The sequence below is a fragment of the Corylus avellana genome, chromosome ca11 (assembly GCF_901000735.1).
Source record: "Corylus avellana chromosome ca11, CavTom2PMs-1.0".
NCBI classification, from domain to species: Eukaryota; Viridiplantae; Streptophyta; class Magnoliopsida; order Fagales; family Betulaceae; genus Corylus; species Corylus avellana.
Genome location: NC_081551.1, coordinates 8,595,018 through 8,667,106, shown reverse-complemented (window position 1 = coordinate 8,667,106; position 72,089 = coordinate 8,595,018). Strand labels below are relative to the sequence as shown.

The following is a 72,089-nucleotide window of genomic DNA, read 5'->3' as shown; positions in this document are numbered from 1 at the left end:
TGGATTTTGATCAAATGATGATTTTAATAGCCACATCATTTTTTGTGGGACTCAAGAAGGACACAAGAGGGACTTCTAGAATTACTCAATTTTTTATGATGTCTCGAGACAAATTTCACATCTCTAGTTTATTTATTTATTATTATTTTTTTTTTGTCCTAAGCAGCTAGCCATGTGATTTATGTTTTATTATTATTTATTTTCTAGACAGTTGCGTACGCTATAGTCCAAAAAATTGCGTAGAACAAAATCACAAAATTAAATGGTTGACTTAAGGGCCTAAAAGTGCTTTTAATATTCAAAAAAATTCGTTTGTAGAAAAAAGTATTTGTTTAGTAAAAAAATTAAAAGCAATCTTTAAGAGTCCAAAAAGCTTAAAAATGGTCAAACCGCACTTTTAGTAAAAGCTTAAAAATAAAGTTTTTACCCAAAAACGTTTTTTACTTAAAATCTCCTCCAATGTAATCTCAAACAAGCTTTTACAAACAAACTATGATACTGTAGATTCTTAAATTATAGGAGATATTTTATTTTTTATTTAATTAGATTAAAAAAAAAAAAAAACTCATCAATTTAAGCGCCCACGTAGATGGGCGGTGGTAGGGGCTGGCTATATATTGTTTAAATTCGCCCACCAGCATCGGGCCTCGGCATGTTGTGGATGGTTGAATAGAAAAACAAATTGGATGACAATGGAGAAGAGCAGCAACAGAGTCCGCGTCACCGGAGTTTCAGGCTATATTGGCTCTTCCCTTGTGAAAAAGCTTTTACAGAAAGGTTATACAGTCCATGCAACTCTCAGGAACTTGGGTCTCTCTCTCTCTCTCTGTGATTGTGGTGTTTTATATATTCAATTTCTTTAACTTTATTTATGGATCTTTTGTTTTCCTTCATCGATCTCTGCAGGAGACGCAGCCAAAGTCGATCTTTTCAAGTCCTTGCCCAACGCAGCCAACAGATTGGTGCTTTTTCAAGCTGATATTTACAATCCCATTGATTTTGAGCCTGCAATTAAAGGCTGCCAATAGGTCTTTCATGTCGCCACCCCGTTGCTACATGACACACAAAGCTCCCAGGTCTGTGAACTCTTTAAATCTAATTTTTAAAAAAAGTTTTGAAAACGCTCACGAAAATAGTTATTTAACGATTTCTACTCTATCTCAAATTTATTAATTTTTGTAAGGTAAGTTCTAATACGAAAGTTATTTAGCTTTTTAAAGGGCATTTATATATTCATTTTTCTTTTCTCTCATTTGTTGACAACAAAGAAAGAATTAAAAAAGAATATTTAACTAAGAGCACTTGTACCGCTTCAACAATTATTTAGCTAAGATTTAACTGAAAAATACATTTTCTTATTTTAGCTACTCACTTTTATAAAGTAACTCTATTTAAAATATTATTATTTTTATATATTTTCCTTGTAGTAGCTCAGCAAATTTTTAACCATTTTATTGAACCGGATGTGGAACATCTTTTTGCTGCAAGGCTAAGCTTTTAGCTATTTTGTTAAGCACAATGTGAAAGTTGTTGGAAGTGCAAATAAAAATGCAAAGTCAAAGAAAGCATGCAAGAAAGTTGTACACGTTTTTTTCTAATTAATTATAGCATTTCGACACAGCTTTCTTTTACTTTAATTAGCTTAGTAAATTATGCATGCCTTAGAAGTCAAAAGAATATTTGTTAGGTGGCAATATTATTAGACTTTGTGATTTTTAGTTTTAGCTCTTGAGTGCTAGCCACCTTTGTGGACTTTGTAACCATAGTATTAAGTGTTATAATTGTTATAGCAACTTTTATTGATTTTTGTAAGTTAGTAATGTATGTGTTCACATGTAAGAAATCCTTATATAAGGATATTATGTACGTTAGATTAAGTAGGCAACTCTTGAGTGCTAGCCACCTTTGTGGACTTTGTAACCATAGTATTAAGTGCTATAATTGTTATAGCAACTTTTATTGATTTTTGTAAGTTAGTAATGTATGTGCTCACATGTAAGAAATCCTTATATAAGGATATTATGTACGTTAGATTAAGTAAGCAAGAAGCAAGTGGAAGCTTGATATTTCTCTTCAATATTAAAGTATTATTTTTATCTTGTCTTTTGTTCTTTCTATTTTTTGAGTGTCCGTGTATTTGGGTATTGGTTTGTAAACTTAATCCCAACAAATTGGTATAAGAGCTAGTTTATTCCTTGCATTGTAGTCATGGTCTCAAATATGGTGCAAATCCAAGTTCCTCAGTTAAAAAAGGAAAATTATGAGAAATGGTGCATCCAATTCAAAGCATTGTTTGGATCACAAGATTGTTGGGAGATTGTTAGTACCGGGTTCGTTGAGCTCACTCTGGGGCAAGAAGCCACTTACACTGTAGATCAAAAAGTCACTCTCAAAGACTAAAGAAAGAAGGACAAGAAGGCGTTGTATCTCCTTTATCAAGGATTTGATGATTCAACGTTTAAGAAGGTCGCTGAAGCGGTAATGAGCAAAGCAACATGAGACACCTTGAATACAATTTTCAAAGGTGTTGATCGAGTGAAGAGAATTCGCCTTCAATCATTAAGGGCTGAATTTGAATCTGCCCGTATGAATGAAGGAGAAAATGTCTCTGATTATTATTCTCGATTACTTGTAATCGTGAATGAAATGAAGAGAAATGACAAAAAACTTGAAGATGTTCGTGTCATGGAAAAGATACTTCGATCCCTCACTCCCAAATTTGAGCACGTGGTGACGGCAATTAAGGAATCAAAAAGACTTGGAGACTATAAGTGCAGAGGAGCTGCTGGGATCTCTCTGAGTTCATGAACAGCGCATTCTGAATAATGCAAACGCCACATCTCTTGAGCAAGCTTTGGAGTCAAAATTAAATTTTGACAAACCAAAGGGAGGACGTGGACAATGGAATCTAAGAAGTGGTGGTGCCAACTACCGTGGTCAAGGTCAAGGTCGAGGACGTGGTAATATAAATGATCATGGACCATCTCAAGAAAGGAAAAATTTTCCTGACTGGAGAAAGCAGAATGTCCAATGTTACAACTGCAGAAAATACGGACATTATGCCTCAGAATGTTTGTACAAGAATGATGACCATGTCAACCTTGCGGAAGCATCAAGTAGTGAGAGTAAGAATTCTACTCTCTTATTGGCACACAATGATTCTAGTGGTCAACATGATGTTTGTTACCTTGACTCTGGTGCAAGCAATCATTTGTGTGGAAGAAAATAAACTTTTGCTGAACTCAAAGAAGGAGTTTGCGAAAACGTGAGCCTTGAAGATTCCTCAAAACTTGCAGTTGAAGGAAGAGGAAAAGTCCGGATCTTCCAGAAAAACGGCAAGGAAGAATTCATCTTTGATGTTTACTATGTCCCAAGTATGAAGAGCGATATCCTAAGTATTGGCCATCTTCTCTAGAAGGGATATTGTACATATGGAGAATAATGTTCTCTCTCTAAGAGATACAAGTGGAAGGCTCATTGCACGTGTTCAAATGACCAAGAACTGTATGTTTCCTTTGAACCTGAATACGAAGATCGAAAAATGCCTCATTGGACTCATTAAAAACGAGTCATGGCGGTGGCATTTACGATTTGACCATCTTCACTTTAATGGCTTGAAGCTATTATCCTCAAGTAGAATGGTGCATGGTCTACAACAAATAGATTCAGCAAACCATGTTTGTTAAGGATGCATACTTGGTAAGCAGTCTCGACTCTCTTTTCCTAGTGGTATGGCATGGAGGGCGAAAGCACCACTGCAGTTGGTGCACATTGATATTTGTGGGCCATTGGATCCCATATCATTTGGAGGTAACAAGTACTTCATTCCCTTCATAGATGATTTCAACATAAAATTATGGGTTTATTTTCTCAAGGAGAAATCTTCGGACTTAGTTGTTTTCAAGAACTTTAAGGTGCTCGCCGAAGTGGAGAGTAATTACAAGCTTATAGCTGTCAGATCTAATCGAGAGGGTGAGTACACCTCAAATGCATTTCAAGACTTTTACAGAGAGAATGGAATCAAACATCAATTCACTGCAGCCTATACCCAACAACAAAATGGGATAGCGGAAAGGAAGAATCGCACTATCCTTGATATGACGAGATCCATGCTAAAAGAAAAAGGATTGCCGAAGCAATTGTGGGCGGAAGCTATAGCATGCTTGATGTATTTGTTGAACCGGTGCCCAACAAAGAGTTTCAAGAACATGACACCTCAAGAAGTATGGAATGGATACAAACCTAGTGTTGCTCACCTTCGATTTTTTGGGTGTGTTGCATATGCTCAAGTTCCTGAAGCAAAAAGAAGGAAGCTTGATGATCGAGGTGAAAAGTGTATTTTTGTTGGCTACAATGAGGAGTCAAAGGCATACAAGCTCTATAACCCATTAACAACTAAAGTAGTGGTTAGTAGAGATGTTGTCTTCAATGAAAAAGAATCATGGAATTGGAGCAATAAATAAGCGAACAAAGAAAATGTTGTCTTAGATGAATATGAAGAGCAAACGCCAGTTGTGACACCGTCTGCCCCACCAACATCTCCTCAACCTATTTCACCCTCTTCAATACACAGAAGTCCAACATCTGGTTCTTCATCTTCCAGTGACAATAGTGATGTGGTATTTTTGTGACCAAAAATATCAATTATAAAAATAACTACTCGCAATAGGACGAATCTTTGTAGGATACGGCTATAGAGAGGGTGTCGAACCTCAAGGACTGCATGGGTTTTATTATCAAAATTCGAAAGATTAAGATTAACTTAATTACAAAGAGAATTGATTTGATTTTCTTTAAAACTTAAACTGCATGAAAATAAAAGAGATTTAAAATAAGAGAGATAGTGTAGGGTATTGACTTCACCTATATCCGTACAACAATGGCTAATCATAATTAATCCCAGAAATTCATTATATGCATGTTATAAATAAACAAGAAACAACCTTATTAAAGAATAAGCATAATCTATCTTCGGTTGGCACGGATCGTCCACCTAACCACTAAGATGCGGTACGACCCGTCTTCCCTAGGTATAAATTATCAAATTCTTTAACAGGATACATACAATCAATGAATAAGCATAACTCATCTTTGGTCGGCACGGATTGTCTACCTAAATTACACTAAACTAGGGTATAGTACAATCCGTCTTTCCTAGGCATGACCTATCAAATCCTATTGATCATATGTCAATTAAACCCATTGTATAACCATCATTCTCATAATCACAGAAAACAAGAATGATTTAAGATCAATAAAAATAAAATACTTTCTAAGACAAGAGAAGAATTTCACAAATATTGATTTTGGAATTTAAGAACAATTGCATTTAATAATTAAGAACATAATCAAAATGTAGCAATTCTCATAGTTATACAATCAACATGCATAAATTGAAAATTTAGAAATTAAATACAATCAAACCATTGTGCTTGGATAGGGTTACATCAACACCCCACGAAGGGGTTTAGCCGCTCATGATCTTCTAAGCTCCAAAGACAAATTTCTGATTTCTAGCTCTAGGAAGCGGTGTGTTTTTTCTCAATGCTTAGAGGCCTATTTATAGGGCTTAGGAGAGTCCAAGAAGCCCTAGTAATTCTAAAAATTTCGGAGATTTAAGTCCAAGTCCAATTAGGATAAAGAAAACCTAAGTCCAAATCGGAATAGGATTCGCCCAGAATTGCGTTCCTATCTTGCGGGGCGATTTTGGCATTGCGACGCTTCGAATTAGGAAAATGATATTTCACAATTATTTGTAGCAATTTGAGTTAGCTTTCCAAATCCACTTGAATCACCTCAATCGGATATTTGAGCTGAAAGTTATGGCCAAAATACAGAGACGTATGCAGAATCCAAATTTGAATCCAATCCGATTTTGACTCCAATTTGAGAAATTCCGAATTAATCCCTTCCTTTATTTGATTAAACTTAACCACAACATATAAGTCCCCTGTTATGATTGGCTAAGCTTAATCATCTCAAAGTGTGCTTTTAAGCCCAAAATCAATGGAATTAATTGCATCTTTATTTATAACCTGAAAACACAAAAACAAAACAAAATCAAACAAATAACAACACTAAGGAATTAACATATGCAAATTAAGGGGCTTGAATGTGCAACATTCGGGCTTATCACACCCCCAAACTTACATATTGCTAGTCCCTTAGCAATACAAAACAGAAAATAAACTAAAAAACAAAAAGATAAGTCCATCTTTCGTGGGATGTACGATTACATTTAGCGTATGCAACAAGCCTTTTAAACCCTTAGGCATTCCCTAGAGGACGAGTGAAGTCTCGTGAAGGTTTTTCAGTATTTATACCCACAAACATTGTCATCATTATGTGATTCAAAAAGATAAAGTATCACAAAAATAATGGTTCTCATTCATTAGCAAGCTTAAAATTATAAACTCCATCTTCAAAATTTCAAGGAATTCACAAGTCAAATCACTTACCAATGGCAGATTGAGACACAACAAGTTTCAATTAGTGCAAAGTGAACTAACACATAATCAAGAAGCTTCAAAATAATTCCAATATGAATGAATCACCATCTCAGAATTTATTGGACTTCATATCAAATGAAACAACCGAGGCATACATTTTTTTCTTTTTTTTTTTTCTTTTTTTTTTTTTTTGTTGTTGTTGTAGGCTTTGCAATGCTTAGCTCCCTTAAGCTTTCTAGTTGACCTATGTATCGAGTGTTAAGTCAATGTCTCCCAAACCAAATGGCTTTAGGGCATTAGGTGTGAAGACACCCCTAAGGACTTACTAACTCGAGTCAAAAAGGCTACGAAACTAAGCTAGTCATTTTATTAATCAACCCAAAAATTTCACTTTTTGACGCGAACACTCACTGCTTAATGAGGCAAGAGGTCCGGTTACTCAGCGAAAAATTCAAAGTTGATTTCTTTTTCTTTCTTTTTTTAATTTTTTTTTATACATGTATAGCATGCCAAAGTTATTCATCCAATATGTCACCCAACAGAATTCAAGACATTGAAAACAAACATAATTGGTCTCAAAATTCATACCTCACAAACATGTGCTAGTGTGCTCAAGATAGATTTAAATTGAAACAAGAAACATCTCATGTTGCCGAAAGTAAGTAACAAGACTCAAAATTCCTAAGTCATATGATCATGTATTCATAACTTTAAGCCTATCAATGAAATTTAAACCAAAATCAAAGCTCAACCATATACTTAAGAATGACATAACAACAAAAATTGACCATGTTTTATTTTTCCATACCCCCAAACTTGAATCGTACATTGTCCCCAATGTATGTATAGAACTAAAGAATAAGATCAAGAGTATAGGAATACCTGAATGAGCAGATGGGGGCATATCATACCCCCAAACTTGTATGCAAAAACACATCCCTAAAAAAAAAAGTGATACTCCAACCAAATACCAATCAAGTGCAACACATTGTTGTATAAATATAAACAAAGAATGAAACAACAATGGATAAAGTAAACCTGGATGGAGATCATATGCCCTGGTGGAGTGAAGAGTCAAGCGCACAGGGCCTGCACTTGATCCTATGAAATTGACTCATCTAGTCAAAATATATGGAATCCGCCAAGTTAACGGAATCCACATCCTTGATGCGCACAGTGTTCTCTGACCCTTAAGTTTAAATTTGAAACATCAATCTTTTCTTCTCTTGGACCAAAGAGAATAAATTTTACCCACAAATAGGTAATTCCAAATGTCAGCATAAATAAGTAGATTCCTCTGAGTATTCCCACACAATTTCTCATCTGAAAAGGAATCATGAATTGGAATAAAATGGGGAGAATACTTGGGAAGTTTTTCTACCTCGATGGTCTCTTTTTGCTCGTTTAACAGCCCTAACAGACTACCCTCCTGGCCTCTTGGTAAGTCATAAGAAATAATGACCGGGATAGTATCATTTGTCCCTAAAAATGAAGATTTCAGATTACCTGGAATAGGGGCTTGGGGCTCATATGGCATCTCGGAAATAGGAGGTGATAGTGAAGAAACCTTAGTGCTTGCTTCCTTGCTTTTTTTCCCGATGTAGATCCTGTGGGACCTCAATTTGCTCCTCCTTTGGCTCCTCCTTCCTTTCTTCCATGTGGTTTTCAACCACCTCTCCACTCCTTAGTGTGGTGATAGCTTGCTCATGGCAAGAAGTACTTTCTTCCTCCATGTAGTGTCCATCAGGATTGGCAACCGACTGACTTTGAAACTCTTCTTCTTCCATCTTGGCGTCTATCTCGGCGAAGAATTGAGGAGTATAAAGTTCCTGTTGAGATTTCACCGTCTGCTTTATCTCACCCGCTAGCTCACTCATCATTTTTAGCATCCGAGCCTCAAAATTAGACTCTGAGGGAGGTGGTGCGGCCTGGTATATCTGTTGTGGAGTTGCTTGATATTGAGGAGAATAGGATTGATCATTGAATTGCGGATATGCCTGATGGTACAGTTCATGACGTTGTGGAGCATAATTCCCAGGAGCTTCAGCTTGCCACGAGAGATTAGACTGGTTGCTCCACGCCGGGTTATAGGGATCTGAATAAAGGTCATTCCCCAGTCTAGAGAACGGTCTATTCATATGCTCATAAGAATAATTAGAAGATTGTCCTGCTGTAGGACAATCTCTAACATGATGATAAGGACTATAGCAATATGAACATGGTCCATGGGGTGTTGGAATGCCTCCCCACATGAACTAACTAATAGAATTAACATAAAATAACAACAAAAAAATATAAATAAATATAAATAAAAACTAACAAACGGCCCTTAGGTGCGTCGGAAACTTGGATGCCGACTGCTGCTAATGTGCTCGATCGCACGGCAGGGTACGCTCGAGCTTATTGCCGCAGATGGGTGTGAGCGCAGGAGAGGAAGGCTCGAGCGTTGCTGGCTTGATTCCTGCTGAATTGCGTCCGTGCGCTTGATCGCACGCGACCAGCGCTCGATCGCAGTCACAGAGAAGGCAGCTTATGGACCTGTTTGCAAATTCTAAAATAAAACAAAAACAAAACACAAACAGAATTAAAATTAGCAGAAAAATAAAATTACTAAGCTAAAATCAGTCCTTAAATTTTGACAATAAAACCGTTAAGCAATCCCCGGCAACGGCACCAAAAATTGATGTGGTATTTTTGTGACAAAAAATATCAATTATAAAAATAACCACTCGTAATAGGACGAATCTTTGTAGGATACGGCTATAAAGAGGGTGTCGAACCTCAAGGACTGCATGGGTTTTATTATCAAAATTCGAAAGATTAAGATTAACTTAATTAAAAAGAGAATTGATTTGATTTTCTTTAAAACTTAAACTGCATGAAAATAAAAGAGATTTAAAATAAGAGAGATAGTGTAGGGTATTGACTTCACCTCTATCCGTACAACAATAGCTAATCATAATTAATCCCAGAAATTCATTATATGCATGTTATAAATAAACAATAAATAACCTTATTAAAGAATAAGCATAATCTATCTTCGGTTGGCACGGATCATCCACCTAACCACTAAGATACGGTACGACCCGTCTTCCCTAAGTATAAATTATCAAATTCTTTAACAGGATACATACAATCAATGAATAAGCATAACTCATCTTCGGTTGGCACGGATTGTCTACCTAAATTACACTAAACTAGGGTGTAGTACAATCCGTCTTCCCTAGGCATGCCCTATCAAATTCTATTGATCATATGTCAATTAAACCCATTGTATAACCATCATTCTCATAATCACAGAAAAGAAGAATGATTTGAGATCAATAAAAGTAAAATACTTTCTAAGATAAGAGAAAAATTTCACAAATATTGATTTTAGAATTTAAGAACAATTGCATTTAATAATTAAGAACATAATCAAAATGTAGCAATTCTCATAGTTATACAATGAACAAGCATAAATTGAAAATCTAGAAATTAAATACAATCAAACCGTTGTGCTTGGATAGGGTTACATCAACACCCCACAAAGGGGTTTAGCCGCTCATGATCTTCTAAGCTCCAAAGACAAATTTCTGATTTCTAGCTCTAGGAAGCGGTGTGTTTTTTCTCAATGCTTAGAGGCCTATTTATAGGGCTTAGGAGAGTCCTAGAAGCCCTATTAATTCTAGAAATTTCGGAGATTTAAGTCCAAGTCCAATTAGGATAAAGAAAACCTAAGTCCAAATCGGAATAGGATTCGCCCAGAATTGCGTTCCTATCTTGCAGGGCGATTTTGGCATTGTAGCGCTTCGAATTAGGAAAATGATATTTCACAATGATTTGTATCAATTTGAGTTAGCTTTCCAACGCCACTTGAATCACCTCAATCGGATATTTAAGCTGAAGGATACATGGCCAATAATGCAAGAGCCATCTGCGAGTCAGGGCATTTGGTCAATCGGTTGCCGATAGATTTGAAATTCGGGGTCGATACTTCAACATTTGAGTTAAACCCCAACACGCCAGAGGTCCCACATTGCCAGTTCAGTAGAAACGCCAATCATCTCAAAATCTTAAAGCCATAAAATCAAATGGAATGTTAATCTTTTAATTTAACACGAAACCCTGAAAATAAAACAAAATCATGATAAATGTGTATTCTAAGGGTCTCTTTTTATATATCTGGTCAAAGGAACTGAGATATTGCAATAAATTGTGGTATCAGGGAAACTTTTAATGCTTTACCTATTTTCTTTAGCCTCAATACCATCAAGTTACCAAAAAGTGTTTTATTGGGAGATAAAAAAGAAAAAAAAAAAAAAATACGTTTTACTCCCTCAAACTATCTATATAATTTTGCACTATTACACTCAATGTTTAAAGCGTAGCGATACAACCCCGGCTTTCAGAATTGTTGCAATTCAAAAAAAAAAAAAAAGAAATATCATGACGAAGCCTGCCGTCTGAGGTGAACCACCGAGCAGGGGTGAAGCTCCATGGGCCAAGCACCCTCAAAACTAATTTGAGGGGTTTGCAGTGACCCTAAGTGGCGAACCCCCTTTAGGCCATGCTGGGGCAGGTGGCCCACACCAGGAGGCAATTACAGCCAGTGAGAGTGGTTCAGGCCACGAGAGAGGGGGTGGCCCAGGATAAACTCCTCAAATTTTTTTTTAAGGGTTTAGCCCAAGGGGGTAGCCGATCGAACCACCCCCTCGGGCCCTGGGGATGGTTCGGCCACCCCCAGGCTGGCTGTTTGGGGATGGCCGAACCACCCCCAGGCCAAACGGGGTGGCCGGCGACCCCAGCATATTTCTTCTTTTTTTGATTTTTTGGATTTTTTTTTAATAAATAAAATATGTGATGGGGGCATTTTGGAAAAAAAAAATCAGAATAGTCGAATTGCAACAATTTGAAAGTTTGGGAGGATCAAGTGTCACATTTTAAATATTGGAGGTAAAAGTGCAAATATGTGGATAGTTCAGGGGGTAAAATGTATTGTCCCAAAAAAAAAAAAAAGGAGAGGAGGAAAGAAGAGGGGAGTAGGGGGGAGAGGAGAGGAGGAGGGAGCTCCCCCACATGTTTTTTTTCTCTCTAGGTTTTCTCCTAGCAAGAAACCTAGGGCCGACTTTTTTCCTCCCATCTAACATATTCACTTATACATTTTGTTAGGTGTAAATCCTCCACCTAACCACTAGAGGGTTTTGCCCGTGTTTTACCCGTACTTCACCATCGAATTTGTTTAGTGTCTTTGCTTAACCATCAAAGGGTTGTTGTTAAGCATATTTTCCAACTTAACTATCTATCAAAAGGCTGTTAAGCGTATTCCCCCCACTTAACCACTAAGGGTTTTGCTAAGTGAATTCCTCCCACTTAACCGCTGGGTTACTCAACATACACTTTTACAATCTATATTACACACCACATGTTTCCACCAGACCTCATTCACTTTAAAAGCTCATTTCTTTTCAATCATGTGATAACATAGTTTCATATATGCATTCAAATATTATAGGCCTTACAATCACAAATGAAAACATATATAAAATGCAATAAAACATTTTAAGTGCAGGGTCAGTAAGTTTATATTTACAGTTTATGCTTAAATCTTCTGAACTAAAACCTTTGTGACTTGGTGCGACTTACTCTATTTTTACATTGTACCCAATCATTAGGTTTTAATTCCATTTAAGACCCTAGGACCTCTAGCAAACCCTAGAACCTTTGAACATCACGAAAATCCCTTGGAAAAAACCTTGACTTTCATGTTCTAGGACCTCGAATTAAATGTTAATACGATTCTATTTAATTCATTATAGGTAGAAAATCGTCTGCTTTATCTGGCTCAAGTACTCTAGCATATATAGTTCTTCGTTCCAACTCTTCTCTGCATACTTGATAAACTCAAGAAAATTGAAAGAGAAAAATAAAGTGATTGAGCTCAGTCAACCAAGCATCGACCAAGGGTTACTGGAACCCTACTAGACTCTTTGCCTCAGGCTCGGTCGACCGAAGATCAACCGAGGCTCTCTAAAGCTATTGCCTTAAGCTCGGTCGAACGAGGGAATATTGGTAGCAACCCAAACTTTTCAAAGTTGCCCAAAAACCCCATCTTTCAACCTCTATCCACTCCAACGGGTCTGTAGACCCAACGTACAACATGTATACAATGAAATCAAACAATTGAAATCATTGAAAAACATCAAACTTTCAAATCTAAGAGAAAACCTTAGTTTTGTAAAAACGCTAGCTTTTAAACCCTTCTGCATTCTAACAAAATTTGGGTAGCACAACGACGAATTTACATGCGTTTCCAAAGTACATGAAAGCCCTTTTTTGCACACTGTCTTAATGAAAATACTTTGAAACACCTATTCTGTCACAACTTGGGATACCACTATTGACAACATGTTTCCTATAATATAACTATCTATATATGTACAAAAGTTAGGAGTGTGTGTAGCATTTTTCTTTTTATAATCCTAAATTTGAACCCTAAAACAACATGATAAGGAGTGGCAAGTGACTTCGCCCCATGAATAAGCATGCAATCTCTATTACTGCCTTCTAGTTCAGCCACTAGCAAGTAGGAGCATTCTATAGGTCAACCTCTAAACAACTTGTGATGAAGGAAATTGATTAAGCATGCAATCTCTATTACTGCCTTCTAGTTCAGCCACTAGCAAGTAGGAGCATTCTATAGGTCAACCTCTAAACAACTTGTGATGAAGGAAATTGATTAATAAATGTAGCAGAAGTGACTCATACATCCTCCTTGAGTGGATATATAGAGTTTTTTCTTCCTTCTCTTCTCCCTCTCGTCGGCACGTGTGAGTTGGTTTTACATTGAACCTTAAGCGTTTGAGTTTGTTAAATATATTGTTGAATATATTGAGAGCGGAAGAAGGAGAGAGGGGAAGAATATAAGGACTACATTGTATTCTCTTCTATATTAACTCTCTATTTATAGAGAGAAAAAAGTAATGGGCAAGAAACCCTAGAACATATAAGGCAATATAATATAAAATATTCTAACAGAATTATTGGTGACCGAAGGGCGGTTTTAGTCGACATGCATTTGGTTGAGAGGAGACATGGCTGCTAAGAGTCACATTGTGTCTTTTGATTGGGTTGGATGTTGTTCTGTCTCCCCTGGATGGGATGGATGTGGGTGGTGATGGTGAGGTTGGAGAGGTCCTTCTTTTTCCGTATGTGTATCTATCCCCTGTTGTGTTGGGAGATTTCGGGTATTCAGATGGGGCTTTGTCTTGTGCAAAGGAGATTTGTCCTATTGTGTGGGTCATGAGGAGCAAACTTTACCTCTTTTGATAGCAAGAGGATCATTGTCATGAGGAATTGGTTTCTCCCTCTAATCTTGGTATTTAAAGAAAGAGGGAGCTAAGAAATTTGGAGTGCTTCATCAACTATGATGTCAGAGGCGAGTGTTCAAGTTGTAGAAAAGGCAAGGCTCAATGGCTCATCATGTCTCTTAGCGTTGTGCGCAGTTTATGGGGGGTCTCTTGTGGGGCTTCAGGTGGTATTTTACTTAATTGGGACTTAAAGGTGGCACAGAAGTTAAAGGTGTGTCTGGGAGTCCTCAACTTGGCTGTAATTCCTGTAATTCTAATAGGATGTGGATCTTGCCTTGGTGTTTTTTTTTTTTGGGGGGTGGGGAGGGTTTTGCTTTTTTTAGTTGTGTTCCTTTTTGTATACTTACTATCTACTTAGGGGCATCTTTTATATATATATAAGTGACTCATACAAGAACCCCAAGATTTGAATGTAGACTCGAGTTTTAATAACTATTTGATGCATCCTTTATTCATCGAGAGATAAATCACTACTACACAAATATTCTCACCCCACAAACGGGAGTAAATTACAATGATGTTTGTCGTATTGCTAAGCAATTTTTGCAATCTAAAAAAAAAAAACAAAAAAAAAAAAGCACCAATTTTTTCTGTTGTATGTATAATTCCTCCTAGCAGGGTTGTAGTAAATGGGTGGTAACTCAATAAAAAGAGAAACAAACCAATCCCAGGCTCCATCTCAGTATTTATTCTCTTCCTGCCTGTTTTGACAAAGTGAAGCACAGTTGATTGCAGGAAAAAGAGAAGAGACTAAAACTCAAACTTCCTCTTTGCACGCTTGTTGGCTTTCATAAGTTCCACCAACGACGGAAGAGGCTGAGGCACAGGAACATTCATTGACCTGTACATCTTTCTAAATCTTTCATTAAAGCTCTTTGAAGATCCAATTGTTAACGAAGAAGAATTCTTACAAACTTGTGTCTCTGTATCCACTGCCTTCTGACATTGTACTACAGTACCATCCATATCTGTCTTAATTTCAGATTTCTGGCATTTCACTTCAGCATCCTCTTCCAATGAGAATTCTTTTGCTTTGTTGGCAGCTACTTGTGGAGGGTCATTGTTGATTGATACAACTCTCGGCTCTTCATGTGAAAAACTAAAATCTTGAAGACCAAGTCTCGCTCTTCCAAATAATGTCACACTCTTACTTGGAGGGGATAATTTTATAAGTCCTTTCATGCCAGTAGATACTTTTACTGGCTCAAATTGAGGTTCCACATAAGTTTCGGTGTGCCCTTCACCTAGAGAACTACTAACAACTTTGGCCGGTACATCTACACCTGGAGAAGCTTCGGCAATGTCAAGAAGCTTCCAGATAGGGTCGTTTGAAGCGAATCGAGTGCCAAAGCAGTGTTTCTTAACATAATCCAGCTCCATAGCCCTGCAATTGGGGGTTGTTGAAACAATCCACTTAGGTGATAGAAGTTGAAGGGCCCATTCTAACTCTTCCCTCGACGAGTGAATAGAGTAACAAACATGCCAAACACCAAACTGGTCCTTTACTGCTTCATTGAATCTCATTTTCCTTTGACTTTCATTCTCTGAGTACTCTTCTTCACATGCATACCACTGTGCTGATGGGCGTATTATAAGAGGCTCAGGCTGGAAGTTAGCTCGGGCCTCAACAAGCTTTGCTTTTGCTCTTTCATACAGTTTAGGAAACCCATCTAACACCTGAAAGCGGGAAGAGGGATCTTCCGAGATAATTGCAGGAAATGTAAGTGTAAGAGCTTGGAAACATTCTGGCTTAGTGGCCTTATCAACATATATCTTAGACCCAAACGTTTGGGACACATCTGCTAATATTTCTTCCTGACCAAGAAGATCACAGGCCAGATATACCACGGAGGCATCTGGATGCTTCCATATACAATTAATAACCTGTTTCATGGGTGCGCAATTTGATGTTAGAAGAAGATTGCAGTTATTTTGATACATGGCATAAGAAATGGGGCTAACATCTAATATACAACAGTAAAGAAAACAAATCAAACCCGTCCACCCACTCACAGACAGAGTACACGGACAGCTAAGAAATATAATAACATCACATAAGCATGCAATTTTGCTAGATTAACAATAACCGAGATAATAACAACGAGAAGTAAAAGATCATTTTGTTCAAGTATAACTTGAGGGGGAAAACAATCTTTTCTTTTCTTTTTTTCATAATAGGACACACTTTTGAATTACTGTTGCTGATCTAGATCAATGCTTAATTTAAGAATTTCAAATTATGCTTAAGCGCCTTATTAGTGGACACATGTCAAAGGGAGTAAATATGGGTTTACAGTTCATTCTTGTATTAATCACAAGACTTAAATCAGAGTTCAATGTTAACTTGAACTCTAGATTAACCATTCATTCTTGTAATACTCACAAGACCTAAATCGAAGTTCAATATTAACTTGAACTCCAGGTCACTGTTCATTCACAATGAAGAAAACAGCATCACAGGACTTAAACCAGAGTTCAATTTTTTTTATTTTTTTTATTATTTTTTTTCTGGGCAATCGGTGTCTCAATATTAACTTTGAGATTTTCTGCACCAGTTAGAATGTACAGAGGAAAATAAATCATCTTTGCTTAAAATAGGGCTTATATAAGGGGTAAATCATATCTGTATAAAACTGATTACCAATGGTAATGTATGAATCATTGAAAAGAGATTTAAAATCAGGTTCCTAAACATATGCTATCCGCATACAAAGGGTCATGATTCACCAAAATCAGGTTCCTATACACAGGCTATCAGCATAAAAATGGTCATGATTCATCAGACTACAGGTGCTGCAAACAAAGGCATATTGTCCACAAAAAATTTCAGAGAGTAATTTGACATAAAACAGATTAACACTACATAGGAGCAAGATAAGCAATGTTACAGGCAGAGCCAGAAAGATTTGGATCATGCAAAATGCTTGTCTGTACCTACAGTTATATGATATTTACAAATCAAAATTTCAATTCTAAAATGAGAAAAACAAAATAAAGTATATAGGGCCTAGAGTGAGGTGATTATTCAGACAAGTGCAAGATCTCTGAGACCATTCACACAGTATAAAGAAACATGAATAGAGTGAGGACCATCAGTACCTGCCTGATTGCTGAATATTTGCTGGGAAGTTTTTGATGAAATCTCCCAAATGTGCAGTCTAGGAAAACATAATCAAGTCGACACCTTGGCTCTTTTCCTTTCTTGCCAACATACTTCTCCGGTAAACTTAAGAGACACTCAGGTGTGAGTCTGCAATCTCCCGTATGCAGGATGTTACCAAAATTGCCTTCAAACAAGAACATTACAGCTCCTGAAGTTTATAGAATCCATGCCAGACAAGGGATGATCTGTCAATAGAGCTCCCCCAAATCATTATAGGTTTTGTACACAAATTAAATATGGAGCAAACGCAACACCCGCCCCCTTTCTGACATACATAGAGACACACAAAGGGCCCAGCTTAATCCCAACTACCCATATTTATTAAAGTTAGAGTTGTTATAAACTTCACTGCATGTCATTAACTATTTTTCCTCCACAAAAAACTCTGGAAGCACATATCTACCACCAGTTCATTCATCTCTCTCAATTTCTATGGGTAACATCCACTCCAATCTCTATTCTCACCTTAGAATGACAAAATGAAACTTAAATACAAATACATTTTGCATATCCTCAAGCAAATGCCAGAAAAAGTCAAATTTCAGGGAAGCATGCAGACGAGTCCTCTTCTTTCCATAATTAACCAGTTACAAAGAAACAGGAAACAGTCATCAAATTCAAAATTCAAATGCATGGACTGCATATAAATTTTGTGGGAGTTTCTAGTTAGTGAAGATACAAAGCAAAGACATATATCCAATACGGTTGAATTTTCTAATCTACAAAACATAGGTGTCATTACATACTAATGTAGACACAAACTTTTAAAGACTTGAAAATCCTAGCAACATATAATCAAATATCCAATAATTCTCAGCAAATTACTAATGATTTAGTCCTTGTTCCAGAATATTGAAATAAATCTTTTTAAGTTATCAATGTGGGGGGGACCGGGGTTTATTCTGCAGGGATGGGTCCGAAGGGCCCTGCCTTGGAGAGGTTCCCCGACATCAAAAAAAAAAAAAAGCTATCAATGTGGGGGAACCGGTTATCCATCATGATCATGATCTCACACCAGCTGTTTTTGCTTTTAATTCCATCAAGTTGTTTTGAGAGCTCATCTAAGACCACATGACGGGGACAAAAAGATTCTGAGTTTCAGGGCCAGGTTCCTTACATTTCTCTTGGAAAAGTGTTTGGCGGACTAAGGTTCCACGGTAAAGATCTTTCCTAGGGCCATCAACAAAACAAAAAAGGCCACCGTCAAAGGAACCTTAGTCCGCCAAACACTTTTCCAAGAGAAACGAAAGCCATCATTAGCTGTTATTATCCTATTGTGGGTGAGCCATTGTTAGCCATTAGAAGCTCATTAGGAGTCCAATAACACCCTGTTCTATAAAGGGTTGTAAGCTGACAGTAATAAAAGAACAGAATGAAGTTGAGTTCAGTCTATTTCTTTTGAGGTGTGATTCCTCTGTTAGGTGAGATTCCAACCTTTGCTATGAGAGTTAGTGTGATACTAACAAGTGAAGTATTGATTTCTTACTTCTGGATTTCGGACATGCATCAAGGATGCATCAAGTAGTTTGTTCAGATTACAAAAACAGAACTGTATGGCTTGGGGAGAAATTAAAGAAAAGCATAACTTCAACTGAAACCGTTAACAGAAGAACGCCATTGAAAAGTAAATATTTAAGCAAATCCCATTCTTAGGAGAAGCATTCAAAGAAGAACCCTAACCACAATTCAAAACAAACAGAGTCCAATCAAACTCATACAAGCCAATCATTCTTGATATAAAACATCCTACACTAAGACACAAATCTATAATTCCACAAAACCAGATGAGCACAGAGCCCATTAACCAACAAAATACAATACAAACGCAATTATAACCAGAAAAAGAAGAAAGCCTACCAGGACAGTGATTTGCGTCGAATGCGGTGACGGTGAAAGCCCCATCAGGATCATCGACCACCACCGTTTGCCCCACCTCAATACCCACAAACAACGCCTCATCAAGCTGCACAAAAAAGCCACAAAATTACACCCAAAAAAAAAGAAGCCATGCTTTAAATCATGGCAAAAACTGGTAGATAAAAGAGACAGACCTGTGGGTAGTGTTGGAAAAGAAGGGTCTTGGTGAGAAGGGTAGAGTAGATAGGGAAAGAGAAGTGGGTGCAGATACCAGAGGAGTGGTCTTTGTGGGCATGGGTTAAGAAATGGTGTCTCTTTCTCTTTGAACACAGACTCCATGTGTCCACTGAGAATGGTAGCCCTTTGGGCATTTCTATTGGCATCTCTTTTCCTGCTTTTGAAGATTTGATTTGGGAATAATGGGTTTCAGAGGAGAATGATATGAACCCTCCACATGAAGGAAGAGAGAGAGGAAGGGAGGGAAAACTGGTTTGGGGATGGAAATAGAAAGAGGGAAAGGTAAAGATCGGATGCATCAGTATCTTTTATTCTTTTTCTAAAACCGACATTATGGACCTTAGATTAATTTCTTTTACAGCACTAACCTTTTTATTTTTTTAAAAAATTTAAGGAACAAAATACTTTTTCTTTTTCCTATTTAAATATATTTTGTACTTAAAATATATTTAAATAAATTGGCTAAAGTCCATATACCCCCTCAAACTACCATCCAATTGATAATGTTCTCCTCAACCTTTCAATTTTGACAATATCTTCTTAAACTATCAAAACATTGTCAATTTTCCTCAATACTAGCAAAAAGATAAAAATGTATCTATATATTTCTCAATAAAACAAAAATATCCTTATAAATTCGGCAAAATATTAAAAATTAATTAATTTTTTTAAAACAAAAATTTTAATTAAAAAATAATAATTTATTAATTAAAAAAATGATTTTGTTTTATTTTTATTTTTTTCAACGAAAATTTTTATTTTTTTTTAAAACGGAAATTTTTATTCAAAAACAATGATTTAAAAAAAAAATCTGTTTTAAAAAACGAAATTTTTTTATTTTTTTAGACATCAATTTTTTTTTGAAAAAACCGAAGTTTTATTTTTAAAAAAATTATAAAATAAAAATAAAAACGGAAATTTTCAATTTTTATAAAAAAAAAAATCGAGATTTTTTAATTTTTTTTCTTATAAAAAAGATTTTTTTAAAAAAAATTTGGCCACTCCTCGGAATTTTTTTTTTTTTTTTTTTTTTCAGTTTTAGGTTTTTCTATAAGTTTTACTCTTTTTTTTTTTTTTTAATTTTACTAAGAGTAGTTTTGTCATTAGGACATTGACAATGTTTTGATAATTTTGAGGAGACATTGTCACAATTAAAAGTTTGGGAGACATTGTCAATTAGGTAGTAGTTTAAGAGAGATATGAAGACTTTCCCAGTATATTTTCTTTACTTTTTGGCGAAACTTCACTTTAAAACTCCTGAGCTACCACGTATTTTGAGAAGACTCCCCTAAATTTCAAAAAATTTCAATTTCACCCCTGAACTTTCAATTTGATGCAATGTCTTTATCAATTTTTAAACGTTAAAAGTGATAAAATGCTTGCCCTTGATTTTTTTATAAAAGTAAAGTTATTATAAAAAAAAAATAAAATAAAATAAAAATTTAAAAAAAAAAAAACACACACAAGGTGATCAACCCACAGTTGGATCCCCTTGTGACCTATTTTTTTTCTTCTTCTTCTTCTTCTTTTTTCAGTTTTTCAATGAAAAATAAAAACGAAAATCGAAGGGTAATTCGGTCTTTTTAGGGATTTCTTTAGGGTTTAACGGCAAAAATTAACAGAGGGGTAAATTGCATCAGATTGAAACTTCAAGGGGTGAAATTGAAAGTTTTTGAAATATGGGAGATCTTCTTAAACGCATGTTATGAAATTTGTCAATATATATAAAATTCAAGTAGTGGCCAAATTTAAAAATTTAAAAAAAAAATGAAAAATATAAAAAAGCCTCACAAACTAACAGCTATTTGCGATAGAGCCTCACAATGTTCAAAATATGCTAAAATAGCTCATCAAACTACCAAAGTGTGTCAAAAATTTCACATATTTTATTATATTCCTATAATACATCTATTCTTTTAAAAACTAGATAAAAAATAAATAAATAAAAAAATAAAAAAATAAAAAAAAAAACTAAATTATTTTTTAAACAAAAAAAGTGAAGAAAAGAAAAACCCAAGGGGGGAATAAGAACAATTTTTTTTTTTTTTAGAATAAATAAAATATTAGTCACTGTAGTTGGCTTAAATTATAAATCACTTGTACGGTATAAAAAAATATGGATAAATGCAAAATCAAACCATGTGGTTGGCTCAATTGGCAACCACCCCTTTCATTTTTTTAATTTTTTAATTTTTTATTTTATTACTTTATTAATCTTTTTTATTTTAGTTTTTAAAAGAATAAGGGTATTATAGGAATATTAAAAATATTTGGCCTTTTTGACACACTTTGGTAGTTTGATAGGTTACTTTAGTACATTTTGAACATTGTGAGGCTTTATTGCAAACGATTGTTAGTTTAAGAAGTTTTTTTATATTTTTCCCAAAAAAAAAAATCATTTTATAAGAAAAAAAATTAAAAATTTTTTGATTTTTTTATAAAAATTGAAAATTATCTCTTTTAAAAAAAAAAATTGAATAAAAACTTTCTTTTTAAAAAAAAATTAAAAATTTTATTTGAAGAAATAAAAATTTTCAAAAAACAAAACGTTTTTTTAAATAAAAATTTCCCCTTTTTTATAAAATTCGTTTTAAAAAATTAAAAAAAATAAATCTTTTTTAAAAAATAAATAAATAAATTATTTTTTAAAAATTCAAATTTTCATTTTTTTTTTAATTTTTTTTTTCAAATTTATAGTGGTACTTTTGTCTTGTTGAGAAATCTATATGGGTATTTTTATCTTTTTGTTAACCTAGTGGCCCGAGGGTCATTGACAATATTTTAGTAGTTTGAAAGTTTGGAGGGACAGTATCACAATTGAAATTTTGGGGAAGACATTGTCACAATTGAAATTTTGGGTGGTAATTACATTTTTCTCCCATGAACTATCACGTTCTGTCAATTTACCCCCATGAACTACAACGTTTACTACCCGAGTCAAATGTCATTGGATAGTCATAAAGGGGTTAAAACAAGATGTGCCAACCAGATAGAATTCAACATATCTTATGTTTGAGAGTGTTATTCACTATAAGCGTGCTTTTAGTTATTTGGAGATGACTGATAAAAACTATAAGCATTGTCCTACTGCATCTGAGTGGGAAAAGTTAGATAATATTAGTAGTTTCTTAGCTTGCTTTTACCAAGCTACATGTGCTTTTTTTGGTACTAAATATCACACTGCTAATTTATACTTTCCCGTAGTTGCCATGATTTATGTGAGCTTGAAGGAAGACCTTGTGAGTGAAGATGAGCATAAGAGGTTAATGGCAACTCAAATGATCTCTAAGTTTGAGAAATATTGGTTAGAATTTAGTGAAGTGTTGGTCGTAGCAGTTATCTTAGATTCTCGTTACAAGCTTTATCTTGTAAATTATCACTATACGAAGATCTATGGAGTTACGAATTCTACACAGTATGAGAATGTTTATGAGAAATTAAAGAAAATTTTTATGGAGTATAGTGCTTCTTCTATACCTTCAAATTTAAGCTCTATAACTGTTCAGCTGCCCCAAGTACCTTGAGCAACACTAGCTTGGCAAAAGGTGAATAATATCATTAATTTCTTATCTTGTTAGCAACTTAGTATATAGTATATATATTCTTAATTATTTATGTTTATATTATATCTTTTTCATGTAGAAATATTTGGTATTTGGTGGAATTGATGTTAATTCACAGAAGAATCAATTGGAAATTTATTCGGAAGAACTTAGATCTGTGGCTGTGAATGATTCATTTGACATCCTTTCATTTTGGAAAGGAAATGAATTTCGCTATCTTGAAGTAGCTGATATGGCTAGTAATATTTTGAGTATTCTTGTTTCTACTGTTGCTTCAGAATCCACTTTTAGTATTGGTGGATGTGTGATTGATTAATATAAGAGCTCACTCAAGCTTGATATTGTTGAGGCATTAATTTGCACTAGAGATTGGTTATATGGAAATCAAGGTAATATTATTTATTTGCATATTTAATTTCTTCATTTACTTGTATTATTTTTTAACTACACTATAATAATACTAATTCCTTTTTTTTTTTTTTTTTTCTTTTTGTATAGAACAAGTGAATTTGGATAGCAAAGAAGATGAAGTTTTGACAACTGATGTTAATTCTTGTAACATTGCAAATTCATCTGGAGCACAATCTGTTAATATTTCTTAAAATATTAACCTTATTTAGTTAATATTTTGTAATTAATCTAATGATAATGGCCCATGGGAACCTTATTTAGTTATTTTGTAATAAATCTAATGATGGTGGAGTTTGTTTATTTTTTCTTTATTATTTTGTTTTTGTTAGTTGTTATTATTATTTTTTTTTTTTTATGATCTTTTTCTTTCTTGCTAATTTGCTATGATGGAAATGCCAAAATGGACTATTTAATATGTATAGAGTTGAAAATTGCTAATCTTTGTGAATGTTTTTATTCACAATTCAAAAATGCAGAAACAGTTGAGTGGCTGGTGAAATTTTGCAGAGAATCACCATGTGATCCAAGGCATAGAAGCTATCAATTATATCGGCTATGATCATGATTATTGACAAGCAAATTAGAAAAAAGAAGTTTATTCCTGCAATCTGCAACCAGTGGTCCAGTAGAATATGCCTCTGATTATCAACAAGCATGGTAACAGGAAGAAAATGAGTTGGAATGGTTTTGTGACTGTCTTAGGCAGTGTTTCATTGATGTTCATGGAACTGGCAAGGAGGGTCGTTGCATTAATTTATTATTACATTATTTTTTCCATTTTTCATTAAGGGTTTCTTTTTTAAAAAAAGGACGGGTCGTGTTACCTATTTAGAGGTCGGGTTGGGTCTACCCGATATGACCTGGTTATATTAAACGGGTTAAGCGGGTCGTGTTGGGTTACCCAGATATTTTCCGTATTATAATCGTGTCAGACCCGCTAACCCGTTTAGCTAAACGAGTCGTGTTTGTGTATTGGGTAATCGTGTCGCGGGTTTGAACGGGTCGTAATCGTGTCTACCCGGTTACCCATTTTGCCAACCCTAACCCAACCACATCAAACTACCATTTACTTCCTAAAAAATCCCTTCCATCAGACAACCTCATTAAAAAACTTGAAATGACCCAAATACTCTAATTTTATAAACAAAAATTACATATAATACCGTTAAAATATAACAAATTAAAAAAATATATATTATTAATGTATCAGTACCAGTTTCAATAAAAAAAAAAATTCAAAAAATTAAAACAAAACATATAAAAATATTAAAATTTAAAAACACATATAAATTAATTTATAAAAATAAAAAGTCAATATAAAAAACTAAAAAAATTGTTAAAAAAAAAAACCTAAACTAAATATATATATACAAAATCAGTCCACGTGTTTGTCCTAAATTAAAAATCCATGTGTGTGATATAAAACAATAATAATAATAATAATAATAATAATAATTCAGAGATTATCGGGACAAGACAAAATAACAATTTAGTCCATGTAATCAAATTCTATCAAAACACTTGACAGATTTCATTAATGTCTCACGTCATCACCAATAGAACGATGATACATGTCATTCTTATTTAAAAATAAATAAATATATTAAAAATATAAAAATATAAATTATTTAAAAATAAAATAAAAAAATTGAGGGGTGGTTGCCCAGGGGGTGGCCAATGAGCCACACCTAGAGTGGCTAGGGGTGGCTCGCCGCCACCCCCGGCCCATGGGGGTGGTGCGCGGCCACCCCCAGCCTATTCTTTTTTCTTTAAAAAAAATTAATTTATAAATTTTATGTATTTATATTTTTTGTTTTAATTTTTTATTTGGGGGTATTTTTTTTTTATGAGATTTAACGTCTAAAAGGGAATATTCCATCCAATTTAACAAGGTTGACTAACGGAAGGGAGTTTTTGAGAAGTAAATGGTAGTTCGATGTGGTCAGGTAGTAATCGTGGTAGTTCATGGGGGTATATTGACGGAACGTGGTAGTTCATGAGGGAAAAATGTAATTATCCCAAATTTTGGGGAAGACATTATTAATTGGGTGGTAGTTTGAGGGATGTATATGGACTTTACCCTTCTTTATTTTATTTTTGTATATTTCTTATCCTCCTCATCTATACACCACTCTATTCCAAATACAAAACACCTACAACCATCAACCAAAACTACGGCCAAATCTAGCAGCGGAGCCACATTAGGGTGTGTGGGGGTTTTGGCCCCCAATAAAACACTAAAGGCATTAGATAAAGCCTCCGAAGAGGAAATTTAGACCTCCGATGAAGCGAGAAGGAGAAGGAAAGAAAGTGAATATAGAAGAAGATGGAGGAAGAAGCCGGATGGCAGTCCGTTGGCAGGAGGTTTCTTCTGAGAGTTTTCTAGAGAGTTGCAACTATGGTTGACTTGTCAAGAAGTTGAACTCTATTTTTATTGTTTAAATATTCATTTCCTGGATATATGGGTGTTAAATATATTAGAGAGATATATTGAAGAAGAGAGATAGAAGAGAGCGCGCGAAAGCATATAATGGACTATATTATAGCAAGACTGATATGAGAATAATTACAGGAACCCCTATTTATAGAGAGGTTATGAGTGATAGACAAGTAATTTAGTAAACTAAGAAAAGGTAAACCAAGTAAACCTAGAATACATAAGAAGGTAAATTACCCTAGAATAATATTCTTAATCCCTCCTCAAACTCAAGGTGTAAGCTTGAGTTTGGGTAAAAGAAAGGGAAAGAAAGATGAATTCGCCGAAAAAGCTACTTGTACCGAAAGAGTTGCCGGAGTGATGCCATAAAACTTGCTAATCTGAAATAGTGGATTCTGCCGCTATGATTGGCATTGACTGAATTTAGCCATGCATTTAAGCTAGAGCTTGATTCACTTGGTAGTAGTTTGACTAGAAAACCATATACTAGTAATGGAATAGGTGACATGGTCAGCTGAGTAGAGAGAAAAGGGCTGGTTGAGAGAGCTACTATGGCCCAAAACCCTTGAACCTATAACATGGTCGGCTGATTTGGCTTGAAACCTTTGGATCGTCTTGCCTGGTCGGCTAAGCTAAGAGAAAATGGCCGGTTGAAATGGGCTAATCACACCCGAAAACCAGTGGACCGTTGAAATGATCGGTCTGATCCGCAAATTTTGACAAGTAATGGTTTGATGGCTTGAAGAGAGGCGACAGTGACCAATAATGATAGAGGTTGGGAAGGCATAAGTGGTTCGGTTGAAATGGGCTTCTTTGGCCCAAACCCATGGACCGGATGAAAGATTGGTCTGACTAGAGTATGCCCACCGCAAGAAGAATGAACCGGGTTTAACTATGCCCAAAAAGGCTTTGGAACCGAACTGAACAATATATGAAGCGACTTGAATCGGACAAAACAAATGCCTTAACTTGGTGAAGAATCTCATTTTGCGTCATATAGAGATTCCAAAAACAAAAACAAACCACAAATATGAAATCATGACAAAAAATTGAGTAGAAAACACATGGCTATCTAAAAGTCAACAGTCAAAGTCAATCCTGGCAATGGTCAAAGTAAATAGTCAATCTAAAAAGTCAAACAAGCCAGCATGATGATGTGGTAAGGGTGCTAACGTGGTAGAAGGTCTGGCGGTGCACATGGCATTAGGGCTAACGTGGCGTGCTAAGAGGTTGACACGTGTTTGGCAGTAAGTTAGGAGGTCGTCTGTCGCGTGTGGTACATGCGCTTTCCACTGTGCGACACTGGGGTGCATGAATCCCATGAGCAGAACCTTCTGCTAGTGCGTGGCGGCACATCCAACCCATTGGCAGCATTCTGGACGAAATTGAGACCACCGACGGTAGATCTATGGAACGGCACCGCAACCAAGTTGATCAGAAGAATGCTGTGGCACGTGGGCAACACGCGTAGAAGCTTCGGGCGGCGCGTGTTGAAGCGTGGAAGGTCGAAATTGGCTATACTTGACGGCTCTGGACTCGTCTGGCCCTTATATGTCGATTGGCGCTATTACCGAGGTGATCGGCACGTAACAGAACAGGCAGATTCTTTAGGGGCTGTGGCAGCTCGTTTGGACACCGTTGGTAAATTTTGGCGGCGCTTGGTGTAGGGCGATGAGAGTGAAGTTCGTTAAAGGAAAACGTCATAAAAGATACGTTTATTGAAGGCCACAGAAAAGTTACTCTGATACCATGTTAAATATATTGGAGAGAGATATTGAAGAAGACAAAGAAAAGAGAGAACACGAAAGATTGTAGCAAGATTGATACGAGAATGATTAAAGAAACCTCTATTTATATAGAACCTATGAGTGATAGGCAAGTGACTTTGTAGACTAAAGAAAAGTAAACTCAGTAGATCTAAAACATATAAGAAGGTAAATAACCCTAGAATAATATTTTTTAACAATGGAAGCATGGGATCAATGTGTTCGAGTGATAGTCGTGCAGTCCAAAAAGAAATTTTTGTATCAACTCTTTTATAATATACTATTCTAATTGTGCTTTTTCCCAAGGATAGTACTTCAATGTCATGAGTAAATCGAGGATGGAAAAATATTCACAGTTATTCTCTTTCGCCCGTCTTTTCTTAATAAAAAAATAACAAAAATAATAAAAGAAGAAAGACATCCAACTTTTTCGGGAACCTTTCATTTGGTTGAAAAGCCATCAGATAGATTTTTCTGTAGAGGATGAAATCTAGCAAAATATATGAATATATTTCCAAAAATGATGTTATTATTTTCTTTTTCCAATTTATAGACACGTATGGGACATATAATTGCATGTTGTTTCTTTTAGGTAGAATTTTGCCGAAATCGTAAGTTCAAGATCCATCATACTTACAAATATATATATAAAAAGATAAGAGGATGGTAAGAATATTGTTAATTATATCTGCAGTGACATTCTTGTTACAACGTATCTCAACTTTTTTGAAAAGTGAGTACTACCTGAGACGGCAATGTACGATGAACATGCCTCGTTTGATTTGCATCCTAATTCCTAAGGTCACTCTCAACGTACGGCATATATTTCTTTATTAGGATTAAATAGATCCCAACTAAACACCCACAAAGAATAAAAAACAAAAAATAAAAAATTGAGAGAGAGATGCTGATGATCAAAGTAGCTTTCTTTACACACAAGGAACAACCATATCAAGCAGCCGGCAAATCTTGTTTCGGGTAAGTTGAAAGAAGAAAAACAAATGAACAAGACAACAACAAATTGAGAGTTCGACACAGCCGGCAGGCAATTGGCCGGGTGAAGCGTCCTAAAATTCCTCTTGTTATTTAGGATTCAAATTATCCTTAAAATTGTCTCCTAGAGCTTCCTTCACTTCATAAAAGCCAGACAATCTAACCAAATTGGCTGTTTCTAGTTGCATAAAGAAGCCACATTTTGGTCCTCTTGATCTCCATAGGGGCCCTAAAAAGAATTGAACAGCAGGACAGCCCTGGCTGTCTTCTAAGTTCTAAGCTCCAATAGATTTTTCAAAGCCTAGCTTCAAGGGTAGCTATAAACAAAGATTTGATGCCAATAATATTATACCATTAACTAATATACAATGTAAATGTTACAAACACAGTAACCACCTTCCATTTACAACAATCAACAGATTGTTACAAGATCAAGACATCCAGCATCTGCCCCATGGACTGAAATTTTGGTGCTCTACTTAACCCAAAAAAAAAAGAAAAAAGAAAAAGAAATCTTGCTGCTCTTATTGCTCCCCTCCAAAGCCCCCAATACATAAAGAATCCAGTCACTCCTAGAAGAGGTAAGCAAAATAGTAACTGCCTAACTGTCTGAAAGATATAAGGAGCAAGAATATACTATATCCTCCCAAATTCAGCCATGAAGCATTCTGGAGAGATTTTCTGATTTTGTTGTTATTTACATAATCAAATGGGTCTTGTTCTTGGTGAGCTACCAGGGGTATGAGCTCTGTATGGAGAGGTCTCCCGCCAAGGATCAAAAGTGTATGATGGGGGGCTTGCTCTCATGGTTGTATATGAGTTGTAGTCAGTAGAATTATAGCCACTTTGTCCCATCATTGCATAGGTCGGGTGAGGAGGAGATAAAAAACCGCTCTTGTGTGCGGGTCCATAATGTCGTAATGGACTTGAGCAGGGAGATACAGGTAAAGATGTAATCGCTCTTATGCTATCCCTGCATGTAAGGATATGAAAGCAAAGTCAATTTCATAATGCCATACAATTATGAAGCACGAATGAGAGAATAAAGGGCGGGATGTTATTACCTTGGGCTTTTCGAAGTTCCAGAAGACGTAAAAACTGGCATTGTTGCATAATTTCTATCACTCAAAGTCATCTTTGATCTATTTGAATGGAGTTCTAACACTGGCTGCTCAGGAAGTTGAAGCAAGTACAATATTAGCTTAAATCCCATATTTATTGACTCATAAAATTTAGAGGCGTCAATAGATTTAAATTCATCTAAGTTAATTGCCACTGAGGACCTTTCTGTTCTGCTAGAAAAGAGAGTGAAACTAGATATAATCTACATTTTATCTTTATTTTTCTAAAATGTCTGCCTCAAACGATAATTCTAATTTTCATGCCAACAGTTATATGGTGGTTATACTTATATATTCATCAAATTCCAAATTCCAAATTTCAAAATCCTAAGATCCCTAATAGATTCCATTTCTTCTATTTTTCTTTGTTCAAGTTCGCAATAATCATTTCAGTTCAATTTAGCAAAAGCCTTGACATATCAGTGGAAGTTCTGAACAACATGAGATGATGTTTTTTCTTTCTTTGGCGACCACCCAGAATAAAATAATCAAATCATTCCTGAGTTGATAATGCATATTTCCTTTACCATAAAGACGTATTTTAAAGTCAATAAAAAACAAGTTCCCTACAAATTACTTCTTAATGATTGTGCTGTAAAAATTCAAAAGTGACTCATGTCAAGGCAGAATTTTAGAATTTTAGAAGAAATATATTGGGTCCTCGTATATTAGAATTTTAGAAGAAATATGTTAAATCACTACTTGTTCCATAAGCTTAAGTTAATAGGAAATAGTAAATTTAATTATTTAATCAATACTTTAATACTCCCCCTCACGTGTGGACTCAAACAGAACGTAAAATATTTAATTCAAATTGGAGGTAAACTATGCAGTCAGGATTTGAACTCGGGACCTCTAGCTTAATACCATGTTAAATCACCACATGTTCCATAAAGCTTAAACTAATACGAAAAAATAAATTTAACCATTTAATCAATACTTTAACAATATAAACACTTAAAAAAGATAATATTTTTTTAGGGGAAAGGACAAGAATCTTAGGCCATTACCGGTGTGCGGCTTCCATCAAACATGTAAGGGAAGGCATCCTTGGTCACATTTATGTTTGCTACTCTAGTCGTTGCCTGGTCTCGAATAAAGGGGTGATCTAGTAGTTTTATGGCTGTAGGCCGTGCTAATGGGTCTCGCTGCAAGCATAGCTTTATAAAACTCTTTGCATCATTTGAAAGGCATTCGGGAATTTCAGGAGTATCTTTGCTGTTACCAATTTTGAATATTGCAGCCACCTGTTCAACCCAACATAACAAATCAATTTTGGTCCTACAAACACTTCAAAGAAGACCATAACAAAATGTGTGGTATAAAGAAACAGTTTATAAAAATCCAATATCGCACCCCTTCATACTGGCTCCATGGTGGTTTAGACGTTGCCATTTCAAGTATTGTACATCCCAAACTCCAAATATCCACTGCAAGACTGTAGCCATTTGTATTCATTACAACCTGAGATTATAAAACAAGATAGAAACATGAGTAAATACACCTTAGTGAACAGTCATAGGAGAAATAAAAGGTTCAAAAGGCAGAAAGAAAGTGAGGATAATGTGCAGGTGACAAGAAGAGGGAGGGAGGGGGGTTGTGTTGGGTGCAAAAGAGACAAATAATATACCTCAGGTGCCATCCAATAAGGACTTCCCTTGAAAGAAAGCATTGAAGAACAAGCCGTTATCTGGTGAAGAAGAACCAAAAATGAGAATTGCTTTTGACAATTAACTAGAAAGAAATAATAAAAAGAAGAATACAAAAACATACTATTCTCAATGTTCCTAGATCAGATATGTTTCTGGCTCAACAGTATGTCATGCTTGCTTCATACTAGTAGGTTATATATGCCCTTCAGTCTAGTTGGTTGCATACAAACAGGTGCTTGCGTGTGTGTGCGCGCACGCGCGAGAGAGAGAGAGAGAGAGAGAGAGAGGGAGGGTGGGAGAACTAAAATCTTATGACTATTTTCAGTTCAAATTTTTGGTGAAAATCAAAATTATTTTCCATTACCAGCATTACAAGAATATCATTTATTTCCACTCTTCCTTTTCTTGGCTATATTGTTGTTTAAGAGAGTCATACGCTTTTGTAATAACATGAACTCTGACTATTCCCCCTAGTCTTCTAGAATTAGAATTCTGTTTATGGGGTAAGACAACTATACATGTTTAGCCATGCCAAAGTCTGCCAACTTGATTTCACCATTAGGATCTACTAAGATGTTTGCCCCTTTGATGTCCCTGCCAAGAAAAACGCATTACTTAATAATCATAAAGAAACACTTATCAAAAAATAATCATAAAGAAACTGACAAAGCTGCAATGCCAAGGGCAAAATACTAAGGGACCATGACTAAATTAATAGCCAAATACCTGTGCACTGTATGCCTTCCATGTAAGTAGGCAAGCCCAGAAATAATCTGCCTGGTATAATTTTGAATAACAGGTTCCTTAAAGGGACCATATTCTTGAAGTAGTTTGTGAATTGAGCCACCAGAGACATACTCCAAATAAACTGAGAGCGTTTCCTCACCCTGAGAACATGGTAATCCAGAATTGTTACAAAAGCAGGGTCCAGTATTCGCAATTCATAGAAAAGTGATTGATGTGATATAAAGTAGTTAGAAGTTTTGAATTTTTTGTATGGAAAAGTGAAAAAATTTTGTTTTGTAATGAGTTTTTTATTTGAATAGTAATAAAAAGTGATTGATGTGATATAAAAAATAAGAATGTCGGAGAGTTGAAAAAAAAAATGGGACTTTGGCCAGTCCATTGCCAAACGGGCCCCATTACACAGATTGAAAATGAAAAAACCTTCACACACTGTTCCTCTGAATCTAACTATATTTACAGTGTGTTTCTGTTCATGTGTAGGGCACATATTATTGACCTTTAAGAGATGAACTCTTACCAATTCACTCCCATAGTATCGAACAATGTTTGGATGCGACAGCTGACTAAGCAAATTTATCTCCTGTTGACAAGAAAAAATTCAGTCAAAATCTTATGTACTGCCAGATGACGAACTGCACTCTGAAAGTGAAAATTCAAATGTACAACTAAAAAGTGAAAATTGAAGGGAATAAATATACTAATAAACATATTACCTGATTCAGTTGCTTGAGACATTCTCTTGACGTCTGATCATCAGAAGCAACCCTGACTTCTTTTATTGCACACATTTGTCCACTTCCACTGTTGCAAATACAACAATTGGAAAAGTAAGAAAACATGAAACATGCTAATCTTACTCCATTTTTTTCCACAATTCTTTTATTGACATTGCTGCTGAGTTCTTTTCATGTCCATGTGGATATGCCAAGATAGGTATTGTTTACAAGAAACACCATGTGGGTCACTCACACTACCTGAGCACTTCATGCGTCTAATATTGATTCCGAAACAGATGTGCACGATCGGTGCACACATGGAAACTCACATGGACCTCAAGGTCATGGAGTTAACAATTTAAAGCTATGGAGTTGCTCAATAAATATATAAAGCTACATAAGTCTTCTATTATTTATCTACAGAACCAGTTTCTTAGTTCTAACAGTTGCTATAACACTTTTCTGTATATTGCCCAAATGAAGGAAATATACTAAAAGGCATGATAAGAAGGGTTTCAATTAAAAATAAGATACCACATAAGGTGCAGGTGCACTTTATCCTTTTTTGATATGTTTCCAAATGGATAAAAATTGTTGATAAATAGAAAATTTGAAAATCTAGGGGGTGTCAATGAAACTGCATCAAACCACAGAAGGTGCAAGTGCAATTTGCCCTTTTCTTGATTAGGTAAGTACTAAGTATATATCTTAAACAGTAAAATTACCTATTAAATCCGAGGTACACATGCCCAAAAGTCCCTCTTCCTAGAAGCCTTCCTTTCTTCCAATTGGATTGTGTAGAAGTTGTGTTTTCAACGACTCCACTTGTTCTTGTGTTGGGCAAGGCAGAAGGGCTAGTAGGAGAACCTGGAGGAAGAGGCAGCCGATGACATTGACTCTTCCCGTCTTCTTGCTTTCCCGTTGGAGACTCCAAATTCAAGCCGCATAACCGCAGGTGAAGAGGTGATGTGGGGCTTGAGGGCCCCCTTGGGCTTGGTCCGGGGCTTCTTGACCTCGTGTTGGTCTTGGTATCACCAATTCCTCTACAATCCAGAACAATAAAATTGGTTATAATTCACACTTACGTTAGAGAAGAATAATTGAAATTGAAATCATTCAAAAATCTAGTTTTTTTGTTTTTAAACACCCCCCCTTTCCCTCTTCCAAATTGCCGCAACTATGAGAGGTCAAACCCTAGACTTCCACCTCTAAAATACACGGTCATAACCATTGTTAAATACTGTCACACACGAAGACTAAGTAAACTCCATTAGCCATCTTTCTTCGTTGTGTGAAGATTACGAGCTAGTTCATTGAAACACGCAAGACAGGAAATATCTGAAATGGTTGCTAATGGAAGCAAGAAACAGGGACAATTAACAACGGATAGTACTTAGCGTCAGGCAGAATATGCATGTGATCAAGATTTAGATTGTCCAGGAAATTATTGAACTTGCATAGCTACAGCTTCATTTCTCAACCAAAAAATAAAAAATAAAACATAAAACTTCCAATCATTTATTTACCAAAGATACTCATCCATTTGGAGGGAACAAGCCAAGAGAAGGCATATACTTAGCTAGGCTGTCAAGGTGGGAGACAGAGAGAATATAGAAATGGACAAAACTGAAACTAAGTTCAAGAGGCTCAGAGCCAAAAAAACTGACAGCAGATCCACGTGGTTTGTGTTGGTTGTAAGGATGGAAACCTCAGTACAAAGCTATCAAAATCTGACAAAAGAAGAAACTGTGAGAGAGAATTGAGTAGCAGTAACAAAACTCGGTTTAAAAGGCTGAGACAGCGAAAAAGACGGAAAACCCATATGCCGAATTTCGATTGGGAATCAGAAAAACCGCCATATACAAAGCACCCCACATGTTGATTTTGGATTGGAAACCAGGAAAAATCACCCGTATGCAAAGCAACCAGAACTCTGACAACAACAAAATTAGCGGAAAAAAAGGTGCCTCTTTTGCAAATCAATTGAATTAAAAACAATCCAAATAAACACATCAATAATAACACCAGAAATGATCAATTAATCAATCAAACACCTGGAATTGATTAACCAAATTTTCACACAAAAACTAATCTTCCAAAGCTCCAAAAACCCACCTGAACTGACTGAATTGAGCCTGCTCCTGAGCAACCGGCTGATCCTCCGATGACCCAGATGAGCTCACACTCGAAACCGATCCAGATCCCATACCGACCACGGCGCCGTGGATATGATCGTTCCCGGACAAAATCGACGGCCGAGGTAGCGGATGGCCTACCTTGTCGCCGCCATCGGAATCGAAACCTGAAAATCCGGAGGAGCCACCGAAATCCTTGCTGGTACGCGGCGAATTCCGGCAGAAGACCTCGTCGAAGCTGCTGGCCTTTTCCTTGTCCTTGGCCTTGACCCTTTCATTATTGACTGAAGATTTGGAAGCATAGAGGTGGGCGCTAAGTGGGTTTTGTTCTTTGCTCTTGCCGGACTTCTTTCCCCACCAAGCAGGCATTTTTAGCTGCTGATGAAGTCAATAGCAGAGCCACACAGAGAGAGAGAGAGAGAGAGAGAGAGAGAGGATAAGCCTCAAAGAGAGAAACGTTGGATTTGGGGTTAGCGATGCTATTTATACGACGACGAAGAAGAAGAAGAAGAAGAAGACGAGGAAGGAGAAGAGAGAGAGAGTGGGAGGGGGGCCAAGGAGCTACAGTGAGGAACAGCTAAGACTTGAGAGAGCGAGAGAGACTTTGGGGACGGCAGGCGGTGGTTGGATAAAGAGGGGCGAAATGACGTGGCAATTTCCCAGAGAGAGAAACACTGCTTTTCTTCTCTTCTCTTCTCCATATGTATGTATGTGTATGTGTGTATGTTTTGATGTATGCATGATTGGATTGCATGTGTAATGTGTCTTTCTCTGAGTGTGTCAGTGAGTGCGTGTATTGTCTGTGTTGGTTGGCTTCTAAATGTGCATGCTGACGATTTTAAACCCCAAAAAAATAAATAAATAAATAAAGAGAAAGAGAGAGAATCTACCTAGATGATTGTGCACTTTGTTGCTGAGAGAAATGGGGACTATTCACGCGTGCCGTTCGGATTAGGACCCATCGTCTTAATCATAAAACTTCTCCACATTATTTGATGTTACCCTTAATATTAATGCAATTTTCATATTGTTTGGATATTTGTTTGTTAATCAAGTTAAAAGGGAAGCAAACGGAGTGACATAAAGGCAAACAAATAATAAATGAAGTGGTCCATATAGGAAAAGCCCATTGGCTTGTTATTGATATTGTCATAGCTAAACAATTGTTCAAGATTTTTATCATTAATGAAATAAATGATTGAATGGTTCGAAAAAAAAAAAAATAAAATAAAATAAAAGATGGGCATGCACATAGGTTTCTCGTTTAATATAGCTTTCGACTGGCTTCCAAAAGAGTCGAGAAAGCTAAGAAGACTAAGAGATAGCTCTACAATAATAAAGAAAAAACAATCAAAAACAATTAGGATCAAATATTTTGAGGTGTGGTTTAGAAAAGAAAAATATTTTTTATCTACATGCGATGCAATGTTTATAGTTAGAGAAATGCTACGGTTTTTTTTGGTATTTTCTTAATCTTACGTGAATATTGATTTCTTAAATATATATATATATATATATATATATGAGTGACAAGTGGGTAAATTTTTTTCTACTTCTTAAAAAATAATATACACATAAAATCAGGAGAACGTTAGAACAAATCGTAGCATTTCTCTTATTATAATTATAGTTTGTACAAAGTGTTTAGTGACGGAGTATTAATAGGATTAATAGATGAATCTTAGATGGATAAATATCATTTTTCGAACTATATAATTTTCTAAATAAAAAATGGGGAAGAGAGATGAGAATTGAGAGACCCACCCCGACAGAAAATTGGTGTGGGACAAGTAAAACTGTAAAAGTGGTTGGGCTGGGAGGCCACGACACGATGGCCGATGCGTATCACGGAGGATAGTAATCCATGATAATTGTTTTTAATCTGTTTTTATTATTTTAATTGTCATTATAATGTATTTTATTATTATGTGGGTGTCAATCATGTACGGCTGGGTGAGGGTGGAATTTTTGTACTCGCTGGCCGCTGCCACGTGCGTCACCTGCCATGTCATTTGCATTTTGCTTGTTGAGGACGATACATGGAGATATTTGAAAATTGTTTTGCGTCTAAGTGTCTGCTTGAGGGTGTATTTTTTTAAAAATAATTTATGTTTTTAAATCAAATGTCAATTTTGGAATATTTGAGATTGTGATTTTAAAAGCGCATTGTGGAAAAATCAGCGATTTCTATAAGCTCACTAAAAGTACTTATTTAAAAAAGTGCGAATTTAAACTAAAATCATGATTTCGCTTAAAAAAATATTTAGCGCAATATTTACCTATTTGGTCACACTACAAAAAAATAGCATTTTCTGACGTGGGTACAGTACATGTTTTGTTACCACGTCATTAATTTTCTGATGTAGAAATTTTACCACGTCAGAAATTTTTTTCTTACGTGTGAATAGTACCACGTCAGAATTTTCTAACGTGTTAAATACTACAATATCAGAAAATTCTTACATATTTTAAATCTTAAAAAATTATATATTTTCTGACATGGCAACATTTACTACATCAGAAATTTCTGACGTGGCCACGTCAGAATATTTCTGACGTGGTAATGTGCCACGTCAGAACATTATATATATATATATATATATAGACAATTATATAGCTAATTAATTATATAATTTTTTTTTTCTTGATTATATTCCTGACGCGCAACACCTAGCACGTCAAATCCTGACGTGCCAAACATGGCACGTCAGGAAATTCCCTCGAGTCCCTCCCCGCACAGACCCATCCCATCTCTCCCGACCAGCTGCTGCGCGCCATGCCTCTTAATTAAGAGGCCTGGCACGTTTGAATTTTTTATTTTTTATTTATTTTATCTTTTCTTTCCCCCAACTGGAAGCTAGCTACCACGCATGACCGCCCAAACTTTTCCTTTTTCTCTTTGTTTTCTCTCTGTTTTTCTTTCTTTCTTCCACCATAGCTGAAGCTCGAGTAATATTAAGCTTCTTTTTTTTTTTTTTCTCTTCTCCACCGTATGTATACTCTCTCGATCTCATGATTCTAGTGATCCTCCGCCCGCAACTAAACCTGCCGGCCATCTCTTTGCCATCGATCTCCGGCCGTCGTCCTCTCTCCCTCCGTTTCTAGCTCCTGCTAGAGCTCCTCACAAGTATATATATATATATATCAACAACGGGAGGGGGAGGAAGCGCAGAATGCATATAGATGCAGGGGATAGGGGAGAAATATTTGCTAGGAATGAATCCACAAAAGATAAAGTAAAGCAAGAAAATTTGGGGGAAAATAGGAGAGGGCAATATCTCCGGTAGATTTAGAAGAAGCAGAACGATTAAGTTCGACAAAGAACAAGTTCTGGGAATAAGGGAGAGTCATATAGGCAGACGTTTTATCATACCTTATGAAGGGATTTTTTGGTTTGTCAAAAAATGGATCATAAGAGGAGGCAAGTGTACTTGAGTACGACATTTGGGAATCAGGAATGGAGGGAGCAAATGGAGCAAATCTGTTGGTTATGGCAACAGAGGAAATTGGCAGGGAAGAAGCAAAGGGGGACTCTGATTTTATAGTCAAAGCTTTTGAACCAATTTTTTCTTTATCCTTTTTGCTAGCCATAGTGACACTGCAAAAATTCAAAAGAAAAGTAATTAAAACCAAAATGGTTAAAACTTTTATAAAATATATGCAAAATAATGTCAAAATTATTTTTTGCAAAGCAAAAATAATAATATGCGCCATGTGCTGGGGATAGGTATGAACAAAGAATTCTGGGAAAACACGACCGTCAGGGGGGTGTTTAGGCAAGACAAAACTCTAATGGTAATAGGGTCCTTATCCAACTCTAGATCTGAGGACTGCCTAAACTTAATATCCAACCTATTAACATCAATTTCAAATTTTGAAGCAAAAGGTATTTGAATATTAACACCAAATTTAACAGTTGAAACACCAATCTCGTTAACAGAGAATGGATAAAGTAAAGCAAGAAAAGGCATCCCAAGAATTACCCTTTCACTCATGTTTTTGACAAGAACAGTAGAAATATGGAAATGAATATTATTGAAACAGACATAAGCATTATTTAACTCAAAATCAATGTGCAATTTGCTTCCATTGGCTGAATGCAGCCGTTCTGTGGATTTTTCAAAATATTTGCTAGGAATGAATCCTTCTTGAATGCAATTCAAGTCAGAACTAGAATCAATCAAAGCAAAAACATCAAAAGCATAATCAGGAGAAATGGTAATTCTGACTTTTGAATACCATCTCGGAGGGACAAGTTTACTGATCATACTGACAATCTTAACTTCATTGGACAAAGATTTATGATTGGATTCAGCCTCATCATCATGCTCAGGTGTTTCATTATCAGAAACACTTCCAGGAAAACATTGGTTAAGATTTAAAAGCAAAAGCTTTTGTTGTAAATCTTTGTTTTCAGTATTAACATCTTGTAAGGCAAGTTGCAAGTTAACAATATCTTTCTTGATGATACTAATCTCATGCTGCAAATCTGAGATAGTAGCTACCTTGGATTTTTGTTTTGAAAATCGTTTCTAGGTATCTTCAAGAGATATCGTGCCAACAGGTTTTTCAACATCTTTGGTCATGAGTTTCTTAAGTTTTTTAAGATACTCTTCTTTCAAATCTGGGTTTTCAATTTTTGAAATCAGGGTAAGATGCAAATCTTCTTGTTCTTCTGATTTGGTCAAGACAGAACAAGTTTTTGGGTTGCAGCAAGATTCAGTACAACCAAAATTGACACAATTTGCAGAAATATCAGAAGCAGAGCGATATTTAGAATCAGAGGAAGATAGAAAATCATTATCAGAAGAATAATCAGAAAAGGCATTGTTTTGAAAAATTCTAAAGATTTTTTACTTTTCATCGTCATTGATGTTTAAAGCATTAATCTCTTTTTTAATCTTTTTGAGAGGTTTTGGGCACTTGTCAGCATAGTGTCCTGTTTCTCCACAGTTGAAGCATTTATTTTTTGAAATGTATTTTTCAAATTTAGATTCTTTACTCCATTTAGGATGAGGTTTAGAAAATTTAGGTTTATTAAATTTTCTTTTCTTGTTACTATTGTAATATGGAGAGGGTGATTTCATGAAAGCTTTAGATTTCTTCCTTTGCGTTCTGGAAGGAGCAATAGGAGGTAATCCAAACTGTTCACAGAAATTTCTCATTTCATACTTAGCTTTCTTGGCCTTTTTAAGCTGCTGTCTGATCATCTTTTGATCGATGCACATCTTAATACCAAGTTTTTTGACAGTTGAAAACAAATCACCATAAGTCAAGTTTTCAAAATCAATGAAACCAGTGTCAGAACTGATCAATTCATCTTTAACTTTGTGAGCAAATAATGAAGGCAACCCATTAACAAACTTTTCTTTCCAATAAGGTTTTTGACTATCAGGTCTAACCATGACACGGGAAAGAAAGACATCTTGATACCATCTATAGTCAGACATAGTAGGGCATCAAAGATTGTTCAAATAATCAGAAATACGGGAAGTGATATTGGAAGAAGTTCCGACAAAATGTTTGATAATTGTATAGATCAAGGAGTTAACACCATCAGGTTCACCCATACCAATTTGCTCATTGAAAATGGGTAATCCTTCTTCATCACTCTTTACTGCTTTCCTGATCTGATCTCTTCTTAGTTCAGTGAGATAATTGTCCCACCAATTTCTAAGAGTACCAGAAAAACCAGTAGCAAGTAAATCCACAATATTAGCTTGGCTTTTATTGTGATTAGTGAGATAGGCATTAGCAACCATGGACATGTGATTCATCTTATTGGGCAGTTCTTGCTCAGACAAACCGTCAATATTCCATTCATATAATTTATTTGCAGAGACAGAGAATTGGGATTGGAGAAACCTTTCCTCAAATTGTAAATCAGGAGGAGTAGTTTTTGAATAAAAATTCTTTGTAAGATTAAAAGGTTTAGATCCGTCAAAGATGCTTTGGAGTTTTGGCTCCATTTCAATCTTACCAAAGTTTTGTTCAAGAACTCTGATGTCAAAATCAGTAGATTCTTGAGAAGAAGTTTCAGAATCAGAAGAAGAGACTTTTTTGTTACCAAAATTTTGTCCATAAGAACTAGCACGAGCAGTAGTTAACTCAGAAAGCAATTTGTTGACTTTCTCAAGGTTCATTTGAGAAGTCGTTTTCAAACCAGAAGATTCTTTCGAATCAGGGAGAGAAATCAGGGGTTTTTCAATTTTAGAAGGAGCAGAGGAAACCTTTGGATCAGAAGAGAGAGAGGGAAGTTTCTCTTCGATACGGTCCAATTGTTGTCCTAAAATATGCAGAGATTGGGTACAACAATTGTTTTATTCGATAATTTTCCTATCGTTAGTAATAGGATCATTATCATGAGTTTTGAAAGGGGAACATTTAACAACAATTTTGTTGACATCAAGAAGAGTATTTTCAAGAGGAGGATGAGAAGATTTGACAACAGTTTTATCTTCTTTGACAAAATTATTTTTGACAACATTCAAAACATTATCGACAGGGAAATGTTTTTGAAGATAATCAAAAAACAAAATATGTTTTTGGGACTTAATCATCATCTCAGTCCATTTGACCTTGATGAGATTTTGTTCCTTTTCAGAATATTTGGCACGGTAAGCATGTCTTAAAGCACGATTTTCTTTTGAACTGAAATCTTTGGACAAAGCAGGCCAATCAATAATAGAAAAAGAAATCTTTGATGGGAGCAGTTGCAGTGATGACATTACACTGATGATGAGCAGTGGGAAGAGGAGCATTAAAATCAGAAGCAGAAGGAGAGATAGATCCACCTTCGTCATCCGTTTGGAGATGATTTCTAGTAGAGTAAAAAGCAGAAGAAACTGGGGAATCGGTAGAAATTCCTTTGAGTTTCAAATCAGGGTTAACAGGACAAAGAGGAGAAGGAGCGTTAAGGGACTCATCCACATCTTTATCACGACGTCGAAATCCTTCTGAGGTTGTGGAACCAGCAAAAGAATTCCTTCGTTCGTTAACCAACAGAGGTCTTTCGAACAGAGGTCTTTCAATTCTGTTAGAAAGTCCTAAATCAGAAAAATTGATTTTGACAGATCTATCCATGTATTGCTGGATGTAATCAAGATTAGAGGCATCGTTTACTACTCGAGAAGGTTTTGCAACACCTTCCAAAAGCCACTCGTTGGGGAGGTCAATCTCATTACAGCGAATCATTTTTGGAGTTTTGATATAAGCATTCTGAGTAGAACTTTGAATTAACAAAGTAGATTCACCTGAATTCTTGATCACAGCTTGTGGATCTAGATTTGTCTTCATCAACTTCTAATAAATACGGTAGATGATAGCAAGGGGTCTGCTACCTTCTTCCATATTATAACCAGAAGTTAAAACATTAAGCGTCAAAGCTTTCAAAATATGCATATCATTTAAAGCAAGAGAAATGTTGGGGAAGACATCAAAATGGACAGGACCAATAAACAAGGATGATTGAATCATTCCAAGAATACTGGTTTTGAAATCAATAAATCTTGTGTCACGCAAGCATAACAAAATAGAAGTATTAATACCAAGTCGAGTCAATGGCTTGACCGCAACTTGCACAGAACCAACATGCAAAAACTTATAAACTTAGCAAGAGAATCGTTAATGAATTTCTTGTTAAATAAGGTCATAGTTTGATCTTTGCCGGTAACAGCAAAGGTTTGTTCAACAGTTTTGACAAAATATTCAGATCTAAAGACAGATTTAGACCATGAAGTAGTGTAAACATCCTTGGCGTTAAGCTTGGGGATATTCCACTTATCAAATTTAAAATCAGTATCAGTTTCGACAGAAAAATTTTCAAAATTAACCACGTCAGGTGGTAAACTGGAATTAGAACAAACAGAAGAATTAGATCTCCACATTTTGACACACAAACTAAACTCAAAATCACACACTGGGCAAAGTTCCTAAGTATGTCCTTCCTAGACGCTAAACTATCCACACATACCCTTGGACGCGAAGCGGCTGAAACCAGAACTATTCACACATACCCTTGGCCAACACTCAGTACCTACTACCTGCCCTTCACACGCCAACCCAGGCTTTTCAACGGGACTTACGGATTTGCAAACTGACTAGACGGGGTGGTGAACTACCGTTCCTTACAACAGTAACTGACAGGGTGGTGGACTACCGTCTAACAACTAGGATCTCGACACAGAGAAAGGTTAACAGGGGGTAAGTAAAGAGGAGAAGAGCAAGACAATACTCAGGGGGTTCAAAGGAGAACAGGGTGTACATCAAGCAGCAAAGAGATCGGAACTCTTATGGCTCTGATACCAACAACGGGAGGGGGAGAATCCGGAAAGGTTATATATATATATTTGTTTGGTTTGGATTTGGTGTTGCAAGTTTGGGTGATGTTTGTGCTAATTTCGTGTAATACGTTTGAAAAGAAAATTATTATGAATTTGGTTTTGTGCAAGATGATTGATATATTTACATGAATTGCTTCACTCTGTCGTTCCTCGCTAGCTATATATATGCATTTCAATTTTTTTGTTATATATATATGGCCGGCCATATATATATATATATATATATATATATGGGTAATACATATGTATACATAGTATATATATGGCCGGCTATATATATATTATATATAACAATTTCACATTTATGTTATTATATATAACTTATTTAAATTTTTGCTTTGTTTGAGATAGTTATTTATTGTTAATTTGTTAATTAATTAAGTAATTCGTACTATGTGTTATGATTGTTATTTGGTATGCACGTGGTATATATATATGAACAACCATGTGGTTAATTTTGATCCGTTATATCCGGAAACTAGTAATTAGCTTAGATTTATTTATTTAACTTATAATAATAAATGCATGAAACTTAGACTTGTATATAGTTTAGGTTTTGCCCAATTAATACTTATAAATGCTATACGACCAAAAACTTTGATAATAGGAAAATATATATATATAAAATTGACTTCGTACCCTAGCTAGATTTATTTTATTTAACTAGGGTCTCCAACATCTAACAAATGCATATATATATGAACTTTTGGGGAAAAATGATAGAAGCTAAACGTGAATGAAGAATGTTAACGGTTAAACAACATCAAATAATGTAAATTTGAAAGGAAAAAAAAAAAGAAAAAAAAAAGAACAAGATTAAAAAAGTGTGTGAAGAAAGCCCTAAACGGTACTAAAAAACATACGAAAACAACTAGCCTAGATAGATGATCATTATTGATGGTCCCCATTTGGAATAGTTGTTATTTCGTTTAAGTTTAAGAAATTACTTTTCATTACAAATTACATTAATTTGTAATTGCTTTTTAAGTTAACCATAAAATTTATATGTAGTTTGTGGAAATGATATATAATTAATTGAGTAACTAGTATATGTTTAAAAATTTAAATGAGTGATTACTTTACATATACTTTTACATATTTACTTATTTTAAATACTAATTCGGTTCGTAACGTATTTTGGAGGGAGATATGAGTTACAAGGAAAAGAGAAAAGCACAGAGGCAACCGACCGTGCGGTTGACATCCGGCACCCATGCGTTACATTCATCCCCTCGGGCTGATATGGAGCCAGAAGGGTATAGACCGATATTTCCACATCATGTGGAAGGGTAGACCCATGCAGGGCAGGACGTGGGCTTTGGTGGTGACATTTATGTAGATTCTCAGCATACTCCGCCAGAGCCAAGCACATCCACACCTTTCACGCTTGACTTCACGACGTTGAGCGAGCTGGGGATCGTTTCCCATGGCCATTTCGAGCGGCACCCATACCCCACCGGATCACAGGTGGATGATAGTGATGAGACACAGCCCCTGGATAGCAATGTGGGCGATGAGGATGGTGTCGCGCATGACACATTCCGATGATGCCGCTACACGCCCATTGGCGGTGAACAAGGTTCGGACGATAAGTAAGTATATGTGCTAAAAAATCGTAATATTTTTTTTATTTCAATACGTAGTTAGTTTAAATAAGTAACTAACTTGTTCAAATCCTTAATGTATTAGGTGTAGATCAAAATGGCATCACCCGCTACCATATCTTGATTGTCAAGTCATGTCACAAGTTGTGGGAGATCCCCGATGGCCAGAGGATCGTGTGTGAGTATAACCCTGCGTGGCAGCCTGTGGGACAAAGCGCTTCCAAGTTTAGATGGATGACCGGAGTGTTCGTCAGGAGCAGTACTTATGTAAGGATTAGCGGCGAGTGGAAGAATGTACCAGAGCGTAGGAAGGAAGATATCTGGGATGCATTGATGGTATGTTATAATTAAATATTATTGTATTTATGATAATTATTTATATATTCATATATTTATCTCAAATACATGATGTATTGTTAATATAAATATACGTGTGAATATATGCAGAAGCACTTTTATATCCCGCCTGAGTGCGATATCGCGGCCATAAAACGGGACGCTTTCCTTGATATGCGAAACAAGCATAAAACTTGGAGGTATGACTTGAAGCAGAGTCTTCACATCACGTCGGACGATACTCTGGCAATAGTGAAGGCTAGGAAAGGGGGACAATTATCTACGTACAACAGAACGGACGTGGATATATTATTGGAGAAATGATGTACTAAAGAGAATCAAGTAAGTCACATATTTTAGTGAGTTTTGTTTAGTTTTATTAAAATGAATGTGTTAGCCTAAGTTATTAACAATGTTATTTGTGTAGGATTACGCTGCATTTATGAAGGGAATCCGGTCGAAGAACAAAGAGCCTCACTGCACTGGGTCAAAGAGCTATGCCAAGGCTACACATGAAGAAGTGAAGAAGTATGTGCATTTTTTGATCAGTTATATATATATAATTTATGTTGATTATGTTTATGTTTTATTTGTTTATGTGGCTCATAAATACCGGGACTCCGCCAACACGAGCATAGTCTTACATTAACACACACGTGAAGAAGGATGGCGGATATCCAAATGATTTGGTCAGGGAGAGATGTGTATGCTACTAATAACCGATATGTCTTGGTTAATGTATATTTCTTTGTTTTTTAATTTAATATTTATAATTGCTTCTTTTAATGTGTACTCTACAAGAGAGGACGAAGGAGTTGCTTCCCACTGACCCTGCTGCTACAAGATCTGTAACCGAGGGGACCATACGGTGGGCACCCGACGATGCGTACGCACGGGGGATCGGCAATAAGCCAGAGTACACTAGTCGGGTTCGCCAAGTTGGAGCAGGTATACTACCTGTACGTGGCAGCATCCACTCCTACTATAGACCAGTCGCGCCACGGTCACAACCTCTTGGGAGCTTTGGTGTCCCAGAAATGATAGAAGCTGCACTACAAGCTGAGCGGGAGAAGCACAAGCAGGAGATGAATGTGCTTCTAGAGACACAGGGAGAGCAGACAGCGGCGTAGCAAGCTGAAAGGGAGAGGCATAGGGCAGAGATAGCTGCGCTGTTAAATGCACAACGAGAGCAGGTTGCTGTGCGGCTAACTGAGAGTGAGGCTAGTATGAACACTTCGTATGAGGCACGTTTTCCTCAGCTTGAGTCCATGTTATAGTCGAGGTCCTCATCCGATATGACTCGAGTTAAGGATGTCCCAGACAAAGAATTTGCAGCCCGTTTGGTGGTGAGATCGTCGGTGGGGAGTGGATCAGGTAATGCAATTTGTTTTTTTTTTTTTTTTTGGGTTTTCTTGAATATATATATGGACACTCTTGTTGCAAAATGTTTTGTTCTTCATTGGTTTGGTGATTCATTTGATTGGAATTAGTATTGGTTTTTTATGTTGTTGTTGTTGATAGTGACCCCGATGATATTTGTTATTATTTCTACTACTAAACATTAGCATTGTGTTTGCGTCTAATTTTAGAAGGAAGGATATTATTTTCCAGTCGGAATATCTATATATATTTATATATAGATAGATATTGCATTGATGATGATTTATAATTGTAGTTAGTGCATTTTTTGTTCTATTATAATAATGTCATTTTGGTTAGTATATATGTTAAAGTTGTTATGGTGCCATTTTTTGTGTTTGGCCTAAGATCCTGATAAGAAAGGTACCTACTGGTTCCTGATTGATTGTTTTATCATCTCCAGGTAATGCGGAGAAGTTGGAGAGTGAGGAAGCTATCGACTTAGATTGAGCATTGTCTGTGAGTTTGTAGTTGGTAAACCTATTATATATTTTGTTCTTGTTTTGTTGATGTTTAATGTTATATGTAATTAAGTCTATATTCATGGTAACATATATAGTTTGGTTGTATATGATTGACGTAGAGACTACATGTTTGTGATACTTGTAATTATGTCTATATGATAAATAGTAAGTTGCATTTGATGGATGTTTAATCAATACTTCGTTTAGGGTTTAATAGGTTGGGCCTCTTGTAACTATGAGCACTTGTTATTCTTTATGAAGTGGAAAAATTATGATAATTGGGTACCGGTAGAAAAAATCAATTATCAATTTGCTTCTATGTTCTTGAAGGTACTTTATGCTTCAATTTATAAATTAAACTGCTAGTTTTGGTTAGGTTTTCTTGTTGTTTGTGAAATAGATATTATTCTACCTTTCTTCATGTAAATGGCAATTCTATGAATGTAGATGGCAATCAAATATAAATACCTATTGATTTAATAAGATTTTGTGGTAGGTCATGGAGGAAAGTTTCTACTTTATGCAGTCTTGTCTTCCACAGGATAGAGTAGAGTATTTGTTTCTCTTTGTAGAGTAACATATTTTTTTGAAATTATTTCTTACTGCAGATTGTGAAGAAGCTCGTGGATGTTGTTGCCAGTATACATCAAGCTATCTAGGAAGCCTTTGGAATTAGCGGTATAGGAAGCTCATGGATGTTGTTGCCAGTATACTATGGCCTCTGCATATTGCCATGTATAACCTGGTCATATAAGACGTATTAGTTTGGTTGGATTTTGTTTTCCATTTTGGTTTGGCATCCTAATAAAATTTTTGAACTAACTCAATGACCTACTAGTTATTCCATGGCTTTCTCTATTTCTTTCTTATGTTGATAGATCTAAATGTCGAATTTCATTACATGTAACTGAATTTCTGTACATATGTCCTTTCTAACTGCATGGTTTTATCATGCCAAATGGCAAATGCAACATGACATTATTTCTAAATTTGCTACCATTCAAAATTTTTTTTTTTGTTCCAGATCCATCAACTACAAGTCACTAGGACATATGTACCGTGTCTTTAAGAGTTGTTGGCTTTGGAAGATGTGCTTATGAAATTGTCAATTCAAAAAAAAAAAACAAATGAGAAAAAAAAAACAATAAATCGTAAAACCTAATGATCAGGAAAACAAACAAACTAATGAGGAAAAAAAAAAAAAAAACCTAATTTTTCTGACGTGGCAGATTTATGACGTGATAGAAATTCCACGTCAGAAAATTTTCTAACATGGAATTTCTTCCACGTCAAAAAATATTCTGACGTGGGATTTCTGCCACGTCAGAAAATTTTCTGACATCTAATATAATAAAACGTCAGAAAATTCTGACGTTCTAACTACTAACACGTCAGAAAAAAAAATTTTTACTGACACCTATGCTTCTGACAGTCAACACACGTCAGAAAAATTTTCCGACGTGTCAAACACCATAAAACGTCAGAAATTTTCAGTCAGGAAAAAATGGTTTTTTTGTAGTGTCATGAAACCGCAATTATATGTTAATGTTATTCAAACACTCAATTGATAAAAAAAAAAAAAATTAAAAAATACTTATTAACATGTTTTACTAAATGCTTGTGCAATTTTTTTTTAAAAAAAAGTGATTTTAAAAACGCAATTTTTAAAATTACACTTATTGAAATCCCACTTCCAAACGGCCCTAAATTGGGTTTGAGGGATTATAATCAACCCATACACAATTCTCACAATTTAATGTCCAAAAAAATAAAAATAAAAAATAAAAATTTAAGTTTTAAATTTTAAGAAAATTAAAAGTATAAAATGGTGTGTGTGTGACGTGTCTCATCAATTTAAGATGGTTTTGGACAATCATGGAGTGCGATTAGAAAATGGTAAAATATTTTATAATGACAAACTAAATTTATTATAAAAATAAAAGAGACAATTAAATACTACTATTTTATTAAATGGCAATAACATGCTAGCAGCTAAAGGCAACCATAAAATCTCCCCTCGTATGATAAGGATGGTTTTCTCTCTAGCCCAGTCCTAGAGGAGAAGGAGTAGTTTCTCATAATCTTTGTGAGATTTTTTAGAGTATTCATTTTTCATCGATTTGTAAGAATGGCGGAGGATCTATCGAACCTTTGGGCAAAGCTTTCATTGTCAAAGGGAGAGGATGCTGAGGTTCAGATTCAAGCAGTGGACATGACAAAGGTGGTTAGGCGCGGACAATCATGCATCGTGGGAAAATTGATGTCGAAGCGAGTAGTGAGCAAGGAGACCATCAAAACTACGCTTAAGCGATGGTGGCGATTAATCGGGGCTCTGACTTTCAAAGTTTTGGGAGGGAATTTGTTCTTGATTGGATTTGAACATGCCACTGATAAGAAGCGAGTTTTAGAAGGAAGAGCCTGGGTGTTCGAAGGAAATCTTTTTCTGGTGGAAGACTTTGACGGCCAATCTTCGCCCTCAGAATTCAGTTTTGACAAAGCCGCTTTCTAGGTGAGAATGCTACAGTTACCTTTGGCATGTATGGGCAAAGAAGTCGGTCTCAAACTTGGTGCCTCGGTTGGGATAGTCGAGAAAGTTGACACTGATAGAGATGGATTGGATGGGGGGAATTTCTCAGAGTGAAGATCATGGTTGATTTGTATAAACCTCTCCCCCGGGGCCGGATGATGAAATATGAAGGGAAATCACATTTGATTGTTTTCCAATATGAAAGGTTACCAAAATTTTGTTTTCATTGTGGTGTAATTTGCCATGGGCCAGAGGGGTGTCTAAAGAGGAAAACAATGAGAAATCAAGAGGACTTTACCCAGAATGGACCATGGATAAGGGCACAATCTCCAACTAGAAGTGGTGACCGAATTCTGGACTGGCATGCAGATAGATATCCACGACAAGCGGAAGAAGACCGGCCGAAAAGGGCAGACCAAACTGGGCGTAGAAGCGGGGGCCAGAAACGAGGAGTCGAGGAATCCGGTAAGGATGAAGAAACCGGTGAGCCCAATCGGGAAAGTCAAAAAACATATCCCACAAAAACCGCGAGCCATTATTCGGGAATATGGGGAGAAATGACTAGAGTTTCCTTAGCACAAGCCAACCAGGTAAGGAAAGAATTAATGTGGGTGTTATGCAAGAACAATTTGAATTTCAATCTACCAGAACAAAGGCGCATGGAAAATTTTCTCTGGAAGGAAAAAATCAAGAGGCATTAAGAGACACATGCTGGTAGATTTATCCCCTTATAGCAACAGACGGTTGACAACAACTAAGGGTACGTGGCAGGCAAAGGAAGACATGAACAGTGACATTCAACCAAAACAGGCTGTGGACTTTGATGGCCTATTCACTAATGATGGGGGTCCATACACGGGTCTGGTGCTAACAGAGGTAGAAAATTCTTTGAAGGACGCCAAGGAGGGGAAAATATCAGGGAAGGAAATGAATACAAGTTGCCAGGGAGGGAATCTCTCTTCATGGAAGAGAAAAAGTAGAGACGAGTTGGTGACACCTCTTGAACTTATGATCACTCCTTAAACCAGCTGTAAGAAATACGTAGTTGGAGATGGAGGAAAATTAAAGGGGACTGAAAAAAGGCCTACTCTGTGAGTATTACTAGTGACTCTTGTGACGGTTCGGGGATGGCGGTGGCTGGTGACCAGCCCCACCGACCGCAATGAATATCCTTAGTTGGAACTATCGGGGGCTTGAGAACCCTTTAACAGTTCAAGATTTTCGTCGGATGGTGAAAGAAAAGCGTCCCAATTTAGTCTTCTTAATGGAGACTAAATTACGTAAACAAAAATTAGAGACAATTCGTATGAAGGTGGATTTTTCTAACATATTTGTGGTGGATTGTGTGGGGAGAAGTGGGGGCTTGGCTTTATTTTGGGAGGAAGGATGGGAGGTGGAGGTTCAAAACTATAGTCATAGACACATAAATGCTATAGTTCATGACCAACATCGGGATTTAAAATGGAAATTCACCGGATTCTACGACCACCCGGACCCGGCAGAAAGACATGAAGCATGGGAACTTTTAAAGGTTTTGGCTCGTTTAGCCCCTGACCCGTGGATAGTTCTTATGATTTTAATGAAGTATTGACAATGTTTGAAAATTTTGGGAGAAACAGAAGGCAACATTATCTCATGGAGGCCTTCCGACAAACTCTAAAGGCATCTGGATTAACTAATTTGGGCTATAATGGCCCAAAGTTCACACGCAAAGTGCTTTATTCCGAGACGCCTTATCATCGATAATGTATTACTGGCCTATGAAACACTACATACGATGCACTCAGGGATGAGGGGAAAAAAGAGTTTTATGGCCGTTAAGCTCGACATGAGCAAGGCCTATGATAGGGTGGAATGGTTTTTTAGAAGCCGTGATGCAGCGGATGGGTTTTGATGGGAGGTGGATTTCCCTAATCATGATGTGTGTTAAGACGGTGCAAATTCGATTTTGGTGAATGGGAACCCTTGTGGCCTCATCACCCCATCTAGAGGTCTCCGACAAGGCGACCCAATATCACCTTACTTGTTCCTTATTTGTGCAGAAGCTCTGAGTGCTATGTTCTCCCAAGCCAACATGGATGGAAGGTTGACAGGGGTACCTACATCGAAGAAGGGGCCGGCATTAAGCCACCAATTTTTCGTCGATGACAGATTATTGTTTTGCAGGGCCAATTTGTCTCAATGGAACCATCTGACCTCTATTCTACAAAAATATGAAGAGGCGTTGGGGCAGAAAATGAATGCAAATAAGACGGTTATATTTTTTAGTAGAAACACCTTAAATGAAGACAAGCAACACATCCAAGAGATAGCTGGGATTCCGACAAAGCAGCGCTATGATACTTATTTGGGGTTGCCCACTTTGGTGGAAAGATCTTGCATCGGCGCTTTTAAATGTATCAAGGAGAGGGTGTGGAAGTGCCTCCAGGATTGGAAGCTTAAGTTCTTGTCACAGGCGAGGAAAGTAATTCTGTTAAAGGTTGTGATTCAAGCAGTACCTACTTTTTGTATGGGTGTGTTCCGACTTCCAAAGGCTCTTTGCAAGGAGATTAATTCCGTCATGGTGAGATTTTTTTGGGACCATCAAGCAAATGAGACAAAAATCCATTGGATGAGTTGGAGCAAGATGGGCCTTTCTAAAAATCATGGAAGTATGGGATTTCGTGATTTTGTTTGTTTTAACAAAGCTCTTTTAGCGAAACAGATTTGGCGTCTTTGGAAAACACCGAACAGTCTCATTGCACGGATTATGAAGGGAAAATACTATCTGACATGCATGGTTCTTGAAGCCTCTTTAGGAAACCGGCCTTCTTTTGCATGGCGGAGTATCCAAGGGTCTAGTGATCTAGTCAAAAATGGTCTAGTGTGGAGAGTTGGAAACGGCAAAACAATCCGAATATGGAAGGATAGGTGGCTTCCTAGACCTACCACTTACACGGTGTATTCACCTCCATCGATACTTGACCCAAATGCTGCAGTTAGCCAACTCATTGCTGCAGACACAAACTGGTGGAATTAAGCATTATTGGAGAGGTTGTTCTCTCGAGAGGGGAATATCTCTATACTATCATTACCTCTGAGTACTACGAACCAAGAAGATACGCTTATATGGAGGGGAACAGCAAAAGGACTCTTTTCGGTGCGAAGTGCTTACCATATAGAAAAAGAGCGAGAAGCGGCTTCAAAGGCGGATGGCTCCTCTCGGGTCCGTCACAGTGATGTGTGGAGATCAATATGGCGGCAAAAAATAACAAATGCGGAGAAACATTTCCTTTGGCGTGCCTGCCATGAGATTTTGCCTACAAAAGCAAATCTCTGTTCCCGGAAAGTGACCATGGACCCTTGCTGTCCAGTCTGTGAAAGAGAGGAGGAGACAACCTTTCATGTGTTGTGGCAATGTCCTGCGGCCAGGGATGTTTGGAGTGTTGGGTGTGTTAAATTCCAAAAAAGCTGTCTTGAAAGGCCGTCTTTCTTCCAAGTGGTGGAAGGAATGCTGATGTGTTGTGACCAAACAGAATTTGCTCAGCTTGCTGGCATTGCTCGTCGCATATGGCTTAGGCGAAATGAGATGGTTCATGATGGTGGATTTCTGCACCCCAATATTATCGTCCAGCAAGCAACCTAGGTGGTGGATTCTTTTCACTTGGTGCGGGATGAGGCGGTATGGCAGGAGCGTGCTTATGACACTCCGACTTCATGTATCTGGAAAAAAATCCTCCACTTGGGTGGGTCAAGGCCAATTGGGACGCCGGAGTCAATCATCAAACAGGTCGTGTGGGTCTCGAGGTCGTTATCCGGGATCATCAAGGCAGAATGTGGGCGGCGAAATGTGTGACTCGACTGGGATTTTTGGAACCCACAGCAACGAAAACTTTGGCAGCTACTATGGCGACTCAGTTGTGCACTGAGATGGGGTTTATGCAGGTCCAATTGGAGGGAGATGCGAAAGTGGTCGTGGATGTTGTGACATCCATGCTGCCTGATGAGAGTGTTATGGGACATCTTACGAAAGACCTGCGTATAGCTCTCCGTTCTATCCTATCGTGGAAAATGGGGCACATACAAAGAGAAGGTAATAAAGTTGTCCATGCTCTAGCAAGTTTGGCTTTGCAGAATGAGATAGATAGGGTGTGGCTTTATGACCCCCCAGATTGTATACGCGAGACTATGCATGCAGAGGCTTTAGCCCTGCAGCGTATGATTTGAATTCAATGACATAACGATTGTTTCAAAAAATCTCCCCTCACACGTCTTTTTTTTCCCCAATAATAATACTATTGATTATTTATTATTCTCTGAAGAAGAAATGCTAAAGTGACAATAAGAACAATTTTCGTAAAAATAATAATAATAATAATAAAATCAAAATATTACACATGAAATGTGTCATGGTTCACACCTTGGGCAGTGTGATTTGAGTTTGAAATTACTCCAAAAAGTTTGGAAATTTACATTATATTTTTTATGAAATGTGCTGTTTAAATAATTTTTTTTTTAACTCTAAAATTTGTTATTATTTTAATTTTATTAACATGGTCCCCTCAACAAAAAATAAATAAATACAGTCTAATCTTTCGAGATATATTTATAATTTATAAAATCATTTGTATAATTTGTGCTTAAAATTAATTTGTGGTTAAAAATTTTCTCAAACCGAAGGTTTGAGAAAAATATCATAAAATTGTTCTGAATTTTCATTCATTTTGATATTATTCCAAAGTTTAAAAACTCTCAATTAAGGGTATCGAACTTTCAATTATCTAATTCCGTTAAAATTTTATGTTAATTTTTGTCAAAATACCCATTTTTTTTTATTACAAAAAATTGCAAAGATTTTTTTTTAAAAAATAAATAAATAAACTACTAAATCTTTACAATTTTTATTTTTATTTTTTATAATAAAAATATGGGTATTTTGAAAATTTTGACAAGATTTAACGAAAAATTCTAACAGAATTTGGTAATTGAAATAAATTAAAAGTTTAATACTCTTAATTAGTAGCTTTTAAACTTCAGACGATACTTTCAAAATATGTAAAAGTTTTGAGAGAAATTGTGAAGTTTCTCCAAAAAACAATTGTTAGGATCTCGTATGAGTAGCGCTTGTTTGGTGGTTGAATCACTCAAAATAGGTGGTTTGGTCACTTCTAGCCATAATATTGTGTTTTGGAGTGGTCAAATCATCCCCTAAAAGGCTCTAACTAAAGAGTGATGAAATGGTTCGATCATTTTATACTGACCGTTCAGAGATGTCCGAACCATCTTCTTTTGGCCCTATAGTAGTCGGCCACCTCAAACCACTCTTTTTGGGCGGCTAAAAACGCCTTAACTGCCTCAAATCATTCATTTTAAATGAGGAATGTAGAAAAAAAGAAATGGTGGGATCCGAATCTTTGTTTGCTTATGCAATTGGCTTATCTCATTACAAAGCCACAAAAAACGACAAGAATTATGAGCAGTAATCTAATCCCATCACCATTTTGATGATTGGACACTTCACTTATATAATTAACAAAACTGAGCAATACAAAGCTCCACATGACCAAAACGACCATTTTTATAATGTCACACAACCATAACAATGTCCACGTGTCCTCCTCCTTCCTTAAAAGCATAGAATCTGTGGGCGGTAAGCTGGTGCCTCTTTCTCACCTATTCACCCGCCTGTTTATAATAGTATTGTATGGGCTGTTTTTTTTTTTGTATTGTATTGTATTGTATGGGCTGTTAGGTTAGCATTTCTCTAACCATAAACAATGCTAGAATCTTTTCTGAATACATTTTTGTTCTAATTATTGGATTTTATTAAGTATATATTTTTTCAAATTTTAATTATTATTTTTGAATTAAATAGGAGTGATGTTGTCAAAATGTCATGTCAATATTTATTACTTCACTATTATCATAATTTATTATAAAAGTGAGAAATATGAAGAAAAAAAAAATAATAATAAATGCTAATATAGTAAAATCTTTACATTGGTCATGATCTTTAGGTTATAGATGCGATTGATATCTTGACTTTCAAGTCGAGGAGGATGGATTTCAGCTTCGGGGTTCTATGCTACCAAGACACTCATGCATTGGCTTGCATTTGTTTTGTATTTATTACCTATGCATTGGAAATATGAAGAAAAAAAATAAAATAATAAATGCTAATATAGTAAAATCGATCTCTACAATTTAATTTGAAATTTGTGTTTAAAGAAGAATTTGTATGCTGAAGAAATTGGAGAAGAATCGACAAAATTGCTGGTTTCATATGTTATGGCAACACCTCAATCCATCTTCTAAAAAAAATATGTTGATCTGTAAATAAGTTTTAATTTTTCTTTTTTAGAAAAAAAAAATGTTTTAATTCCTGTTGAAAAGCTGTGATTAGGTTACTCTTCTATGTCACTGGTTGGTTTCATTGCCTCTTGTATTGCCTCCAACCTGGTAATATTTCTTCTTCTTTTTTCGCTGTTTCTTCTGATTATTTGTGCCTTTTTTCTTTAGTCAATAAATGCTCAATTTTTTTAAAATTAATAATTCCTAGTTAACAACTTTTGCACTCTTAAAAACGATAAATGTTAGGGGTTAATATTTTCTTCATATTTGGATTATCTCATCTTACAAATCAACAATTAGATTTGTGAACTTATATGAACCCCACATATGTCAATGGTAGACCCCATAAATTTAATAGTTGATTTATTAAACTTAAAAAATAATATGAACTAAATATACAAAATTTATTGACCCATAATATTTCTCTTCTCAAAATAGAACCCAAGTCAACAAATGCGTTGTACACAAATTTTTGGGTGATTGCTAACTCTCTATATATATATTCTAATTGAATAAGGAAATGGTTACAGGAAATGATCATTTCCACACCTAATTCGAAAGGAAGAAAGAGAGGATAATCCTAAAAACGAAATAGGGGTAAGCTCTCCAACAATAGACCCAGAACAAATTAAAACAGTGTAAAAATAATTACAAAATGTAGGAAATAGGACAAACAAGTTACTCGGTCATCTCAAGCCGCGCAAGGCGGTTTCAGAAGCAAAAGGGACACAAATTAAGGCGAACATATCTGAACCCCTACTTGTAACCAGCAACAACCGCCCGAAGGAGGCTGAAGCGATAAAAGCACTGCTAAAGTTCGTAACTAGGACTGTCGTAAAGAGAGGAATCAACACAAATTCAGTTACAAAAGTCTCCGCTTAAAAAACAAACCAATAAAAAACTAGGAGATAGTAACCCACAAAACACAAAAGCAACAAAAAATGACAATACATAAGAAATACAACAGGAAAGCAACAAAAAGACCAGAAAACATTAGCAATGGCCGGGGAGCGGAGTTTGGCGAACACTGACAGGGGCGTGGTGCAGACACGCTGAAAGGTGAGATCCACGCGCCGGCACGTGGTGGTCAAATCTGGCCGGAGGAGGTGGCATTGGGAAGCTGGGAGGCCGAGGAATGAAGTGGATTGACGCGTGATGGTCGAATCTTCTTATATATACAATACCTACTTTTTTGGATAATTTTTTTACCAATATTACTAATGGCGCTATTTTTAGAAATACTTACTCAAAAAAAGAGATTTTTTTTTTAAAAAAAATTTTAATCTTGATAATTAATTGACAAGATAATTAATTTTTCATTGCTTTTGCACTGATCAACCAATGGAGTCTTGTGTCCCGGAACGTGTTTCTCACGCTCCGATGAGTGGATCTCACATGCCAAGTCATGTTTTCCTGAAGATGTATTTGATACCATGCTTTTCTGCAACTGCTTTTGATGGGCTTTTGTTGTTTTTATTTTATTTTTTGTTCTTTTTGTCTTGACTTTTTGAGTTGAAGACGTGAGTTGACTCCTGACCTTTGGGCCGAGGAAAATTAGATCTGTAGGAGGGATTATGTCTCACAACCGAAAAATAAGTTTTGGGAGTTTGGGCTACCAATGTATTAAATTTAGTTTACTAGAAGAAAATTTGTTTCATAACTGAAGTTGTACATGGGTTAGCGAAAGCTGATGTCATAGGTATGATTTGATTGTATTATTTTTCTAATTGTATTGTAATTTCATAGCATTTAGCTATGTTTTATCATAAAAAATAAAAAAATAAATAAATAAATAAAAAAGAGAAGAAAATTGTGGCCTCCCAGCTCCGGCCGGCCTTGTCTTTGCCATTGACTCTTTGGTCATGTCTAAATGCTCATAATTTATTGAAAACAAAATACAACAAATGATAAATTTATTTTGTAACGTTAAAAGTGAGGATATAGTTTGGATGACATATTTGTTGGTAGATTGAGAGCGGATAAGCATTAAGCTCCCTCTCCTTCTCATCAAGTGGCTAAAGATGTTGTTATTTTTGTCTTTGCTAGGGATTTGGTGTCGGCCGAGATTATCGCCTATGCTCGCGACAGCCAAACTTTCTATCAAACCACGGAGTAGGCGGCACATTATTAGGAACCCTACCTTTTTTTTCTTTCTTTCTTTTTTTTTTTTTTTTTTACATGAATGCTAAATAATGGTGTTAAATATTTTTTTATATAAACTTTATTATCATTCGTCATCATCAAGGATAGTGCCAAGTATAATCCATAATACCTATATGATCGACACTAATTTCACAAATATAATACGATGTAAGAACATCTTTAGCAACGTAGCTAAAATAAAAATATTAGCTACATTTAACTATTTTTGTCATTTTTTTCTCTAACAGAATAGTTTCATATTAGCTATTATACCTTAACTGCTACTGTAGCACATTAGATTATTAAATATAATATTATTTTCACATTATTTTCTCTCTCCCTCAACGTTTCTTTCTCTTCTCTCAACGTTTCTCTCGCTTCTCTCTTCTTTGTTCATAAATTTATGATATAAATTTAAGTCTTTTTAATCAATAAAAACTACCAAAAATAAAAAAATAAAAATTGAATAGCATGCATATAATTGAAAAACTAAAAATAAATAAAAATAACACACATGTATGCTGCGTGAATCAATTCTATTGTAATTTACAAGATGATCCAAAAGCGGATAACAAAAAAAAGATTAAAAATAATATTTAATAAAATAAAGAATCTGTTAGAGTTGATATTAAAAAATGAGTAGTTAAATTAGATAATTGTGCTTTTTGACTAGGTAAAATACCTCTTATTGCTGAAGATACTCTAATTTGGGAATTTAGAATCCATGTGAGTTACTATTTTTATTTGGACCAAAATTTCCTACAAATGATGTGATAGTGTTTTGAGCATGTCAAAATTACATGTTTTATTTTTAATTGTATGATCGTCTCACATGCATACAAAATCTACAAACTAGTTCATAAGAATTTTTTATAATTTTTTTAAAACGGTCTCGATTGCCTATTGGTAAGTCGGTGGGTATATTCCTTAAGACCTGCTATTATTGAATCGGTAAAAGATCCAACAATAATTTTTTTAATATATATTGAAGATGGAGAAATAACAATTCTCGTTACATTGTCGGTCGATGTTTGAATTTGCTGACTGACGTAATGCTTGACTGAGTACAGTATAATCCTCGTGTCTATGAGGTTTCTTCTCTTTATCCAAATAAATATTAATTTTTAATTTAGGGATAAAATTCACGTTAGATTCAAATTTGAAATTTTATTAATAAAAATCACAATACACTAGACTCTTTCCTTACCTAACAAAAAAAAAAAAAAAAGCTTTTAATTCCTTAAATGTCTATTTACTTAAAATACTAAAATAGCATGAATTAACCAAGTGATATTGGAAACTTTCAAGCACGAATTTCATATCCTTACTCCTTATTTAGGAAAAAAAAAACAAAATGTAAAACAGTCTATGTGGTTTGCCTAACTTGTAATTAATTAACTGAGATATGTCAAAAAAATGATTTAGTCCTTACAATTGAATTATCTTCATTAACTTATCAAAAACCAATAAAATTATGACATTTGTCATATTCAAGCCAGTGTCACACTAATTGAATTGAATATGTGAAATTAGTGAACGAAATTTGATTGTAAGGACTAATTTTTTTTTTTTTTTTTGGCATACCTCATGAATTTCTAAATTCATTTTAATATCACATGAAGCTCATTGTAAATCAGATAACACAAGGAGTGATTTTGTATTTTTCTCTCATATTTATGTTACATTTTTATCCCACAATTCTCTTGATAGTAAACTAATCTTTCAATCAATATACTTGTTATAAAAATTAAAAATAAATAAGGGTTAATTGAAATCAACTTTTTTTTTTTTTTTTTTTTGACATGTCCACACAAGGGAAGGGAGAGGGGGGATTCGAACTAGTGACATCCACTTCATTAAGCGTGGTCCACAGCTGATTGAGCTACCACTAGGGAATAGTTCAAATCAACTTTTGAAAAGACATGAGTAAAGCAAAATTGTGGAGCCCTACACCATAAATCTAGAGCCGGCCCTAGAATTCTACAACTGCACTTTGGGGTACTCCTCCATCTTTTTAATGGGAAATGGAATTATATGAAGTAAAGTAAATGCATCTCCCTTGAAAAGCTAACATATTTGGAAAACTCAGGAATTGGTCCAAATGAATTGAATTAGAATTCATTTTGTAAAATCAACTCCTGATTTACTCACGTGAATTTAATTATAATTCATGTGAAATCCATAACACAATACCAAATCATTTTGGCCTACTCAAATCGTTTCAAATTTGGATAGAATTATGAATTCAGATTCCTATTTAGAATTCTCTCATTCCCTTTTATTTTTACTCGGATGTAATACATGTTTTCAGAAAAAAAAAAAAAAAGAGTTTAATTAAAAAGTCAACCACTTTAAAATAATACTCTTGATTTTTTTTTTTTTGTCTAAAAAAAAAAACTTATATTATTTCAGAATTTGATATGAACAAGTATGATTTATTGAAGCAATAACCTACCTTTTCTATTTTATTAAAATATGCTTTTATGTAAGAATGGATTTATTATCAAAATAATTATATTTGGGTATGTATAGTGGATAATAGCTGGTTATGATATTATATTGATCATTGGATTTTTTTATTATTTAAAGCATATTTTATATGAGAAAAAAAAAAAAAAAAACGAAAGGAAATAAAAGAGTTCAAAATGGAAGGGGAAGGAAACATCAAACACTCTAAAATGTATTTTATCTTAATTATTTGAATTGATTTGTATCATATAGTTGACAACTTGACATTACATAGATAATCTCGACGTACTATCTTCAGGAATGGGAAGGGGCATGGGCTAAAAGTCAGCTCTACCTCATTAATTGCACCTTCAATTATGCATTGAATGTGTTGCTACTTGCTAGCAACATAATTGATTGTCTTGTCAAGTTCGAGTAATGTTAGGGACATATTTTTATTTTATTTTTATTTTTTTAAAGTTGATGTGCCCTTAAAAATTACAATTAAATTTTAAATGAATCATACTTAAATTTTGATTCAATTGTGATTTTAAAAGTCACATCAGCTTTAAAAAGATAAAAAGAGGATAAAAAAATAATCCCTTGCATTACTCATCAAGTTTTATATAATGTACGAGCGGGATTGAGATTCATAGTAATTAATTAACTAAATTTGCTAGTAATTTGAACAATTATTATGAGATAATTCACTTGAGATCCAACTGCCGGAATAGGTATTTGGACATGATTAGGGTCCTTACAATTTTAAATTTCTTAAATTTCATAATTTATACACTTTTTAGGCATTAAGACGTTAGAAAAATGCTATATTTTAAAAAGGTGCCATTACAGTTGTTATTAGGTTCTTGCTTCCTATGTTATAAAAAAACTTAGGCAAAAAATTATCTTTTGAATTTATGAAAAAGAAGCGTTTCTACAAAATTGAAGATAAAGTCTTTTGGAAAGAATTTTTTTAAAAAAATTATTTTGAAAACATGTCACATTTTTAAAAGATATAATTTTTCAAACGCTTTAATGCCTAAATTTTTTCTAAATTAATAATTATGAATTCCATCCAAGTGGGTGCACCAAAATGAGATTTTTTAGGAAAAAGAAAAAAAAATTATAAACTAATATAAATTTAATGACACCAATTAAAAAAAAAAAAAAGAAATGTGAACTAGCCAATTTAAATTCCAAAGAAGTCTTTTTCAGCAATAAAGTCATCACGATAATTCCAAATTAATTTGCTAAATATCTAAAAGTAGGCACAAAGCGACCTTCCAAGCATCTGACGCCTCAGGAGTGAGGGGGGTTTAATGCGCCGCCTCAGCCTCTGCACACGCAAGACTCCAAAAGCGAGTGACGTCATAATATATTTATGCTGATGTCATTTTTATTGATTAGACTCTTTGTTGACTTGCTTATTGGTTCTTAATTATTTTAGGTTGTTTTTTTAAGGGTAAAGTTTTTTTTTAAACTCGATTGAATTTTTTTTTTTAATATAGTCTATAAAAGTGATATGTATTTATTTTTTTTATTAACATATGAAATATACATTAGTTTTTAATAAAATTTATTTGAATTTTGTCCCTACTATTAAAAAAAGCACGTGTATCTCACATGTTCATAGGACATATGTCATTTTTATAGATTAGATTAGAAAAAATTTTTCCGATCCAGTTTGGAGGAAAACTATGTCCTTTTTTTTTTTTTTTGATATGTCCACACAAGGAAAGGGGAATAGGGGATTCGAATTAGTGACCACCGCTTCATGAGACATAGTCCACAACTAATTGAGCTATCCCTTAAGGACATCTTGTCTTTTTTTAATAAATATATTATATTCAATTTTTATAATATTGTGAGCATGAGATCATCTATTACTTTATAGTTTTATTTTTTTTATTTTTATTTTTTATATTATAATATTAACATTCACATTGGCATCCATTTGTCTCTATATTTTTAGGGAAATTCAGGAGTTGGTTTAATGATTTGACACCTTCTGAATTAAAAAAAAGTTTATATATTGTTTCTTTTTTTCTCATAAAAAAGTTTATTCATTTATTTATTTTTTAAATGGAAATGACCAAATAAGTTGGTAAATGAATTAATCAAACCGTCTGTGTCATAATCATAAAAACTTTTTGGAAGATTTTGATTAAAGGTTGAGATCCACTTCTGGAGCTATTTGTAGATTTATAGTTTTTTTTTTTTTTTTTTTTTTTTTTTTTTTTTGTAACAGTAGATTTATAGTTTATACAATATAATATTACAATGAATTTGGTGTGCAGAAGTGGCTCAAACTTCATCTCTAGTACTTGTAAAGTCCAAATAATTTTGAAATAATTATGATTTGAATTGTTTATTTGATACCAATTGATAGGATGGTCAAAGGAAATTAAAAAGAAAATTGGAGGAAAAAAGGAGAAAAAAAGAAAAAGAAAAAAAAGAAGAGAATAGATTTTTTCTTTTCTTGTGTGGGAATTTTTCAAGAAAGTTAGACCCATATGATTTTCAAAGGTGATTGACCTTAATTAGAAGACACAAAATTCTTAAGGGATTTAAATAAAAATAATAATAAAAAGAAATAATTTCTTTGTACACCTAATTTACACAAAGAAAATAAGACTTGGATAGGAAATATATACCGTTTTCTTATTTGAATTTCTTTTACCTACGTGACAGGTTTTAAGTGATTTTTTTATATTAAGTATGTAATAAAATATAAAAAAATCATTTAAAATACGTTATATTAATATGTATAATAATTAAATGAAGGTGAACAGAAATATTATCAATTAAAAAAAACAAAAGTATAAAATATATTTAAAAAGAATAGTACTGATTTTTTTTCCATGTTTTGACCAAATCAACTTTTACAAAGGTCATCAAAAGGGCTTGTTTTGAAGGCCGAAGGACCAACACGTACGGACGGACAAATTGTTTGACCTGATGGTTGACTTAGTCCCTTTAGGCAAACTGTGGGAAATGGCCAAATGGGACTTGGCCACACTCACATGGCACATGCATGCTTGGACCCAATCTTTTCAAGGGTCAAACAAATAGCACTAGTACACATTATCAATTAAAAACAGAAAAAAAAAAAGAAAAAAAAAAAATCTGGGTATATGGCTTGGAAATCTGGATTGATTAAATTATTATTATTAAAAAAAAAAAATCTTAAGGGTCAGTATTGTTTTTTTCTTTTATATTTGGTTCATCTCATTTTACAAATCAGTCATTAAATTTGAGAACTTATGTAAACTCTGCCTAAGTCAATGGTGGACCTCATAAATCTAATATTTGATCTATTGAAGTTGTAGGAAAAACTTATTGATCTATAGCATTTCTCTTTTAAAAAAAAGAGTTGCGTAAAACCCATCAATAGAAATTTGGCAGATCCGGTAAAAATACCAAATACAATGGAGATGAAAAACACTGTATTTATAGTTCAAATCAATCTAGTGGACTATGGACATTTCCATTCATTCTAACCTAACACCCACAATTTATCACTGAGCCCTCAACACTGGAGTCTCTAAAACCAATCAAGACGGTGACTTCGGTAGTTTTATCAATGAGTATTTTACCTAAGAAGTATTTTCTCAAGAGAAAAAAAATTATTTGGTGTAAAGAGTTATATTAATTTTTTTGTGTTTCAAAAATATTAGTTTTCTATTGAATGGTGCAAAAACATCCCACTTACACTCCGATCTAATTAAAGGTTATTCTTATTACAGAAACCTCTTTTGGAAAGTTGAAAAGATATTGAGAACATGGTCCATCAATCATCAAGAAAACTTTTCAATCAGGGTGCTCAAAGTGTGCCCCTGCAAGTTTTGGATTGATTGAAAAATGGGTTAAATTATTCCAATTTAGAGTTAAAAACCCAGAGAATTACAAAACTTTCTTGAAATTTTGTAAAAAGAAATTAAGAATAATTCCATAGAAACTTTGTAAAAACTAATTATTTTATCTCAGTCAACCTTTTTACTGGAGTGCTTTTGAAGCAATGAATCCCAAAGAAAGGGAGCAATTGCATAATCTAATCAATTCAGTTGAATGGTTCAACGCGGTAAGAAATACTCGGAAACTGAAGTTAATATTCTGAGTGGGCCAGCTAGGTTGTAGATCAAATTATTATTCTTATTTTTTTAGTTGGGTAATAATACAAAAATGACCCCATTTTTTAGCTAGAATGGAATGAAATTTTTTTTAACCAAAAATTTTAAAATAAAATTATGAAAAATCGTTCTTTTTTTTTTATTGGCAAAAAAAAAAAAAAACAAAAAAGGAAAAAAGAAAAAAAAAACAGTAAAGTCCACTTAACCCTCTCAAACTACCACCCAATGACAATCTACCCCTCAAACTATCAATTGCAACAATTTACCTCCAAACTACCAAAACAATGACAATGTACCCCAAATTTTAACAAAATGACGAAATTACCATTACTAAAATAAAAATAAAAATATTAAAATTTAATTTTTTTTTTCAAAATTTTAAGGGACTTTTTGTTTGGGAAAATTACAGTTTACCCTCCCAAAGTTGACAGCATTTTTCAATTCGAACATCAAAGTTTCAATTTTTGCAATCCACCCCCACAAAGTTCCAATTTTTTTTCAATTCGACCAATATCATCCCAAAATTCTCATATTGAACCTGATTTTATTTTATTATTTATGAAAACGAAAACAAATTTGAGGGTGCAAAAATGACCAGATGACCAAAGGGGTGGCTATGGCCACCCCGATTTTTTTTTTAATAAAAAATAAAAAAAAATAAAAATTATGAGCAATATGAGAAGTTTTGGATAAAATTGATCAAATTGCAAAAATTTGGAACTTTAGGGGGGGGGGGAGGGGTGGATTGCAAAAATTGAAACTTTGGTGTTCGAATTGAAAAACGCTATCAACTTTGAGGGGGTAAACTGTAATTTTCTCTTTTTGTTTTATTAAAAATTATATAGGGGTAATTTCATCATTTTGCTAGCATTAGGGGAACATTGTCATTGTTTTGGTAGTTTGTGGGGGTAAATTGTCGTAATTGATAGTTTGAGGAATATATTGTTATTAGGGTGGTAGTTTAAGAGGGTTAAGTAGACTTTACCAAAAAAAAAAAAAGATTTAATAGTTGTGGTCAGGGACAGCCCTACCTTATTAGGTGTGGGTCCTCAGCAACCCCAAAAACTTTTAAAGTCTTTACAAAAGTATAATTTTCTATACTATAGCCTTGAGAATTATGATTTTTCGCACCCTTAAATATAAATTTTCTAACGAAATTGCTAAAGATTGATAAAGAAATTGTTAAAAAATTTTACTACATAGATGATAATTGATGAATTTTATTTCATGAAAGATCGCTATCGAGCATAATTCAAAGGAAATGCCAAATTATTTTTTGGATTTTTTTTTTGTACATGTTCATAGCAAATTAGAAATCTTTTATATTCGAAAAATAAGTTATTTTTAAAGATAATTTTATAAACATATATTTATATATTTACTACGAAAGCTTGGACCTCTAATACAAAAAAATTCTGATTTCGCCCCAAGTTGTGGTCGGCCACCCAATCGAATCCCCAAAAGTGATAATTGCAGTGTAATCCTTTAAGAAAAATAAATAATCATCTTCCCTAATTATATTGTCGGTAGACAACATAATAATTCTTTTAACAACACCATATAGTATAGTTTATGATAAAAATACATGTAATTTCCATGTCATCGACATATATACAACACAAATTATATAATAATTATGAACTTTTCGTGCAAAGAATTGCTAACATTATATCATATATTATTAAATATCCTACACAAGAAATATACAATTACCTTTATAAATACTGTCAGACTTGGGCTGATTTAAAGAAAAAAAAAAAAAATTAGAAAGAGCCAAAAATCATTTCATTCTAATGATACCACATATAATATAACAATCCTTATGATTAAGACAAGATTATTAGGATATTATTCCTTTGCAACAACCTATTTTCTCTTTCCATTAATATATATTTAATTTGCATTAGATCAACTGCTTTAACTACCATTATGATTGATGAGGGATAGTGTAGGACCTCATTAATAAATCCCCAATATAAATGGCCATAAATTGACATCATCTTTTTTGGAATCACGTTACCTTCTAATTGGGTTGTCATGAAAAGGAGGAAAAAAAGAGGGAGGGATTAGGAGGATGGTTTTACACGATTTGTGAATTTGATATGAACCGAAAACGAAATTAGCGGGTTAGGGTTGATGGGTATGATCCATTTAATTGAATGAATTGAGTTAAGATTGACATTTATAGTCTTATACCCATGTCTCGACAAGATTCGAACCTAACATGTAATATAAGGACTAAATTTTTTTGATATGATTCGAGAACGTAATACGAACCTAATACAAAATTAGCAGCTTAAGTCAAGTTAAAGTTGACTGATAAAGTTTTATACCTATATCTTGAATACAACTCGAACACGACTTCTCACCCTATGGAAGACTGGGAGAAAAAAAAGAAAAAGAAAAGGTTGTTCCCTTTAGGTTTCTTTGGCCCTATGAGGCAAAGTTTTTGTGAAACAACTGATCATCAGCGATTGCTTTGTAGCATCACTATAATAAAGTCATGGTTTGTAATTAAGAGAAAGAACACCCCACTACTTTCAAACTCACACGTAACTCAAGAATTTTTTTTCTTTTCTTTTATTTGGGTGAAGTTGGATTCCAAGGAAGGAGGATAGATTCGAATCAATTTCCTACGTATCATAAGATAATTCTTGGTCAATTAATCTATTGGGACTATAATAGGATACATTTTTCTTTAAATTAGTTTTGAATTTTTTTATTTTTTATTTTTTTATTATTATTTTTTTTAATTTAGTCTATTATACACACATGTTTTAGAGTATTTTTTGGACATAAATGCAGGTGAAAATCTCTTAAGATACTTAGCGTCCTACATAAATTTTCTATAAACTAAATTGTAGGAATCTTATAAACCCGCCTTTAAAAGTGCCTTTTTTTTAAAAAAAGTGAAACCTCATTCATTCAACCATTTCACAAATCATCAAAGGTTACAACATTCAACGTTTACAACATCATGAATAAATTCACTTTCCAAAATAACATTTTTAAAACCCAAATCTCTGCAAAATAGTACTGCATTCCAAGCCGCATATGCTTCCACCTTTGTAGGGTTGGTGATATGCCGAAGAGATACAGCATCATGAATAAATTCACCTTCCAAAATAACATTTTTAAGACCAAAATCTCTGCAAAATAGTACTACATTCCAAGCCGCATATGCTTCCGCCTTTGTAGGGTCGGTGATATGACAAAGAGATACACACATTGATGCTAAGACCTTACCCAATGATATGCGGCTTTTAGCATGCGAAAAACATACATTTTTTAGATACTATTAATAAGACACTTAAAAGATACGTGTTATTTTTAGAGGCTGATTTGTAAGAAACTTCTAAAACCCAATTTGTAAAAGAGTAATTCTGCATACTATTTTTTTATCATCTCAAAGTTGATGTGGCTTTTAAAATTATCATTAAATTTAAAATATTACTATTAAATTTTAATCCAATAATAATTTAAAAGACACATCAATTGTAGGATAATTAAAAAAGAGAAATTATTGGTGTCAATAATTTGTCCATATTTCTCTCATATTTTCTTACAAATTCAATCGATCAACCATTAGATTTGTGGGGTCCACATAAGTCTACAAATCTAATGGTTAATTTATAAGATGATATAAAAAAAATATTAACACTAATTATTTCTCTTTTTTAATAATATGCGAAAAATATGGAAAAAGTTCGGTATATAAGTAAAAACTTTCCATTCGCTATCTTTGCTTGTATTAATAATCATTATATTTTACGTACAAGCTAGGTATTACAATATATATATATATATAGCCCTCTCCCTCTCTGAATATATTACCTTATAAAATTTAGTGAATTGTGAAAGCCCAACGACATGTCCAAAATGGATGGACACGACCCAAAGAAAGTTATTTAGAAGGGATGGGCATGGCCCAAAGCAAGTTGGGCTGTAGAAATCAAACCAAAAATTTGCAAAAATACAAATGAATTTCTCTCTTTTTCTAAAGCTTCAAAAAGTAAAAGATATAATTTATTTAAGCCAAAAACCAATAATAGTACCTTGTTAGTTCTTCTCTCATCCAACATGGAAAGGACATATGACGGATCCAAGATTTTGGTTTTGGGGGGGGGGGGGAGTTCTTGGTAATCATAATTTATTTCTTAAGCAATGATTTACTGGAAAAATTGCTAAATCAATCTCGACACAAGCTCGTTTAGAATTTGATTAGAGTTCAATAGAACTATTATTGTTTTCTATAATCTTAGCTAACTACAATTATATATTTCATACAATTAAATATGTAACAAAACTATCTATATTCACAAACAATTAATAAAGTTCACAAAATAAATAAGTGTAGAAATTTAATTACTAAAGTTTTGTTACTAAAATGAAACATGCATAGAACACGCGTCACGAACACAGTTAAAACTTTTATTAAAATTGAGCGTTTTATAGCATCTTCCTTCTTTGTACAAGAAGTTAACCTAAATCTCTGAAACTTCAAAATGTGAAACAGTACAAAGCATGACTGAATTCCGGCCATCCAAAAAGCTCTTCCAGTATGATATGAATGCCATCTGATAAGTGGTTAAGGGTGGGCAACCAAAATTGTAACTCTCCCAAAATTGGCCTTGGCTAGCCTGACAGAGTTATTGGCAATTACCTCAGTCTAACCAACTAGTGGCTAGATGGGAAATTACTCCTCTAAGAATGTTCAAAGTCAGGTGAAATAAATCTGAGAAATCTATAAATCATTACAGGGATAAGTATAATTCTCGAAATTAAAAGACATGGAGCAATTAACAATAATAATAAACAAACTTGACGACAGCATGGAGGTCTTACAGCAAAGTCTATAGTGTAACCGTATCACTTTTGGGTTCTAGTTATGAACTTCCTATAAGAGTAGTAACATTGTAAGTCTAATGACTTAGTAAGAAAACCTCGCAATTGGGTATGACATGAGCTCATTATTATTATACAGAAATAAACGTGCAATTCCGGTATCATTAAAAATAGGTGTTGTCTCCGTTAATACACCAAAAAGTATTGTTTAGTTAATAAAATGTAGTGTACTCCCGGCGGCAATTGCCTAAGCATTTTAATGTAGAAAAACTAATACTTATAGGTCGTAACTATCATGTATTGTCTATTCGAGATATTACCCATTCAGTAGGGTTGGTGCTATTTCGATGGACCTATAATACAATGCCGATGCCCCGACCATTGTATGCTACTGTCCGTAACACTAGCAGTCCGACCGAGTTCGGCATCGGGTGGCCTACGTTACTAATGATGTACGTTTTGTAGTGATCGTTTGTTAAGGCTGCGCCGATCACGAAACAACCGTTGGATCCAAGGCACATATAACAACACACACGTTTGAACATAGAATCAAGTCTATATAGTAAGTTTATAGCCATTATATTGCACGTACCGGTGTATCATGTCATATAATGCATCTTATTAATAAACTATTAAAGTAGTTACCAAGTTAATATAAAAATGAAGACATGCTCATATTATACGCATGGTCAGTCAACTGACATATCCTACGTTTTTAAGGAAAGTGGTCTTAAGTATTTACTTACCTCGTTTGCTTGCTCGAGTCCTCCAACATCACAAAACCTTGCTATAACGAAATATGACATATCGTTATGCGCAGTACTAGAGGACTTCTACGAGCATGGTGCTAAGTTCTATCTTACAAAAGGGATTGCTAGACCCTAAGTTTACACAAGTGGAACTAAGGAGGGGTAGATACCTTGCTCCCTGGTCGTACGTACAGCCTTGAGAGCGTATGTTTGGCCAGTGAGTCAGGTATTTCAGCCAACAGCTCTTAACTATGTTTTGAGGCTTCTATTCCATCTGAGGGTTGATACATCTCATCCTAGGCTACCAAGCAAACATATGCATCGTAAGAAAACTCAATATCATGCAACACAAAGAATCAAAGAGGTGCTTTAAGGTCATTTGAAAACATTTCTCGGTTTTGTAAGAAAAAGAGTACAAGAGCTTGTCAGGGCATTTTTAAAACTTATAACATAAGAAAGGCACTAAGAACAACATGAAAGTTGAGGAGATGGGCAAGGGATTACCTTAGAAGATGGCCAACTCCTCCAATCTCCTCATTTCTCCACAAAATCACTCCTCACACTAGGTTTTAGGGTTTCTTGAGTGCAAGGGTGCCTGAAGGTTGAATGGGGACCTTATATAGGGGATGCAGGCGTGATGTTATCTGGAAAAATAGATAATGGGTTAAAAATGCTTTTCAGGGTATCAACGTACGTACGGGTACTATTACACATTGGGTAAAAAGGTTAAGGCGTATGTTATGGGGTATTGCCCACTGGATCAAAGACTGGTCAACGTGTGTACTGGTGGGCCCCCTAGCGTACGTCCTCATTGAAGACAAGTGTGTACGTACGGGTGGTCCCCTGGGCGTACGTACGGTCAGTAAGGATGGAATTTAGGTTTTGCTTCAAGGCTTTTTAGGAAATTTTGGTTATGTGTGAGGGCTTAAGTCTTTTGTTTTAAAACTATGCTTTATGAAATTTTAATCATAAAGAGTGTTTAATAAAAACGGTTGTTTTTATTAGGGTATCACAAAAATATTATGGAGAATTCTACCTAAGGTAAGGAAATTTGCCCGCTCTCGACCCCCTTCCCTTCAACCCTGTATACAATCGACCCTGCATATAAGGGAAGACTTTCAAGGTGGAATCATGATTTTTTTGGGGAGTCTATGTACGTAAATAGCCACATAGATACATAGTTTTTTTATTTCTCTGCATTCGAATGAGATAGATTTCAAAGAACCACCAAGAAGCTCATATGCAATCTCTTCTATAGTGCGTTCAAATAAGATAGATTTCAAAGACTCATTGAGAAGCTCATTTGCAATCTTGTCTGAAGGGCATACGGATGAAGTGCATCTTGAATACCTATAGAGAAGCTTGTTTGTAACCTCGTTCTTAGTTAATGAGGCTACCACATAATGACTCGTGTACAAGTCTGGTTGCTAGCTCATACGGACTCACTGCTTCATGAAATTGCATTTTCATAAGTTAACCTAGTCTCGTATGAATGAGAAGCTTGTCTACAATCTTAGCTACAATGAATTTCAAAGAGATGGGTTTCAAAGTCCCACTGAGAAGATCGTTTGAAATCTTGCCTGAAGGGCGTATTGACGAAATGCATCTTAAATGCCTATAGAGAAGCTTTTTTGAAATCTCGTCCGCAGTGTGTACAAATGAGGCTACCGCAAAATGACTCAACTGCAAGCCTGGTTGCTAGCTTGTATGGACCTGTCGCTTCATAAACCCAAGTTTTCATAAGTTAACCTACTCTCGTAGAACGAGGTTTACACTTAGTCGTACGCTGCCTTAAAATCTACATTAAAACTATTTTGTTTTGTTTTTATTATGGACTAGAGTTTTACAAATCTATTTATAGAGCCTTCCCGGGCATGAATTTCTTAAGGCTTCTAAGTCTAGAATTCAATGTGCTAAGAAGAGTATTTAATTTTAGGATGATCCTGCCTCTTCTCTCGTACTGTTATTTCTTTGTAAACCATGCAAACTCTTCATCAACTATTAAAGCCTATCGGAGTTCCGATAATGGAGATCAAAATAGAAGAATTGTACAGATCTTCTGGGGGACTACTGTTGTAGAAGTCAAGTGAGTCGCTTGTCTTATGTAAGAGAGTGTCAACTTTAAAGATTTTGTAAGTGTGAACTTCTTGTAATCCT

The 72,089-nt window shown here is 34.9% G+C and overlaps 4 protein-coding genes across 5 annotated transcripts; 2 read left to right on the top strand and 2 right to left on the bottom strand.

Moving 5' to 3' along the window:
* Positions 1-14,247: 14,247 nt before the first annotated feature.
* LOC132166123 (uncharacterized) lies at positions 14,248-19,308 on the bottom strand. 2 transcript variants are annotated; one of them, XM_059576889.1, is made up of 4 exons: positions 19,013-19,308; positions 18,819-18,924; positions 16,898-17,109; positions 14,248-15,682 (listed from the first exon to the last, which is right to left on the bottom strand). In XM_059576889.1, exons 1-4 carry the CDS (start codon positions 19,199-19,201, stop codon positions 14,549-14,551), a joined length of 1,641 nt encoding a protein of 546 aa, XP_059432872.1. In that variant the 5' UTR covers positions 19,202-19,308; the 3' UTR covers positions 14,248-14,548. The 2 variants fall into 2 exon arrangements, with proteins under 2 accessions (XP_059432872.1, XP_059432873.1); XM_059576890.1 differs by lacking the exon at positions 19,013-19,308 and having other exon boundaries at positions 16,898-17,146; positions 18,819-18,907.
* Positions 19,309-28,543: 9,235 nt separating this feature from the next.
* LOC132165456 (mitogen-activated protein kinase kinase kinase 3) lies at positions 28,544-35,242 on the bottom strand. Its single transcript, XM_059576035.1, has 11 exons — positions 34,577-35,242; positions 33,187-33,504; positions 32,459-32,546; positions 32,263-32,325; positions 31,725-31,885; positions 31,517-31,592; positions 30,977-31,036; positions 30,703-30,810; positions 30,357-30,593; positions 29,290-29,393; positions 28,544-29,198 (listed from the first exon to the last, which is right to left on the bottom strand). The coding sequence occupies exons 1-11, from the start codon at positions 34,963-34,965 to the stop codon at positions 28,931-28,933; spliced, it is 1,872 nt and encodes a 623-aa protein (XP_059432018.1). The 5' UTR covers positions 34,966-35,242; the 3' UTR covers positions 28,544-28,930.
* Positions 35,243-51,362: 16,120 nt separating this feature from the next.
* On the top strand, positions 51,363-52,307 carry LOC132165013 (uncharacterized). Its single transcript, XM_059575525.1, has one exon. The coding sequence runs from the start codon at positions 51,363-51,365 to the stop codon at positions 52,305-52,307; it is 945 nt and encodes a 314-aa protein (XP_059431508.1).
* Positions 52,308-52,984: 677 nt separating this feature from the next.
* LOC132165012 (uncharacterized) lies at positions 52,985-53,494 on the top strand. The gene has a single exon (XM_059575524.1). The coding sequence runs from the start codon at positions 52,985-52,987 to the stop codon at positions 53,492-53,494; it is 510 nt and encodes a 169-aa protein (XP_059431507.1).
* The last annotated feature ends 18,595 nt before the right edge of the window (positions 53,495-72,089 follow it).

Bases quoted from the DNA above. Each gene is read 5' to 3' on its own strand.
- LOC132166123 (XM_059576889.1), bottom strand. From the start codon at position 19,201: ATGCCAATAGAAATGCCCAAAGGGCTACCATTCTCAGTGGACACATGG. The intron at 18,925-19,012 runs GTCTGTCTCTTT...TTTTTTGTGCAG, and splicing joins TTTTCCAACACTACCCACAG to CTTGATGAGGCGTTGTTTGT. The intron at 17,110-18,818 runs GTAGGCTTTCTT...TATAAACTTCAG, and splicing joins CGACGCAAATCACTGTCCTG to GAGCTGTAATGTTCTTGTTT.
- LOC132165456 (XM_059576035.1), bottom strand. From the start codon at position 34,965: ATGCCTGCTTGGTGGGGAAAGAAGTCCGGCAAGAGCAAAGAACAAAAC. The intron at 31,593-31,724 runs GTATTTGGCTAT...TTTTCTTGGCAG, and splicing joins GGAAGGCATACAGTGCACAG to GGACATCAAAGGGGCAAACA. The intron at 31,037-31,516 runs GTATAGTTGTCT...CTTCTTCACCAG, and splicing joins ACTTTGGCATGGCTAAACAT to ATAACGGCTTGTTCTTCAAT.
- LOC132165013 (XM_059575525.1), top strand. From the start codon at position 51,363: ATGGATGGAAGGTTGACAGGGGTACCTACATCGAAGAAGGGGCCGGCA.
- LOC132165012 (XM_059575524.1), top strand. From the start codon at position 52,985: ATGTATCTGGAAAAAAATCCTCCACTTGGGTGGGTCAAGGCCAATTGG.